The following is a 71,287-nucleotide window of genomic DNA, read 5'->3' as shown; positions in this document are numbered from 1 at the left end:
AATAAATGTTAAATGGTTTTATTATTCTTCATTTGATATATATATATATATATATATGATCCTCACAAAAGTTCTGTGAGGTAGGGCCTTTTATTATCTCCATTTTCAAATGAAGAATAATAAAACCATTTAACATTTATTAAGCACATATCATGTGCTCAGTGTGGCATCTACTAGTCAATAGACACCTACTAAGCAACGTACATAAACTATCTCATTTAATCCAACAAGTAACCTATGAGATAGCTCCACTTTCTCCTTTTTTTATTTTTATTTTTTTAGTTTATTTATGTACCTGAGAAAGAGACAGTGCGGGCAGGGAAGGGGCAGAGAGAGGAGAGGGAATCCCCAGCAAGCCGACGCGGAGCGCAAACTCACGAAACCATGAGATCGTGACCTGGGCCAAAACCAAGAGTCACACGCTTACCTGACTGAGCCACCCAGGTGCACCTGATCCTCATTTTGAGAAGGGAAACCAAGGCAAAGAGTGTTTAGGCAGCTTACCTGGGCTTATGCACCTTGAAAACAACCACCTGTCTCCAGAGCCCACTGAGTCACTATGCCGCACAGCCTCTTCGTGGAGGATATAAATACATACCAATGAGGATCTGACTCCCAACACAACACCACCAGACTTCTCCTGATGAGGCCATTCAGCGGTTTCTCTGGAGTCAAGGAAGATCTTCCTTAGGTCTTTTCCTAAAGTCTCCCCTGGCTGAGGGGCCGGTGCCTCCAAAGTGGCCCCAGCTGATAGCAGCAGCCAGGTGCAGGCTCTGATTTTGCTAATGCTCAGGTACTTTCCACAGATCCCCGAGGACTCCTATTCTCACCAACTGTGCCCCCAGACCCATCACATCCCCACTGAAACCTAAGGGACATGTAACCAACCAGCTGCAAACAGAAAGTCACTCCCCCAAGTCACTAACTCCATCTGGAAGGAATCATGCAAGATAGAGCAACGTTGAGTAGTCTATTTATTATAACTAACAAAAACTTTTCATACTAATAACAGCTATTAGTTGATGGTCTATTAACCGTCATAAAATAGGTATTTCCTGTGTTCAGGTCAGCTCTGATACAGAACTCCAGGTTTTAGCCCCGATTCTACATTCTGAATGGTACTCATGTTATTTAATTGCTGAAATATGGCCCACGTGTAAAATATTTCAAAATGAATATGCCCCCCAGATGTCTTCAAGAAAGGCAACAGGCCTGTGGAAGAGGAAATATACCCTTCTTAAATGCCCACCCAGGCCAGCCTTCCTATAGATCGCAGCCACGGCTGGGGGCAGACAGAAGTGCAAACCCCGAAGCTTGTCAGGTGCCCCCCCCCACCAAGTCATCCAGCAGAGACCCTGTCCAGGAGCTGCCAAGATGAGTTCAAGTTTCTTTTCTACAGACTAAACTCTATACAGTGAAGAGGGAAGGCTCTGTAGGTGACAAACATGGATTCCAACGTGGGCTCTGCCCCGTGGCCAGTGTCATCTGGGGCACATTCCAGGGCTACCGGTGAGGACAACGGCGTGCCTACAACCTAAGTGAGAGGCCATAAAAAGGCACATTTCTCAGCTACGTATCCAGAACAGTGAAAGTGCCTAGCAAACATTGGTATTACTAAAGATGTCAACTCCTTCCAATTTTCTACCCTATAAGTTTCTGACTTTAAACTTTCAATAGCCCCCAGAGATCCAGTTGGATGTCATTTCTTACTCAGAAGATCAGCCTTTCCTGTGTCCCAGCTGCCCCTCATTTGTTGAAATCTGTCACTGTCAATCCTGCCAGTCCATTTTTATAGTAAACATAAACATTTTGCACTGAAAACTCACAGTATGAGCCACCATACGTAATTGCAAAAAGAAAAAAAAACTTAATGCTCTAACATTAAAAAAGAAAATAAGGCTATAACGAAATTAAGTGAATTTCAACATATACGTATTTCTGACACAACTACATTAAAAGATAAACAAAATCATTAAATGCCTGAACGTACTTCTCATGAATCAGTATGGACTTAAGAGCAATAACAAAATACTCAACAAACATTACAGGCATTTTTTCCTTATGCCGACATCTTGAAATCACGGCTATCAAAGTATCTTAGTACAAGTTCATGGAGTCGGCATGGCTGCCATAGCTCCAAATGCAGAAGGACAGAGGCATGTCCATCAGTGGCTGAAACACCATAAGCAGCAATGCCATCAATGGCACGTTTCCAAAATGGCGAACGACCCTGGGTAAAATGTGCAAACCAATCAAAAGGCAATCTTTCTTCAATAACATGGAAGTTGCATTCCTGGGAAAGTGTATTTAAAGTGCACCCAAAAAAGACCTTTGTGATTGAAGCATCTGTATTGAAAATAAAGTTAACTTCCAGACTTGGATCATTATAAATGGGTTTTTCGTCTATGTGAATGTTCGGCCAGAATTCAAGAGTCAGGCAGGAGGAAGATTCATTCTGTGGGACTATCCATGCACTACAGGGAAGTCTGATGTCCCTAGCACATGCCCACTGAGCCAACAGTAACCTCCAATCGCGGGGACACCAAAACCATCCTCACTATTTCCCAAAGCGACCCTAGGGGGCAGCACTTCCCCCACTGAGAACCACCCATCTAAACCAAGGCCAGAGTATTATGCAGACAAATCGGGTTGAACCTTGTATATATGTTTGACCGTAACACACTGCCAGGATCCACAAGGGAGAAAGTCATGTGGAGGCTTCTAACTGCATTTCTTACGTTATTTGGTGAGAAAGCTGAAGTATCTATTCCTCAGTAGTGGTTTGAACTGTGTGTGCCTTATATACACACAAAGATGCATAGAACGCATTCTACCAAATGATCACTTTTCTCAGTATCATCTATTGAGCTTCTCCCTGCTCAAGTAGCCATCTACTCGGTTCCATTAAAATCTTTCTACTTAAATAAATAGAGGGACGCCTGGGTGGTTCAGTCAGTTGAGCGTCTGACTTCGGCTCAGGTCATGATCTCACTGTTTGTGGGTTCGATCCCTGCGTCAGGCTCTGTGCTGATGGCTCAGAGCCTGGAGTCTGCTTCAGATTCTGTGTCTCCCTCTCTCTCTCTGGCCTTCCCCCGCTCACACTCTGTCTCTCTCTGTCTCTCAAAAAATGAATAAATGTTAATATATATATATAAATATATATATATATATTATATTATATAATATAATATATATATATATATATATATAATATCCAGGATTGCAAATCTCAAAACTCAAATAATGAACTCTGATTGGTCCTCAATGCCACATAACATGGCTCAAATAATCACTGGAAAATTTTAGTTACCAAACCCATGGCCATCACTGGCTCTGAGTAGTTCTTGGGCTAAAGTAGTTAAGATCTCAGAAGCCATGGTGGAAATGCTAGTGGTCTCTAGAGAAATGTTTTCTGCAGAATGCTACACATACATTCCCCCCATGGAGTGTCTGAGTTCTCAGACGAGAAGGTACAAGCTCTGCCCTATATTGCCTCATAGACTTGCTAGAAATACCTGAGCATGAACAAATTGTAAGACACGGCTATAAGTACTATCTTGGAAGACTGAATGAAGTCCTCCCAGGCACCAAGGATAAAATAACCAACGGTTCATGCGGTAATCAAGGGGATTTCACAGAGGGGGTGATTTTTTAATAGAGTCTGAAATGAAGACTAGGAGTTTTCTAAGTGCGGGGTATTTCTAGATAGCATGGCGTGAACAAGATGCCACAGTAACACTTCATTCAAGGCTTCAGGACAGCATTTATCGCTAAGTCCCACAGTTTACCCATAGTCATGTCTTTCTTCCCAATGACCCTGGAAAGCAATCTAGGGTGGTACCTGTGTCTTACTACCTGTGTATTTCCAGAAGCAATAAACAAAAACAAACATACACACACACACACACACACACACACACACACACACACACAAAACAGGCTCAAATGAGGAAACCATGAAAAATTTTGATCACTGGGGAGAAGAAATTCCTAGAGAGAAGCAAATGATCCCTCCCTTTCCTCATCTGGCTGTTGATGAGCCTGGAGCCCCTTCCAGCACACTAAGACCAGAAAGGGCATACAGAGGTTGAAAGAGTACCTACGGCTCTCAAAAATACAATTTTAAAAATATATTATTTGAATAGCGAAAGGCTACCTGTTCCTCATGTCTCCTTCCATCATCAGGCTCAACCAAGTCCAGACCTGAAAGAAAAGCATACCAAACACAAGGAAGAAAACAATTAACAAAATGAAAAGACAACCTATAGAATGGGAGATAATTTTTGCAAACTATATCTGATAAGGGGTTAATATCCAAAATATATAAGGAACTCCTACAACTCAATAGCAAAACAAACAAAAAACCCTCAAAAAATAAGCAAAGGACCTGAACAAACATTTTTCTAAAGAAGACATACAAATGGACAACAGGTATATGAAATGTCACTAATCATCAGGAAAATGCAAATCAAAACCAACAGAGATACCTCACACCTCAGGATGTTTTTGAATTATCAAAAAAGACAAGAGATAATGAGTGTTGGCGAAGATGTGGAGAAAAGGGAATGCACACTGGTGCAGCCACTGTGGAAAACAGTATGGAGGTTCCTCGAAAAGTTAAAAATAGAACTATCTTGGAACTGGCGTGTATTATGCTAAGCAAAATAAGTCAGTCAGAGAAAGACAAATATCATATGATTTCACTCATATGCAGAATTTAAGAGACACAACAGATGAACATAGGGGAAGGGAAGCAAAAATAAAACAAAAACAGAGAGGGAGGCAAACCATAAGAGACTCTTAAATACACAGAACAAACTGAGGGTTGCTGGAGGGGAGATGGGTGGGGGGATGGGCTAAATGGGTGATGGGCATGAAGGAGGGCACTTGTTGGGATGAGCACTGGGTGTTATAAGTAAGTAATGAAACACTAAATTGTACTCCTGAAACCAATACTACACTATATGGTAACTACCTTGGATTTAAATAAACAAAAAAAGTAAATAAAATAAAACATACATTAAAAATAAAAATAAAATAAAATAAATATTCTATTTCTTACCTTAAAAAGTAGATAAAAATAAAAACAATAAAATAAAAATGCAAAATCCATTCTTGGTCCATGGGCCACACAGCAACAAACCTGATCTGACCCACATTATTTGCAAACCTCTAGACTGAAAAGATTGAATTAGCATAAACTTTAGATGGAAACACGTAAATAAATGGAATGCCTATCATTATGGTGTCACTAAGTTTCGAGCATATATATAGAATTTTCAGACTTAAAAAAATTTGAAGGGGAGATGATTTTAGGAAACATCTCAAGGAAATAAGTTGTCATCCTCCAGAGCTCCTGAAAACAGTGGCACCAGAGGCCAGATAACCCCTCTCTGAAGAGGAATGATAAATATATTAAGATACAGGACAACTGACTGATGAATGGATAAAGAAGATGTGGTATATATAATATACAAGGGAGTATTACTCAGTGATCAAAAAGAATGAAATCTTGCCATTTGCAACAACGTGGATGGAACTGGAGGGTATTAAGCTAAGTGAAATTAGAGAAAGACAAAAATCATAGGACTTCACTCATGTGGAATTTAAGAAACAAAACAGATAAACATAGGGGAAGGGAAGCAAAAGTAAGATAAAAACAGAGAGGGAAACAAACCAGAAGAGACTCTTAAATACAGAGAACAAACTGAGGGTTGCTGGAGGGGTTGTGGGTGGGGGGATGGGCTAAATGGGTAAGGGGCATTAAGAAGGGCACTTCCTGGAATGAGCACTGGGTGTTATATGTAAGTGATGAATCACTAAATTCTGCTCCTGAAGTCATAATTACACTATATGTTAACTAACTCGAATTAAAAAAAAAAAAAAAAGATATCGCGCAGAGATAGAAAGGCTGAAGTATGCACTCCAGATCTCAAGCCATACAGGCATCTTTCCAAATTTCAAGTACCAATTAACATTTGAGCTGCTTCTCACATAAGCAACTCCAGGCAGACAAAGTCCCAATAAAGATGCATTTACTTTAAAAAAAAAAAAAAAAAGAAAAAGAAAGAAAGAAAGAAAGAAATTCCCCAGATCCAGCAGTCCCACTTCTCAGTATTTACCCAAAGGAAATGAAATCAGTTATCTCGAAGAGGCATCTGCACCCCCGTGTTCACTGCAGCATCATTCACAATAGCCAAGATACGGAAACAGCCCAAGTATCGATCGGCTGATGAACGGATAAAGATGTGCTTTATAGACACAATGGAATATTATTCAGCCATGAAAGAGAAGGAAATCCTGCCATTTGCAACAACATGAATAAACCTGGAGGACATCATGCTAGGTGAAAAAAAAGTCAGAGAAAGACAAATACTGCATAGCCTCAATTTATACGTGTGATGTGTAAGCAGCACACTCCTAGAACCAGAGAGTGGTAGGGTAGTTGCCAGAGGCAGGGGGTAGAGGAAGTAAGAAGACATTCATCAAAGGGTACAAACTTCCAGTTATAAGCTGAGTAGGTTCTGGGGATCTAATACACAGCATTGTGATTATAGTCGATAATATTGTATTGTAGACTTGAAATTTACTAAGATAGTAGATGGCAAGTGCTTTGACCACTAAAAAAAAAAAAAAAGTTCCGTGTGAGGTCATGAATGTGCTGATTAACTTGACTGTTCATCATACCACGATGCATTTGTATTTCAAATCATCACATCGAACACCCTCAATATACGCCATTTTGATTTGTTAGTTATGCTGCAATAAAGCCAAAAAGAAATGTGTCGGGCATGCCACTACCAAAACGTTCTGTGACCACCTGCCCGGCGTGAGTTCCCCTAAGAATAGAGCAAATCCTACGAGGAGTCATGGTGGCAAGGAAGGACAGGAGATCAGGTGCCCGAAGAAATCTCTGCTGGCCCACAGGGAAGGGTGCCTTATCAGAGCAGCTGTACCCGTTCCCGAGCGCACACGTCTCCCCAGCACGTGTCTAGCACAGGCCACAGCTCGCTGGCAAAACCCGCACCGTTAGGAGCGACGGTCATAATCAGCACCCCGTACCTTATGCCCTCCTCCCGTACATCTCTCCACCACCGACCACGAGCTGCCGAAGTTCGCAGACTCTTCTTTTTCAGCCCCGGGGGCCCACAGCCTAGCACAGAGCCTGGACGACAAAACAGGGGTCGTGGCTTGCAGACCTGACAGAAGGCGAGCCCGTGTGTGAGCCATCTCCCCTCCACCGGCCCTGCTCAGCCGGCCCAGCCAGATAAGCAGCCTGGCGCAGCCCTCGGGCCTCCAAGCTCTCGGCTGTCAGCCTGGCTCTTGCCGCCCGCCCGTCCCGCACACGGTCGTCTGAACTGAAGGCGTGGCGAGGGGCTTCTCCAGCAGGGAAACACCAGGCCTCTGCTCGGCACCCACTGTCCCCCCCGGTGGCCTCAGGCGTTGCGGAGGTAAGGGGATGTAGATGAAAGGAGAAGGATTCAGATTCTCTACAAGAACCTGAGGGATGGTCCGCGAAGGCCGTGTAAACAGCCATCACGGTAACCAGAGCGGAAACAGACCAAAAGACTCCCAGGCAGAGTCTCCGGGGCCTCTTACAGGTCGGCCTTTCAGAGCCCCGAGAACGAAGAGCTGACAGCAGGGTCTGCAGGTGGCTTGGACCTGAGAGCTCGTCTAGTGACGAGGTGAAGAGACGGCCTGAGTGGGCAGAACCCGGGCCAGAGCAGGGATGGAAGGAAAGTGGGGCTGATCCAAAAAGGAGCGGAGAAACATTGCAAGTCTCGTGTCTCCCCACGTCTCCAACGATAATTACGAGAGCTGGTTCCCAGGCAAACCCAGCTTGGTTTGGCTTCGAGATGGCAACAAAGTGGATCAAGGCAGAGGCTCTGGAGTCAGCAGGATGCGGCTCTGGAGCCTAGCATCCTCATTCGCCATCGGTGTCACCTTGGACAAGCGTCCTCACATCCGTGTCTTGATTTCCACTTCTGTGAAATGGAAACAGTGACAGTAGCTGCCTCGCAGGTCGTAGGGGTTAAAAGAAAAGAGGGTTATGAAGGGCTTGTGCGTTTGACACACAACCTGCTAGAGACAAAGGGGAGACAGAGGGCCCCAAGCTTGGCCCCGACTCTGTGGGGCATGAGCAGGAAAGGGGGAGGCGACATCTGGGCAAGAGAACCCTGTTGCTCAGGAGTGTATGTCAGTAGAATAAAAGGTTAGGACGGGAGGGTGAGAAACGAGATCAGAGGGAGGCCCGCAGCACTCTGAGTCACTACGTTGAACTGATGCACAAGGAGAGTCGGGGCAGAACCTTGCTCCAAGCACCGGGGTCCCAGAGGAGAGAAGGAGACGCCGCAGGGCTGGGCTGCATGCTCAGATTCAAGACATGGGGCGCTCAAGCAGGAGAGAGGAATCCATCACACGTGATGCTGAAGACACAGAGGCGAGTAGAGCGGGAAGAACCGGCAGATGAAGGTCACGGTATGGGTGTAGAGAGCAGGGTCAGGGTCCCAGGGGACCTGGCATCAACAACTGAAGATCCCCGGTCCTGGGACGAGGTTGCTTATTCTGTGTCGTGTAGGCCAGACTCTCAGAGGCATATGGTGGGCAGAGACACAGAGCCCGGGTAAAGCATCCCAGGCGGTACTTTCACAGGGAAACAGAAACGTTGTTCCTTCCACACTTGGGAAAGGGCCACACTTACATCCTTCCTGAATTACTTTTGTTCCTGGATCGGTCTGTGTCAGAGAAGGAAGCTGCATGTATGTCTCACAGACACGCACACGCACACGTGCACACACAATGCCTCCTCTGCCATCAAGTGACTGTGATGGTCTTCTCTTTTTTTTTTTTTTCCAGCAAAGAAGAAGAAGGAAAAGGAAAAGGAGAAGGAGGAGGAGGAGGAGGAGGAGGAGGAGAAGGAGAAGAAGAAGAAGAAGAAGAAAAGAAAGAAAAACGACTTCTTAAGCACAAGACAAAGAATGAAGAGAAGTAAGAGAACACAGAACTCAGTGCACGGTGAAGGTGCAAGGTGTGTTCCAGTTCTGCACACCAATGCCTGGTGCACCAGGCACCGTAGGAATTGAAGTCAGAGTGTGCAATTAATTGAGCATCTCTTGTATTCAGAGAACTGCTTAAAACGCATGGGGGAGCCTGGGCAGCTCAGTCGGTTGGACATGCGACTCTTGGTTTTGGCTCAGGTCACGATCCCGGGGTTGTGGGATTGAGCCCCGTGTCGGACTCCACGCTGAGCATGAGCCTGCTTGGGATTCCCTCTCTCTCCCTCTGTCCCTCTCCCCTGCTCATGTTCTCTCTCTCTCTCTCTCTCTCAAAAAAAAAGTGTATGCTTGATGAAACGGCACGAGAATAATCCAAGTTCTAAGAGAATAATGACAAAGCAGCGGACACACAGGTGCAAGACGGTACAGCATGGACGACATTTGGATCCTGTCACCTTCTAATACCCGAGCCTTGTCTTCCGCTCTGGAGGGAGGGGGCATTGGGGCCCCACTGAATCAGCAATGGGGGGCAAAGCTGAATCTCTACCAAGTGCACTCAGAGCAAAGGGGCAATCGGAGTACACAACTATCTCTACAATATGCTTTCCCCTCATTATCAACCAGGACTAGAAGATTCTATAAGAAAGGTACCTTTAGAAAAAAAATCTGGTAGGAAAATAATCTGCTATACCTCAACGGTGCCATGAAAGGAAGAAGTTAAAGGCATGGGCTCTGAAGTTAGATAAATGAAGTCCAAGGCTATCTCTACGAAATACTAAATATATGCCTTCTCTTCTCGAAGCCTCTGTCCCTCATCTACAAAATCAGGATGGTAACTGCGCCTCTCTCATGGGGTTGTAGGCAAATTAAATGAGACAGTGTCAATGTAGACTACGTATCCAGTACCTGTTAGTATGAATACCATCTGTATGCTGATGGATGCCTCCAATTCTTTCCTCCCTCCTCTGCCTGCCTTTATAGTGCTTTCTCACGCTGGCTCTGAGCTCGGCCAGTGGGATGTTAGTGCATGTGACCAAGCAGAGGCCTAAAAAACATCTGCACACTTGGGTGTGTTTGCTTTTGCTGCTTGGCTGTGGCCCCGAGAAAGTGCTGATACCCTCATAGAAAAGAACCACGAAGCAGGATGAGTGATCCCAGGCACCCTGGCTGAGGCCATTCTAGATCAACCCATGCTAGCCAGCCCCCACACAGGTAAGCAAATCGAACTCAGGTAGGCAGAGCGCTCGGCCAACCTGCAGCTAGCCTCAGAAGCAAGAACTAGAAGAGCAGAGATCAGCCAAGTCAAACGAACTAAATCGCACAGACCCTGAGCCAAATACATCTACATACTGTTGCGTGCCATTGTGTGTGTTCTGCTTGCTGGGATATTGTTATGTAACATCATCATGGCAATATATAACTGATACACTATATTACGAATGCTGTTATTGTCATTTTTCTTATAACCATTACTTTTCAGAGGAGCAGAAAAAGCCTCGCCCAGACCCTACTTAGCTGTCACAGGTAAAACATCTTTCTCACAACCTGCTATTCTGTCCAGAGGAAGAAAAGAAAACAGTAGACAAACGAGCAGGTGGCTGCTGCTTCAGAAGTTTCTGCCTTGTTTTCCTGACAGGTTGTTGCTAACGATGCTATTATTTTCCTTGTGAGTGGAGATACCCATGACAGTGTAACCTCACAGGCTGCTATGATGAATTGCTAATTAGTTTAATTAGTGAAGAGCCCTTTTTCCATCAAGTTAGATTCTAGTCTTGTATGTTCCCACGGGGACTTCACAGTATGAGGTCCTAAGAAAGCGCTTGTCAGGAGACCTTCAAAAGGAAAGGCACTGGATGAAGTGCGTCTTCGGGGCTTCTAGCCTTCGCTTTCAAATAATAACGGGCGGCACTTTGTGCCAGGCGCTATCCTAGGTACTTAATGTGCAATATCTCATTTACTCCTCACAAAAACCCAAAACGCAAGAACCATTCTTATCTCCAATGTATACGAGAAAACTGAGGCGCAGGGGATAACATTGGTGTTTGCGAGGTCACGGGGCTGGTGAGTGACAGAGCTGGGATTAAAACCCAGGTCTGTCGGGTCCCATTCTCGTGACTGCTCCCCATGCTGTTTCCCTGGCCCTGCAGATGCCCTCCTCGTCGGGCCCAGAGCTTGTCTGCTCTCTGGCCCCACCCCCCACCACCACACTTGGCTCTCTGAAGAAACCACAATACTATCCCTAGGACCTCTCATGTGCCTTTTGGCACTGTGTTCCTTTCCCCAAGCCATTTGCATGTTATGTATCTGATATTAGTAGCATTGGTTTAACTGTGAGGGAGAACAAACCCTAAAGAATAGTAGACTAAGCCAGATGGAATATTTATGAAAATGAAAGCTGGAGGTCTGCAAAATAGTAATAATAAGTAATTATTATTATTATTATATTATTAGTAATAGTGTATTAGTAGCTACGATATCAATAATAACTAATAAGTACAGGTTCTCCAGTCATCAAGAATTCGGGTTCTTTCTCTTATTGTTCCAAAATATCAACATGCACCTCTGCCTCATAGCCCAACATGGCTGCTTGAGCTACAGGTATCACATCTATATTCTGGACAGCAATGTGGAGGAAAGGGGAAGAGGGATGGTCCTTCCTTCTATGAACATTTTTTTCTCCTATTTTATTCTTTTACCTTTACCTCTTTTTCACCTCATTCTCCTCTTTCTCCAACCAGGGGCAAGCTGTTTCATCCCTCTTCACCCTCCGCTTTTTATCACAATCTTCTGCAATCTCCCTCTCATCTTGAGAATGGAAACAGGAACAGAAGGAACATGGCAAAGAGCAATTTTGCATTCCAATATGCAAGATATTTAGCAATCTGCAGAAGATTTAGTCATAATTAGAGCAGACTAAGAAGAAATAATTTCCACGTCAACTATTTGCTAACCCTCCCTTGTATCCTTCTTTCTTCCCAAATCTCACCAAAGCTACACCTGACGTCTCAGTTTACCAGTTTGGGATGGTTACCTGTGAGAAGGCAGCTCTGAATCTGTGAGCTCTTGCTACTCCCAGAGATAAATTAAACGTGTGGGTTGCTTCTCTTGGGCACACACTTCTTATCTGTTCAGATTCAGGTACACCCAGCTCCGGCTAGAACAGCCCCTCCTGCAGTTAACGATCCTAAGTGAAATAACCTTCTAATTGGGAGTCTGTTCTATCTGTTGAATCATCAGAGATCTTCAAATGTTTTATTATTTTTTTTCTTATCTAAAGGCAACCTGAAACAATGCATTCTTCCCCCATTCTTTATTTTAAATATTTTTTCAATGTTTATTTTTGAGAGAGAGAGAGAGAGAGAGAGCGCCAGAGTACAAGCAGGGGAGGGGCAGAGACAGAGGGAGACACAGAATCCGAAGCAGGCTCCAAGCTCTGAGCTGTCAGTTCAGAGCCAGACACGGGGCTCGAACTCCGGGACCATGAGATCATGACCTGAGCTGAAGTCAGATGCTTAACCAACTGAGCAACCCAGGCGCCCCTTTCCCCATTCTATGTAGCCAGACTGGTTCTTCCAATCTGAGCAGGTCTGAGCCACCATCTTGCTAAGGCTGTGGGAAGCTATTAATCACGGAGATTGAGAGGGACGTCTAAACTGGAAGAGAAGCGAGTGAGCAGTCCAGGCCCAGAGATCACCCAGAAATCAGCAATCAACCTAGACCCTGACGTCAGAAGCCAGGCAGAATAGGCAGGGGGCTAATGATGATCAAACAGACTGGGGAAAGAGGGCAGGAACGGAAGGAAGGGACAGAGCTCAGATGGGCGGAATGTCTGTCTTCTGCTGCTTTGCGTGGGCACAATTGTCTAGCCCAAGAAGGCAACAGAAAGGCATTGCAAGTTTTATGTGCAATTTAAAATTTCCTAGCAGCCACATTTTCTAAACAGTGAAAAGAGAAAGGTGAATTACAATTTAGTGCTAGGGGCACCTGGGTGGCTCAGTCAAGTTAAGCATCCAACTTCGGCTCAGGTCATGATCTCACAGCTTGTGGGTTGGAGCCCTGCGTCAGGCTCTGTGCTCTGTGTCTCCCTCTCTGTCTGCCTCTCCCCCACTCACACTTTGCCTCTCTCTCAAAGATAACTAAACATCAAATTTTTTTTTAAACTTAGTGCTATATTTTATATAATCAAATACATCCAAAATGTGGTCATTTCAAGATGTAAGTCAGAATTTTTAAAAAACAGACTCATGAGACTTTTTACATACTAGGTCTTCAAAATCTGGTGTGTAGTTTGCACCTCTGGCAAGTCTCTCCTTTGGACCAGCCACGTTTCAAGAGCTTAAGAGCCGATGTGGCCAATGACCACAGGGTCGGACAGCACACGCCTGGGCCCTCCGCTCACAGTGGGGTCTGGATCCAGCAGCAGCAGCAGCATCTGGGGGCTTGTGAGAACGGCTGCATCTCGGGCAGTGCCATGGAATCAGAACAGGCATTTTAACCGCATCTTCAGGTGGTGGGCACATTCGAGTACGAGAAATGCCGCTGCAGGAAGGGCGGGGATCCTTTAGAAGTAAATGTCATGTGGTGAGTGTTTCCCAAGGTATTAGCATCGCTACAGAAGTGGCAGGGACGATGTACAAAGTTTCCTCACTCCTCTGGCTGGCTGCTCAGAGAAAAATAATTTAAACAGCATCACAGCTGAGTAAGAAACAGCTCCAAGTGGGGTCGTCTGAAGAACCCAGGACTGCTCTCGTTACGTCCTTAGCAGCTGAAGACCTTGGCGTCCAGTGACCTGGGCTCAGCCTCATGAGACGGCTTAAACGACCCAGCCCTTTGTCCAAGGCAGAAACAATGGACAGAGTCACGGGCAACAGGTAGGAAAGAATCCCTGTCTCCCCCAAAGTAACTGCCCCAGAGGCCTGCCAAGGTGACCAAAATCCTTGCCATTCGATTTACTGCCATTCGAGTCACTGAGGTGTGACTTTCAGGAAGTCCTAGACACGTGCAAAGCTCGTGTGAAAAGAGGGTGTCCCGTACAGGTCGCGGTTTACCTACAGCATAGTGAGAATTTGTAGCACGCACGCAGGAGGACAGGAGCGGAAAGCCAATCCTTTGACAGGAGTAGGAAAAGTTTTGAGGTCTGAAACCAAGTGAGCAAAGACTGGCCCCGAGGGAGGACCGAGGGCATGGAAAGGGGCAGCAGTGAGGAATCCGATGCAAATTCCACAAACCTTCATCTTGTTTCAGTTTGCTTCACTGCGAACCACCTACGTGACTGCTGTGAATAATCCCACCCGTGTAGAGGTCACCAGGGCTAGCAGGGAAGCTTCTAGTCTGGGTTGGCAGGGGCGGGGGTGGGGGGTGGGGTCCCGGAGGGGCAGGGGGTATTCAATACGTGCGTGTGGAATCCACTGATAATGCCGGTGCTGGGAGGCAGAGATGGAGACAGACACAGAGGCAGAGGAGGAACTAGGGAACAGAGAGCAGAAAGAGTCAGTCAAGGCCACAGAGAAGACATGACGTGGATGTGTGAGTCTGCTGCACGCGTGGCAGCAGCTGGAATTATGCTCTTGCTATGTCCGGAGAGGGAGGGTGATGCTGTGTTGACCCAGAGCCAGGCGGGCACAGGAAGCCGGGTTGCCCTTCGGGCCCTTGGCCATCATTAAAGGTGAGCAGCCGGGAAGGGTAAGAACGTAAGACTTTCCCCTAGCACACATTTGTTAGCAGTGGCCACGAGGAGAATCAAACAAACACAGCGCAAGTAAATCAGTCACTGTTTGAGCAGGTGCCCTTTTCCGAATGAAATTGCGTGTGTTATTTTTAATATCTCTTGTCCATCTGCTCCGGTTGTTTCCTCTGGCCCACACTGGAAGGCTCCGTCGTGTTACCTGGATGGAGATTTGACCATGCAGTCACCTTCGCGGAGCTGCAGGGACGTGCTTGGCTTCTCTAACACGCAAACCCCAGGAAGTATAAATAGAAATGTTGCTTTTATTTGTAGACTTAATGCTTATGGGGAAGCTGGCTCAGAGGCATAAAAGCTTACCTCTTCCAATTCACTGAACTTTGGGCCCATAATTCTTGCAGTTCAGAAAATTAAATAGAGGTCAGCAATTTATGCCTAAGGTACCGGAGGTGGAGAGCCAAAGCAGGGCTATTAAACCCGGCAAATGTGCTTATGTGCTTTCAATTTTCTCGTGTTGTTTCTGCCGGGGTCTTCCACAACCAAATTGCTGCTGGTTTATGGATTGAAAAACCTCAGAGTGAGAGACAGCTTTTCTTCAGCACCTCTGCCAAATTGTCAGGACCGGTTTAGAGCCCGGGAAGCCCTCAGCCAGGAGGTCTCTGGGGAGCCCAGTTCCTGTGATAAGCTGCCATTAGCATCAACTTGAGTCAGCGCCCAAAGGCACCGGAGGGCCGGCTCATGTCCAATAGGAGTTCCGTAAACTGCCAGAGACTACCCTTTTTATATGGGTAGGTTTTGTATTTGTAGATTTTTCTTATGACTGACTTGTGTCCCACCCATACTTCGGTTGGAAAGAAAGTCCTGGGGACTGGTATAAAGGGAAACACTGATGCCTAAAACCTCTGATCAATATCAGATACCGGTGGGTTGGTAGTGACCTCAGCACATCCTGGCAAGGAGATCCCAGAAGTGCTGGAAAGGAAAGCTTCTCAGTCTCTTTAACGGAGGGAGAACAGTGACCAGCGTGCTTGAGGAAAGGAGTTGAAAATCTAGATTCTGTGGGAAAACCTTGGAAAGGGCAAATATGACCGTCAGGCACATCCTCCGTGCCACATCCCGGCACCCGGGATGGGTTCTCAATGAACACGGATCGGCTCTAAGACACAATTCCAGGCTTACCGCTGTCCTCCCACCATGTTTATGAACACCCTAAACACCCCAACGCCCAGACAGCCTTTTTTTAGATTCAGTCCTTACTCAGCAAGACACGCATCTGGCAGCCGTGGCCTTTGACACAATACACTGAAAACCAATGATGGTGAACCTTCAACATCTCCCAGGGTCAAGTTGGACTAACTTGCATCAACAGTAATGCGGAGCTACTGGAAGCAGGCGGCATCCAAGTTGGACCCGGGCGGCCTGCCTGCTGCTAGGAGCCATGTTGTCGCAAACGCTCCTGTTTACATGAGAAAGAGCTCCATATTTGCTTGGCAAATAATTCAATACAAATTAGAACATTCAGTTCCAGTTTGGCCTGGTAGCCTCATGTAGACAGGGCTAAAACTTTAGTTGCCTTTTATGAACTACCAAAGGGGCCTAAGATACTAGGCCTAATGGAGACTTTCATGTGGTCATAGAATTGATTATCCCGGTTGGAAGCAAGAAGCTTGAAAGTGCACCAAAGTGCATGAAAGTGGAGAGAAGAAGGAAAGGGGGTTGGGCGGGAAGCTTCCTTACCCCTATAAAATTCTGGACCCCAGTTCTTAGGGCCTGTTTCTCACACCAGGGCAACCCCAGCATCCACAAGAATGCCACGAAATACGCACCCCCAATACAGACTCATGCATTTTCCAATTCTTAACAATTCACAGATAAAGAAATTAAGATCCAGAGATTTTAAGTGACTTGTCCAAGACCACAAGCTGCTTGGCGGACATCTTCGTATCTCAGTCTCAGCCTCTTTCTACCACAGGACAATCTGAGGGGAAAGGGAGAATCTTCCACAGCCTGCTATAGATGTAGCTGGTTGTTAAGCTTCACAGCTTTCATACTCCTGACTTGAGACACAGTTCAAGGTCCGAGGGGAGAATAAGGTTTGACTTCTCTTAACTGGAGCTGTGATTCCTCTGTCTGCCCTTTGCCAATCACGGGGGGCATCATGTCTCCAGACTGTGGGCAACGGCAGGGACCTGGGAGCTGCTCATCTACGTTCTAAAAGCAGTTGCTTGCCAGCCTCTGAGAAGGGCTGGACCGTGAGCCTTACCTTCTTCTGCAGCGTGGGTGACATGCCCACTTGCAAACATGAAAGAGAGAAATTTCCAGAATGTGTGTGAAGTAATGTTGTTGAGATTTTTAGCCAGTTCCTGTGCATCAAGGGTTTGGAATCTCTCCAGGCCATTGGTATTACTTCTTCTGGCACTAAAGAAGGGAGGAAGGAGAGAAGAAAAATCCTAAAGAAACACGGCACGGATGGCAAAAATCAGGAAAATAAAAGAGAAAACTCGGCCTCCAGAGAAGTGGCAACACTGATGCAAACATGCTGACATAAAAGGCAAGTGGCTATCTTGCAGGGTTAAAAAAAAAAAAAAAAAAAAAAAAAAAAAAGTCCGGTGATGGATCACCACGCCGGCAAATGTTCCACGGTATTGAAAACAGAGCTAGCCACAAAATCATTTTTTCTCCAGGTTTTTTGTTTGGGTTGGAGGACGCAACATCAAGGGCACTTTTGGAGGAGATGTGTGTGGCGAGGCAAGGCAGAGCGCCGGCTCCCGCAGCAGTCTTCCGGGCTGATAGCTGCTCTTCTGCCCTGCTCTCCCCACCACACCCTCCCCTCTCCCCAGGACACAAGAAGATGCCTTGCAACCTCAGGGAACGGACACCCCCCGCACTTGCAAGCACAGACCTGGGTGAGTTGAGCAGTCAGACCCAGGGCGTCCTCTGACTGGTTAACCGCAGGCTGGAAGGAGAGCCTCCGAGAGGACGTGCACCCACAGGCACTGTGTTCTGACACCTGCCTTCATGCAGGTCAGAGAGAGTGGTATCGGGCTCTTTCTAAGACTTTTGGGGGCACTCTTAGAACGAAAGGGGCTCCTGGCCCCTCGCTCAGTATCCCCACCTGATTTTCCTCAAACACACTGCATCAAATTAGCTTTTGTCCCGATTCTAAGTCACACTCCAGGGAAAAATGAACGATGCGTTCCTGCCTTTAATCCGCTGCAGTGGATTTCAACAAATATTTATAGGGTGCCTACTATGTGCAGATTGCTGTGCTAGGTTACCTTGGAGGCTATAAAAAAAAATGCTTGGCATGTGTCTTGCCCTCAGGGAACCCTGTTGTAAGCACAATGAGTTACTGCAGCCTGAATGCAAGGGGCACTGAACTGCAGGAGATCAGAAAGGCCAGATGGAGAATGACTTCATGAATACTAGAGATAAGGGAGCGTGGGAGAAGAGCATCCCAGGAAGCAGGCACGGCAGCAGACAGGTGCTCAGAGACGGGAAAGCATGGAGCAGCCCTGAGCGGCTGAAGCCCAGGGTACACGGAAGAAGGGCTATCAGCCAGAAGAGGTAGGTTAGGACTAAACCTAGTAGTCTTGAATGTCAGACTGAGAAATCTGGACAGGAAGGAAAGGAGACTGGAAGGAAGGAAAGGGAAGGGGCTGTAGGAAGGAAAGGGGCTGTAGGCTAAATCAAATCAGTCAGGTGAAACAAAGAAATAGTTGTGAATGAGAGCATGTCCAAGAGTTCCCTTGAATGGACAAACTGTTGTCTTCCTTTTCGTTCAGTGCTTCGTGCCACTGTGCCTCCGAAGGTTCTGTACAATGGAAAGAAAACCAACATCTGGGCCAGACAGATGTGTATTCAAGCAGTGATTCTAATATTACTTAGCTCTGGACCTTTGGGCAAGCCTTCGCAGTTGGTATGAATTAGCTCACCTTCTGACGCATTAGAAGCATCACATCGTCCTCTTTTTTCCAAGTTGGATGAAATGTGCCTCTGGATCTTCACCAGCAGGCAAGAAATGTATTCTCTGTAGTACTTGGGGGTGGGGGAAGGTGAGGGGATGAGCTGCCCCTCCATGGGCATGTTCACGAATCTTGTGCATCCAGAGAACATGGGGAAGGGCCTCTGTCCTTTGGTCGTCTCGGGCAACCCGAGTTCTTAATGCGCGAGCCCTCATGGTCCATCTGGAGGTGGTAGGCTCCATTTTCTCCAGGCCAAGCTTATCACGATCATCTTTCATTAGAGATCCCCAGACATGGCCGTGGAGGGTGACCGACTGCTTTACTGGGGACTGCCGGGGTTTCCAGGAAGCAAGTCTTTCAGTGTTAAAACCAGGGAAATAGGGTGAGTGGGCACCCTGCTTGGCACTCAATGTCCAAACCAATGGCATCCCCATGCCACCCCATAGGATAGCTTTGTCTACCCAGAGCTCTACTGGGGAGCAGGACGGGACTCATACTACCCTCCCATCGGTCTCTCAGAGCCGATTCTACTTCTTTAAACCAAAGCCCCAGCCAGGGTGAGGGATTTCTTCTGAATACCTGGCAACTTCTGTTTTGGGCTTTGAAACAAAACAGGCATCAAACAACTCCAGAAGCACAAGAGTCCAGAAGTCTGAACAAACAGGCCTGACCATTCTATCCATAGGTAAGAGGAGGAAAGTGTAGGGATAAAAGCAAAGGAACAAATTACTCACTTATTCTTCTGAGAGATCAGTCAGGCATTCGGCCAAAAAATACACACTGAGTCTGCACTCTGCCTACTCTGAGCCTTGTGCTAGGTGCTTGGCATGCCGTGGGGAGGTGACAGACAACAGCCCTCTCCTCACCGGACTTGCATTCTGTCGTTACTCTGACACAAGAAGGAAGCAGGAAGAAATCCCTCAAAGCAGTTTCCAGCTGCACACTCAATCTCGATGAGCCGCAGTTACCTCATCTGCAAAGTGGCATGGCGCCAGATGCGATAATGCATGGAAGGCCCTCGCCACACCGCTCTGTCGAGCCGGCGTGCCGCTCCCGGCTGTCCAGACTTGCTTCTTGAAGCTACAGACTGCTTTTCTTTGATGCTTCCTTCAATTTCTGCTACGGTCTTGCTGTGTTCTGGAAGTCTTTGGATCACGGGCTCCATGGCCGCATTCTTTTTCACGTTATCTCTTGTAATTCCCGGACTCTCCGGCACGACAGCCAATATGTGTAGGCTACACAGTTAGGCAGAAAGTGAGAACTTGAACCCGCATCTTCCAATTCCAAGCCTGTACTTTTGTCCCATGTCATATCACCCTCTGGTGGTTCCTCTGAAAGACCTGTTCCCTTTGCCCCCTGGCCTGGAGCTCTCGGGTTAGAGGTTAGGGTTACAGTTGCAGAGGCTGTGACCTAAGACACAGTGGCTTGTATTAGTCAGGGGAGGTTCACTGCTGTAACAAATCTCCCCAAAACCTCAGTGTCGTGATTCAGTAAAAGTTTATTTCTCCAGTAGGACTGTCTGACAAGGATCTATACAATCATTCAGGGCTTTTTCTGAATCTTCTAGGGTTTTTGTGATCTGCTGCATTCAGCCTGCACATCAGAAAAGAAAAAGGGCCCAAAGGATTATACCGGGGCTTCTTAATGGGCTAAGCTCAGAAGTGGCCGCATATTCTATTAGCCAGAACTCAGTCACATGGTCGCACCTAACTGCGAGGCATGCTGGGAAACGTAGCGTCCAGGAGGAAAAGGCAGTGGGGTTCACTGAACACCCAGAAATCTTTGCCAGAGTGGACAACAGGATCCGAATGGCAGCAGTGTCCCAGACATGATCAACTCGTGGAACACTCCATCCACAAAATGGAAGTCTCCAGAGATCACTCCCTTTGCAGGACTGTGGTGAGGATGATGGAATGCACACAGAGCCCCAGGGCCAGTCACGGAGGAGACGGAGCGAGGGGTCATGACACAGACATGACCTCGAGCTCCCCTCACCAGCTTTAGGTCGTATGATCTCTGTGAGCAGAGAACCACATCTCAAAAGGATAGACACGAGCAGTCCGTCTCTCCTCGTGAGAGTAATAAGGAAGCTTATCTGAAATGAATGCTGTCTCAAAATCCCAAGGTACATGGGCACCAGTTTGCATTCAGAGAAGGAGACCATGGGCACACCAGAAACACAGCGCTGGGAGAAGACCAGAGGAGCAACAGGTGAGCGCCTGCAAAGCGAGCGTACTTCCCTTCCAAGAGCTACCTGGGCGGACTCCCAGTGGCCCTCTACCACCTGACCTATTTCTGGAAAACTGCCAACAGGTAGGAGTTTTGAAACTTTAATCTTATTTTAGAGACTAAAGCAGGGGTGCCCAATTAAGCAACCGACGGGTTAAGTGTCAGCGGGTTAAGTGTCTGACTCTGGATTTGGGCTCAGGTCATGATCTCACAGTTTGTGGGATCGAGCCCCATGTCAGGCTCTGTGCTGACAGCATGGAGCCTGCTTGGGATTCTCGCTCTCGCTTTAAATATATAAATAAATATATATAAATAAACTTTAAAAATATATATACATAAATATATATATAATATATAAACTTTATATATAAATATATGTATAATATATAAATATATAATATATAAATAAATAATATATAAATATATAAATAAACTTTAAAAATATATAAATAATTTTATATATATAATATATAAATTTACTTGTATATAATATATAAATACATATAAATAAACTTTATATAAATAAATATATAAATAAACTTAAAAAAGAAAGATTAAGGCAGTGGTTCTCAAACCTGGCTATTTATCAGAACCATCTGAGGAAATTTTCAAAAATACAGAAGGCGGGCCCGAATATCTGAACTGCTTTAAGTTTCCTGGACAATTCTGAGGTAATCAGACTGGCACTGTTCCATTAAATTCATTAAGAACCATTATCCTACTGTATGAAAAGAAATCCTGAACACTTTTTTTGACATACCTATTTATCTACTTTATATAATTTGTTAAATAAAGCGAAACACCACCCTCACGTATAATACCTTCCAGAGTGTTGAACTACACAAGCCAATGCACCATAATGTTAAGTATAGACACTTTAAATTTGACAGATAAATGCTTGAATGGAGACACAGGGCTGCTCGGAAAGCAGAAGAGTTCTACTAGACTGAGTGATTTATCATTCACCCATTCAGCCCGTGAGCTGACAAATTATGATTGAGCCATTTGCCAGGTACTGTGCTAGGCTCTAAGAATATACGTATGAATGGGAAATCATTCCTGTATTTCAAGAAGGCAAAGAAGAAAAGTGATAGCCAAGCTTGCTTCCTGAAAGTACCCAGGAAAATTGTTAAGTTTGTAACATTTTATTAGGAGCCTACGCACCTCCATATGGGAGGGCCATACTTCTCTCTTAATCACATTTCACCTCCCTGGAGTTAATTTGTTTATTCCATGGTGAATGGTCTCATTATTCATTGCAAATAATATAATGCTGTATCAAAGGGTACCTCCTCCAGGAAGCCTTTCCAGATCACCAGAGCCAAAAATAATAGTTTCCTATGTGTTTTATTTGTTTTAGGTCACACCCTACCCTTGTATATTTGTTTTAACGTCATCTCCCTTCCCTTGTAGTGTTGACCTGTTTGAATGCTGTTTTCTTCAAAATATTTTCAGGGGGAAAATCCATTAAAGTATGCTAGACATCTAGCACTTTCCCAGGACCTGAGTGCCACCCATGAGAGCAAGCGTGGCAGCCTGATGGCTGCACCCTTGGCCACCATATTGCAAGTGCTGGCCACCAGAAAGGGCACTACCATGCCACCCTGCAGTGGGTGTGACTTATCCAACATATCCTTTATCGCTGGCATCTGTTTTATGTGTACAGATCAACAGTTTTGACATGTAATGACTGAGAAAAGGTCTGCAAATTATAGTACTGGAAAGAAATACACGAAGAGTAACATGATGTATGTTGAAAGGTAAGTTTTGGAGCAGCTGGAGAATTCTTCAGGGAAATGGCCATGGATGAGAAAACAGGGTAAAAGTCAGCAGGCGATTAAAGATTAGTGGGAGTCCTTTGACATAATGAGGGCCCTAAAACATCACCGTTTCCTGAAGGGCTGCCAGACAATTGCATGAATGGGCCCGAAGGAACACTGCAGGTCACAACTTGAGAGAATCTGGAGGGGAGAGAGGGGCCATTGGCAAATGTACAAAAGAGAGGTTGCAATTCTGCAAGGATTGTGCCATAAATAACCCTTCTAGCTCCAAGTCAGAGTTCCCATTTCCAAAAGGGCATCAACCCTGCCAAACTGGACAGGTATGACTATTTCATCCCGCTGAACTGTAAACTCTTTTAACAAAACATTCTGTGGCCCGTTCACATTTGACATCCTAGGGACTCTACTAGAGAGTCATGCCATTAAAATGAATGAATGGATGGATGGATGGATGGATGGATGGATTTCTAAATGAAACAGACCACTCACCATCCCCGACATGTCACTTAGGAAAAAAAAAAACAAAAACAAAAACAAAAAAACAAAAAAAAACCTCCCAAGTTCTGAGCACAGATCATTTTTGTCAGCAATCTTCCAAGTGTCAGGGCCTCTCCAGAGGAGACCAGCAAGACAAAGAATGTTGGGCTGGGGATGAATCAGGCTCGAACTGTGGATAGAGGCTCACGCTTGTCACAGTCTGACTTTCAGGGATTATTCAGAGATAATCAGACAGTCTCTAGGTTCCCAGGGAGGTCCCATATTCAGTTTAATGAATGAGAAGAATTAGGGGAAATGTAGGGTTCCTCCAAAGGAGTAGGCTTGTCCAGGCCAGAGAACAGAGTGCTTGGAAGTTCTGAGGAGACAGTGAGGTGGGAGTGGGGGAAGCAGGAAGGGGCCGGTGCCGGTTACTACGGAGCAGCAGCTACACATTGGATGGGCTTAGACTTCACAAAAAGAGGACCGGGCTCATCAGCCCATTCCACAGCTCTGTAAGCACAAAATCGTTTGTATTTGGTTTGGAGAAGGTGTCCTGAAAAGCCAGGCTAGAGATTCAGCCCACCCTGCCCACAGAGACATAAGCACACACCACACCAGGGGGTACACCCTGAAGTCGTGCACATCCAGGGTGTCAGGAAAACCCTACCTAGTGGATTCGGCATGGTGGCAAGGGATTCTTCACGTCAAGCTGGGATGTTGCTGTATTTGCTCCTAAGAGGCTGCCTCCCCTGTGCCCCTGTTTGCCAAAGCCTGCAAGGCTGCCCTGCCTGACTGTCCCTAGTCCAGGGGAGGGGAGGCTGGTGTGGAATGGGGGAGACCCTGTACCGATAAACCCAGAAAGGAGATTCAGAAACTCATCCCTCCTCACCTAGGCAATGCAGAGGACTTACAAAGAGAGAACCACCCTGCAGGGTGCCTAATAGGGCACTATCCCCACCCTCCAAGAGGAAGGGAAAAAAGGATTGGCAGTAAGTCTGAGTGTGGCCCAGGTTTATTGTTTGATTTTCCTCTCACTTAACACACGCGCGCACATACTGCGGAGGTGGCGAGGGTAGAGAGACCAACGTTGGGCACCTTTACGGGAAACCATGTGATTTTAGTAGGGTATGAAGTGGGAGAATGAAACGCTATCACTATAACAACTGACATCATACCTGCTCTTTCGAGGGCAACCGTCTTTGCTCAGTAAATACCCTGATAAGCAGCTTGGGGCAGAGAGTGAGACACTGAGCATAATAAACAGATAGCTGTTCCAAGGAGAAGGTGAAAGGAGTTTGCATTTCCAGCCCAGAGTGAAGCTCGGCCAGTACTTGGAATGACAGGGTCGTGAAGCCCTCCAGTGGACAGACACCCAAGACATTTGAAGAATGGGGAGAAACTCAGTTTCAGTGTGAAGTCTGTATTGCTACAATTTCTTACCTTCCCAAACTCCTTATTAGAATCTACTCATCACAAAAATTGCTTTTATGAGTAGAAACTGTGGCATGGAAGAGAAGGCTTACATTTCACATTTAGGTTGATATTTTGTGAACTGAATTTTGTGTTTAGGTTGATATTATGTGACACAGAAACAGCATAAAAGGGACAGTGAGATGATCCATAAACGGAGGAAGCAAGGGTGTAGAGCCGGGACAAAGGAGAAGAAAATAATTCCCCTAGAAATTCACAGCGATCCCGGGGAGTCTTGTGTACTTTCACTAGATGTGGAACTCAAGTTTGATCCAACCTCATCTAGATCTCAGGAAGAGAGGACCCAGCTGACAACAAGGTTATGGACTAATAACACATATCTGCATCGGCTGGGGTTCTCTGAGTCGTCTACTCACTATTGTGGAATCTCCAGGTCTTACCTTCACTTGCATCAAGGTCTCCCCAAATCTTTCCAGAAGTTTCTGACGTGTATGTTGTCCACCTATGCCAGAACATGAACTACCTGCCATCCCTAGTGACCATTGCTTTTCCTCCTTCCCACTGGCAGCTGGCCTACCTCTTATTACCACAGGTGTTGTCTCCAGTTGTGTTGTCTCCAGTTGCTGGCCACCCCTGCCCCAACAAAGCGGCACTCCAGTGAGGTCAATTACCGCTCCAAAGTGTGGGGATTCCACATGTTTTGATGATCTGTTTCTGTGTAACAAACCACCCAAAAACTTACTGGCTTAAAAAAACAACTTATTATTTCCCATCATCCTGTGAATGGACTAAGCATTTCTTCTGCCTCACATGGCATCAGGTAGGGCAGTAGGATGACTGGATGATCAAAATGGCCTCATTCGCGATGGCTAAGGGCTTTGTGTCCCCCCAGTGGATCTCACCACATAGCTTCCCAGGATTCCTCACAGTGGAATAAGGCTGTTATTTCTTGGCTAAGTTCCAAGAAAGGTGAAAGAAAAAGCCATAGATCTTTTAAGGCCTGGCCTCACAGCACTATCTCTGTCACATTCTATTGGTAAAGTCCAAAAGGAGGGAAAATATGCTCCACCTCTTGTTGGGAAGGACAGGATGGCAAAGGAAGAAAGTTGTAGTCACTTACTTACCACATCACCCCACACTCTCTCTCTCTCTCTGACACACACACACACACACACTCCAGTTCTGTGCTTCCTTATATTAAATCTCAGAGCACCCTCTAATTCCAACCTCTTGCACAGTCTGTATGAGAACCACTTGGTCGATTTCTACTGGCAGCTCCCTAATCCTTAGAAACAAGTCCAGGAAGAGTCTGGTAACAGGACCAGCCTACTGAATTAATCCTTCCCCTGCCAAGCAGTCTCTTTCTCCCCCAACTCCCTTGCCTTTCAGTCACCCACACTCCCTTCTATGACCAGCCCATTTATCACAGGACTTGTGTGTTCTTTTGAAGATTTCATTTCATTGACTTACTCAAAAAACTGAGTTCACCTTAATCAGAAAGATATGCATGTGCCATCTTTGATAAGGGGTTAACTATGAAATATCTCTACTACTTATCCAGCATTGGCACAGAGAAGACAAGATCTTCAAAGTGTTGTGATAGCCGGAAATCACTGGAAGCTCCCCAACTCCAACTCAGCACAGCAATTCTGCTCTCTGAAAGTGTGGCTTAGCTGCTTGAACCTCAGCTACTTTAGAAAAACTCCCGATGAGTCAAGTTCCTGAACTCAACCGAACTGGTGTACTTCCAGAGTTTTCTTTTAGTTCTGGGAAGCTAAAGAGGGTGAAAAATCCACCCCCTACCCCCCACCAAAAAAACAAATCCCCATCATGGTACAGTCTCTGACCAGCCTGTGTCTAGACCTAAGACCAGCAAGAGACGTAGGGAAAAAGAAAAACAGAAAAAAGATAGGAGATGGAATTAGTTGAAGAGGAAGAAGAGAAGTATTACATTTCTAAATCCACCTTGTCCCCTGTCTAGAGAAAGGATAAAGCTGCTCATGCTGCAAAGGCGTAACTTTTCCTCCAGTCCCCACTATCGGCAATTAAGACTTTGACCTTGGCCACCTGCTAAGAACGGGACCCAAGGACAGTTAATGTTTACGCAAATTAACCCAGAGAGAAGGTTAAGTCTTTCCCAGGTCCAAGCTTCGCCATTCAAACTGCTCTGCTCCCCACTCACCTTACAGAAGAAACACAGTCGAGAATACTTGATAACAACTGAAGGGACAATAAGAAAGTTTCTTTCCGTTGTAGCTTCCAGCCAACTACTGACTTTTAGTTTCACTGACTGGTTATGAATATTAAAAACAAAAGGACACTATCAGCAAGTGCAGGGAGTTTGTGATAAATTACCATGTTTGGTTTATGTTGATTAATTGCAATTCCTTATGGAGGCAGGTGGTGGACATTCACGGTATTTCCATTTTCTGGAGATTATCAGCAGATAATCTTCCGGGTGGAAACACAGGAGCAACTCAGAACAGTGAATGGTGGGTTGCTGATTGCTCTGTGATTAGTTCTTCCTATCATCATCCCATAGAAAGGCAAATTTCTAACTCACACGGACATGGACTTTCATCTGGAGGCAGGAACGGCAAAATAGGTTCTCCTCCAATGAGAAAAATCACGTAGAATAGGAGAAGCACTCCGGGCCCCACACTGTGCACCTCTCTGCCACTATTCCCGCTGCTAGGTCTGAAGGTCACGTCCTTTACCCTTCCTGTCTCCCTCCATCGTCCACCCTCTTCTTCACCCATCCGACCCGGACTCTATCTTATCTAAAAGCCTCTCCCCACCCCTCAGATGAGGCAGGCACTGTTCTCTGCGCTCCTTCATTCCCTGTGCACACCCCCACTATTGCACTTACAGCAGTGTGTTGAAGTTACTTGTTCGTGTGTCTCTTGAGAACAGCAGCCTGTAAATCACTGTGTCTTCTTCGGCTTTGCACCATTAGATCACAATCCCCTGCCACATAGAAAGTATCGAGTCTACACTGAACCGAATTACTACTATGTGACATTCACCATCCTCTTCCTTCTCCTCAATGTTACCAAACAAGTTATATTATTACGTCTCATAGTCACACGGCTGAATTGAATGCATCTCAAAGAAACTTTGAGCCTACCTGACCTCTGCTCTCTAGAATGAGGTGTGTGAACATTTACATCGTTGCAACAGCAGCTCTTTCCTATTCTTTTTTTTTTTTTTTTTTGAGGAAGGGAGGGGCAGAGAGAGGGGGAGATAGAGCATCCCAAGCAGTTTCCTCACTGTCAGTGCAGAGAGAGCCCAATGCAGGGCTCGAACTCAGGATCCATGAGAATCATGACCCAAGGCAAAATCAAGAGTCACATGCTTAACCGACTGAGCCACACGGGCACCCCTTCTACTTCTTTCTTGACTTAATCTCTGAATGGCTTTTCCAGTAGGAAGTCATCTACATTCTCTCCTGAGTTCCTACTGTACTAAAGGCAGGTGTCTGTGAGATGTGTGTCCCATTTTGGGAATGCTGTCCCACTGCCTGATGAGACCAACTGAGGAGTTGCCTTCATCAACCCGTTACATGGACACTCCCCCACACATAGGCTCATAAACATATAATAAAAATTTCTGACTTTTTCTTTGAAAAGCCCACCTAAAGCTTTTCAAAATCCTAAGTACCCTTGATCGGATTTCAAATGCATAGAGTTATTTTTTAATTGCACTCAAAAAAATTATCTTTTGCTTAGCTTCCTGTCAAAGTTGGCCAATGCCAAACTTCAAGGCCCACATGTTTTGGGGCATCTTCTGGTGAGTTTCTTTTTTTTTTTTTTTTTTCACCTTTCCAGCTTTCCAAAATCAAGGGTAATTCCACAAAGGCTCTACAGTCTTTCTGTTGACATCACCAAAAATTAGGATGGACCTTATAGATGTTCTGCATTTGGGTTGAATTATTACAGCCATGTAGATGAGAATCCTCAGATTATGTAAGATGTACAAGTATTTCCTAGAAGGAAATGGTACATTTCAGACAGGTAAGGAGGTAGGTGGGCAGATGGAGAGGCAGGCGGGTGAGTAGACGGGTAAATAAGCAGCATCTCCTTACTAACCAGCATTCTGAGATGACTCCCCTCCCTACTAACCAGCATTCTGGATGACCCGCTGCTCTCCTCTGGCCTGTTTCTAGTTCTCTGAAACTGAGGGCTAGTGGGTCACTACACTCTGCTGAAGGCCTCTGAGTCTCTGAGGTAATCCATGCTTAGCTATGAGGTCATCAGCCCGCCTTCTCATTCCACGCTTCTGTTTTCACTACCATTGTGTCTGTAGTCCCTTCTGACCTCCTCTACTGATATTCCCAGGGGAATTCTAGATCTGCTGACATCTGCTTTCTTAAATTTCATTTCTTTACGGCCCTGGGATTCTAACACTTCTCAGTTGATAGCCCCTTCCCCCACAGGGGTGGGTCACCCTTCAGTCTTCAAATGCTTTCTTCATGTTAACAAGTACCAAAGGCCCCTGACTTCCTTGTTTCCTGCGGCAAATGGTTCTGAAGTGACCTGAAAAGTTCATGTAACTTCCTTACATGCCTCACTCGCTGACCTCCAGAGAAGTGGGGCCTTCTGGCTCACCCTGGCTCCCAGTCACCTGTTTCTAATTGCATCTGTCCCCGTATGTGCCACAGGCTTTGGTTTCACAGCCTGGGATGAGCGGTCTAGGGAGACTGCCTTCCCCGCCTTCCCCAAACACCTCCAGCCTGAGAGGAGCTGTCACGGATATCCCCTCATTTGATAGTTTTCCTTTTAATATTTATAAACAGGAAAGTATTTTTCTCTCCCCCACTTGAAATGTATATATTCAGTCATTAAAAGGCATTGACATTGCGGAGGTAATGGCCTGCCGGCAGATTTACAACAGGAACTATCTCACTGCCTGCAGGCCTGTGCGTTTTAATATAATTAAAAGGCTTCTGTTTGGAATCTTAGCTAATTAATATTCATGCTTTCCTCCTTCCACCTGCCATTCCCAATTTGCTGTCTTTTAGGAGATTGATCATGGCCCAATTAATCCCACCACCAGTCAAAGCAAACAGGCAGGGGAAGAATGGGGAAAATGCTATTGCACTGTTGGCTTCTTAATGAGGAAAAAAGCATTTTAACTAATGGAAATCTTCTTCTGGTTCATGAGGAAAGTCAAGGAAGGGTCTCTATAAATCCGGGAACTTGGTAGGGATGGAACTGCTGAGCAGGGATTGTAGGTGAATTGCTCACAGTGAAGTGAGTTCAATTTATTAATTTTTAAGTGTCTGAACAAGTTTCATTCATGCCAGAAATCACAGAAGAATAGGAATTTGAAGAGGTTGGTAACAGATTTTTTTTTTAAGTAAAATAAAGTGAAAGTGACAATGACAGTAATCAACATTCAGTACCTGAGAAAAGAAAAGAAAAGAACAAAGAAAAGTGGTTTACCTTTAGGGACCTTTGAGAGCCAATCAGATTCCTGGATATAGTCACATGGTCACTTGATTTTCTTTGTCCCGCCATCCTTCAACACCAAAGCTTAGGGGATCCTGGGTGACTCAGTCGGTTGAATGTCCTGCTCTTGATTTTGGCTCGGGTCATGATCTCAGGGTTGTAAGATCAAGCCCAGGGTCAGGCTCTGTGCTGAGTTCTGAGTGTGGAACCTACTAACGCCGCTCTCTCTCTCTCTCTCTCTCTCTCTCTCCCACACACACACACACACACACACACATAAATATATACATACATACATAAACAAACAAACAAACAAACAAACAAACAGCAAAGCTTACCATTGGAAACTGTTTTGCCTTAAAAAACATAGCCTGAATGAGAGACCGGGCCATGGTAAGGAATGAGGATAAGAGTGTTAATGATTAAACTTTTCTCAGATATGTGAAAGCAGGCAGAGGAGAGAATATAGCTCTCTCTACTTGACTTCAAAGGACAGAAAGGGGAATCTTGTCAGCATTTGTGATGAAACGTTTGATAGCCACGCACCTGAGCTTGAGGGAGATCTGAGGAAAGCAACCGCTTTAGGGCTCTGCCTTCCCCCACAGAGCTGCTCTTCCCCATCTGAGTGTCCCAAGAACATATTGTCTAATGATGTGGGCGAGCCCAAGAGAAAGCCACCAAGAGAAGAGCCCCTCACATTCAGGCTGGCAGACACAGGCCAGTGGCTTCACCACTCTGAGTCTCATCCATAAAATGGGAAAACAATGTCACCTTCAGAGGATTGTTTTGAGGACTAAATGAGAAAACACCTTTAAAGTGCCCAGTGTTGGGGCACCTGGGTGGCTCAGTCGCTTAAGCATCCGACTTCGGCTCAGGTCGTGATCTTGCAGTTTGCAATCCCTGCATCGGGTTCTGTGCTGACAGCTCAGAGCCTGGAGCCTGTTTCAGATTCTGTGTCCCCGTCGCTCTCTGCCCCTCCCCCACTTGGGCTCTGTCTCTCTCTGTCTCAAAATAAATAAACATTAAAAAATTAAAAAATAAAATAAAATAAAGTGCTCAGTGTAATGCTCAGTAAATACTAATTCCGGCTGTGTATCTCCTATGGAACAAAGTGCAGAAGTGGCCACTACTCCGTGCTGTAGTGAAGACCACTTTTCCAGAAGGAATAAAGAAAGGTGGGGTGAAGAGGAACTCACTCTCTTGGCCACAAAAATGTATAGGAAGTACAAAAAGCCACAGTGGAGTTTATCACATTTAAGTCTGTCTTGCCCAGTACATTGGGTATTAATAATGGAACAAAGAGGGGTTACGGAAACAAGATAAAAATAAACCTAAAGCACTGGGTTTATGCAATAGGTACATGTCATTTGTTCTCCTGATGAGTCGCCAGTCTGAGAAACCTGTTTAGGTTCATCAGGAAGTCCACGAACAGGCTGCAGCTTAATTGTCCTACCATGGTCGCTCCCATTGTGAGCTGGGGCTTTTTATCTTTTACAAGTTGGAGCGATCCTATCCTTCTGGAGGAGACCACGTATGGACTGTATTGCTGACCCATCCAACCAGAAAGCCCTTGTACAGTTTCCAACTATCAAACTCCCACTCATCCTTTAGGGCAGCTCAAGTGTCCCCTTCTCTGAAAAGCCATCCCCATTAACCTGGTCAGAACTAACCATTCTTTACCTTGCATCCCCAAAGAACATTCCTGCTCTGTTAACATCTATGGGTCTCTCTGCCTCAGTTAATGATGAGAATATTTGCTAACAGCTACTGAACCTTCCAAGCCCAAACACTATGCTCAATGTTTTACTGGCACTATCTCGCTTAATCCTTGGAGATGTATTTTTTTTTATTCTCTCCATTTTATTGGTAAAGAAACCGAAGTTTAGTGAATATCATGAATATCTAGCCCATGGTTGCAGAGCTGGTAAAACAAGATCAGGACCAAGCTGGTCAGACTCCACAGCCCCCATATTCTCATTCATTGTTGTCTCTTCAGCAATGCTTAATACATATTAAGAGTTCAACAAAGGTTTGTACACAGAATAAGGATCCCTTTGATGGGATGCAGAAGTATACCTGACCAGTGGGGACAGTCTGAAATGGGCAAAACCCACCGCAGACACACATGAGAGGAAAAGGCTCTCTGTTGTCATCCTTGTCACCATATTCCCACAGAGCTTCCTTTTTGGTCCCAGCCACACCTAAGATTTTATGCAAAGTCCAAAATTTCCTTGAAACAGTTTCAACCTATGAAGAATGCTGTGAAAAAATAATTTTATGCCTCTTTTTTTAAGTCTTATTTTGTCAAAACATTCTTTTTGGTGATGAGCCTCAACTGCAATGAAACAGAGGCTGACCCTCTCTCCATATTCCTCCCCCGCTCACACTCTGTCTCTGTCTCAAAAATAAATAAAGATTTTTTTTTAAGTTTAAAAAGAAAAGTGGGGCAGGGGGGACACCTGGGTGGCTCAGTCAGTTGTGCGTCCAACTTTGGCTCAGGTCATGAACTCAGGGTTCATAGGTTCGAGCCCCACGTCAGGCTCTGTGCTGGCGGCTCAGAGCCTGAAGCCTGCTTCAGATTTTGTGTCTCCCTCTCTCCCTCTGCCCCTCCCCTGCTCACAATCTCTCTCTCTCTCTCTCACTCTCTAAAATAAACATTAAAATTTTTAAAGAAAATTTAGAAATTATAACCAAACCGTAAGAATCTATACAATAGGTTACAGGATATGAGAAAAAATAAGTAAGATCATTCACAATTGGTAGAAGGATCAGGTCATGCCTAAATTTTGAATTTGTGAAAATTCATCAGCCTCCTGAAAAACATCTGGTGAGAGTGGTGCTCAGTCTGGTGCCCAGAATCAGTGTTCTTATGACTCAGCATGGCACCTCTTATGTTGCTTTTGTTCATTTGCATGGAGGCCGAAATGTCAAGGTTCCGTTATGTTCTTTTTTCTTTTTTAACTTTTATTTATTTTTGAGACAGAGAGAGACAGAGCATGCACAGGGGAGGGGCAGAGAGAGGGAGACACAGAATCTGAAACAGGCTCCAGGCTCTGAGCTGTCAGCACAGAGCCCGACGCGGGGCTCGAACTCACGGACCGCGAAATCATGACCTGAGCCGAAGTCGGCCACTTAACCGACTGAGCCACCCAGGCGCCTCCCGTTATGTTCTAATAAGGTTTTTAAAACTATTTTCATCAACTCTATTGAAGAATTTCCATAAACTAAAATGCCCATTTTAAGTGTATAGTTTAATGAGGCTTGATAAATATATATGTGTGTGTGTGTGTGTGTGTGTGTGTGTGTGTGTATCAGTATAATCGGTACTGTAATCAAAATACAGAATATTTCCATCTCCCTAAAAAGCTCCTTCCTGTCCCTTTGTAGCCTTTGTAGTCAAGTTCCATCCAACCAGTGACCTATTTTCCACTCCCCTAAGATTAGTTTTATCTGTTCTCCAACCGCTTATAAATGGAATGACAGCACATGTACTTTCTTGTGTCTGGCTTCTGTCACTTAGCATAACGTTTTCAAGATTCATCTATGTTGTTGCATATATTAGTGGTAGCCCGTTCCTCTTTGTTGCTGAGTGGCGTTCATTGTATGTACGTATCACAATTTGCCACCCGATGATGTGTATTTGGGTTCTTCCAAGTTTGAGCCTTATGATTTAGGTTGCTATGAACATTCACGTACCAGTCTTCATGTGGACGTGTTTTCATTTCTCTTGAAATGGGATTATTAAGTCATATGATAAATGTATGTTAGACTTTACAAGAAACTGCCAAACTGTTTTCCAAATTGGTTGTAACGTTTTGTGTTCCCATCAACAACGTGTGAAACCTCTGGTTGTTCTACATTCTCCCCGACACTTCATGTGGTCATTTTTTTAAAGTTTCAGTCCGAGGAGAGATGTAGTGGTATGTCTTTGTGGTTTTCATAACTTTTCTTGAAGAGAAATAACACTGAGTTACATTTTCATGTGCTATTGGCCATGTATGTATTCTCTCTTGTGAAGTGGTATGAAATATTTTGTTTGTAATGGAGCCATTTTTATTCATGTTATCAAGTTATATGTGTTCTTTATATATCCCAGATACAAGCCCTTTCCTGATATAGAAACTATGAGCATTTTCACCCAATATGTGGCTTGAATTTTACTTTTCTTTACCTTTCAGAGAAAAGATTTTAATGTTGATAAGGTCTAATTCATAATTTCTTTTTTATGTCTTATGCTTTATATGTCAAAAATAAATTTTATCTCAAGCTGCAAAGATGCTTTTCCTGTCTTTCTCTGGAAGTTTTATAGTTTTATTTCTTCTATTAAGTCCTATGATCCATTTCAAGTATATAAATGTTCATGGTATAAAGTAAGAGTAAATCCGATTTTTTTTTCCAGCATATTAGTTCCAGCATAACTTATTTAAAAGATTATCCTTTCTCCCATCGAATTTCCTTGGTTCCTTTGTCAAAGTCAATTGACTACGTATGTGGGGATCTTTATCTGAACTCCATTTTGTTTCATGAACTGTCCTTACATGAATACCACACTGTCCTAAATTCTGTAACTCTGTAGTAACAGTTGAAATCAGATAATGCCAAGTCTTTTCCTACTTTTTTTTTTTTTTACTTTTTAAAAAAGAATTTTGGCTATTCTAGGTCTTTTACATTTCTATATAAATTGTAGAAGGACTACGTCAATTTTTACTGAAGAGAAGAACCATGATTCGGGTTGCATTGAATCTACAGATGAAAGTAGCATGACATACCTTATTGAAGGATTCTTTAATTTCTCTCCTCAATGCTTTGTAGTTTTTATTGCACAAGTATTGAAAATATTTTGCTAAATTATTCTTATTTTATGATTTCATGGTTTTTGTTGCTATGGTACTGGTATTGCATTTTGATTTCACTTCTACAATTATTTGTAGCTAATATGGAAAAACACAGCTGATTGTTATCCATCTTGTATCTTGTGGCCTTGCTACATTTACTTATTTGTTATAAGAACATTTTTCCCCATATTACTCAGGGCTTTCTAGAATACCACTGTAATGGTTTGCTAGGTCTATTATAACAAGAAGCGCACACTGGGTGGCTTAAACAACAGAAATTTATTTCTCACAGTTCTGGCAATCTATTAAGGTATCAGCAGATTTGTTCTCTTTGGAGGACTCTCTCCTTGGTTTGTAGATAGCACCTTTCCACTGTATCCTCACGTGGTGTTTTCTTTGTGTGTACAAGCTCCTGGTCTCTCTACATCTGAATTTCCTCTTCTTCTAAGGACACCAGTCAGGTTAGATTGGGGGGGTCTACCTTAATGGCCTCATTTTAAACTTTAAACTCTTTAAAGGCCCTATTTGCAAACACATTTACATTCTGAGGCTAGGAGTGAGTGCTTCAACACATGAATTTTGAGGGGCACAATTCAGCCCATAACAACTACAAGTTATCCACAAATAAAAGCATTTTCTTCCTCCTTTCCAACTGTACGCCTTCTATTCTTTTTTCCTGCTTTACTGTACCAGCTACGACCATCAATAACAGGTTGGGTAGAAGTGACAAGAACAAACTTGTTCTTGACTTGTTCAGAGTCTCAGGTGGAAAAGTACTCAACTGTTCCCCAATTAGGTATAAATGTTCACTGTCGTTTTTTGTAAATGTTCCCTAAGTCAAGTTAAGAAAATGTATTTCTATTCCTAGTTTGTTGGGGGTTTTGATGATGAATGGGGGTTGCATTTTTTTCAATTGCTTTTTCTGTATCATAATCTTGGTAACACGCCTTGTTCTGAAATCTACTTTTCTGATATTAAAATAGCAGTTGGGGCTTTCATTCGGTTAGTGTCTGTATGGTATATCTTCTTCCATCCTTTTATATTTAACCTATTTGTGACTTCATATTTAATGGAGACTTTCTGTAGACAACATATAAAAGAACAAAACAATTAGTTCTTCCCTTTTTATTAGTTCTTCCCTTTTTATCCGTTTATCTGCAGACAACATATAAAAAGAACAAAACAATTAATTCTTCCCTTTTTATCCGTTCTGACAATGTCAGTGCTTTGAAGTATTTAGACTTCACATCTAATGTGATTGCTGATATGATTAGGCTTGAATGGACTATCCTGATAGCATTTTCTATTTGTCCCATTGTTTCTTTCTTTGTTCCCCTACTGTTCTGCCTTCTTTGGGATTAAAGAAATATCATTTATTATTAGATTTTATCACTATTATTGGCTTATTAGCTCCATTTCTGTGCTTCTTAGGTTTTGGTTTGTGCCTATGAATGTGCGCTGCATCTAGGGTTTAAAATGAACATTTTTAGGGGTACCTGGGTGGCTCAGTCAGTTAAGTGTCACTGACTCCTGATTTTGGCTCAGGTCATGATCCCACAGTTCTTGAGATCGAGCCTCACATCGGACTCCACGCTGATAGCATGGAGCCCGCTTAGGATTCTTTCTCTCTCCCTCTACTCCTACCCTGCTCGCTTGCTCTCTCTCCAAATAAACTATAAAAAAATTAAAAACATACATTTTTAACTTACCCTGGTCTACCTTCAAATGCTATTATACCACTTCTGTCAGTATGCCTCCATTTCCTCCTTCCCCTCCTTCGTGCTAGTACATATTTTACTGCTGCTGGTTTACGCTACATTATAAACCTCAAAATGTAGTAGCATTTTTGCTTCAGTTGATTATCTTTATCTTTATCCTTCTTCCCTTCCTTCCTTCCTTCGTTTTTATTTAAACTCCAGTTAGTTAACATACAGGGTAATACTAGTTTCAAGAGTAGAATTCAGTGATTCATCACTTCCATATATCACCCAGTACTCATCACAGCAAGTGCACTCCTTAATCCCCATCGACTGTTTCACCCACCCACCCCCACCTCCCTCCCCTCTGGCAACCATCAGTTTGTTCTCTATAGTTAGGAGTCTGTTTCTTGGTTTGTCTCTCTCTTTTCCCCCCTATGATTGTTTATAGCAGCATTATCAACAATAGCCAAATTATGGAAAGAGCCCAAATGTCTCATCAACTGATGAATGGATAAAGAAGGTGGTGTGTGTGTGTGTGCGTATACACACACATATACACAATAAACAATATGTATATATGTTTACATATATGTGTATACATACACACACACACACACACACACACACACACACACATGCATACACACAATGGATTACTCAGCCATAAAAAGGAATGAGATCTTCCCATGTGCAACAACATGGATGGAGCTAGAGAGTATTATGCTAAGCAAAATAAGTCAGTCAGAGAAGAAAAATGTCGTATGGTTTCCCTCATATGTGGAACTTTTTAAAATTCTTAAGGTTTATTTATTTTTGAGAGAGAGCAAGGGAACAGAAAGGCAGAGAGAAGGGGGACAGAGAATCTGAAACGGGTTCTGTGTTGAGAGCAGAGAGCCTGACATGAGGCTCAAACTCACGAATTGTGAGATCATGACCTGAGACTTAGTCAGTTGCTTAACCAACTGAGCCACCCAAACACCTCTCATATGTAGAATTTCAGAAACACATGATCATAGTTGATTATCCTTTGCAGAAATTTTAAAATAAAAATAACTTAAATTTACCCATATATTTATAATTTGTAGGGCTCTGTATTTCTACATATAGCTCTAAATTTCTGACTCAAGAATGTCTTTTTTGACATTCCTTGTAGTTCAGTTCTTCTGGATACAAGTTGTTTTAACTTTTGTTTCTCTGAAGATTTACTATTTCACCTCCATTTTTAAGTGTTTAATCTAGAATTCTTGTTTGACAGGTACTTTGTTTGCTTTTCTTGTTCTGTTTTTGGTTTTGGTTTCAGCATTTTATTTTTAAAAAAAACATTTATTTATTGAGGGGGGGAGGGAGAGAGACGGAGAGAGACAGAGAGAGAAAGAGATCACGCTCCTGCATGAGTGAGGGAGGGGCAAAGAGAGGGAGAAAAGGAATCTAAGCAGGCTCTGCGCTGTCAGCTGTCAGTGCAGAGCCCAACACGGGGCTCCATCTCACATACCATGAGGTCATAGGTCATAACCTGAGGTGAAATCAAGAGTCAGACACTTAACTGACTGACCCACCGAGGCGCCCCTGGTTTCAGCACTTTAAAGATGCTGTTCCATTATCTTCTTGTTCTTACAACTTCAGATGAGAAAACTATAGTAAGTATCTTCATTACCCTCTCATAACATGTTCTTTTTTCTCTCTGTTTTTTCAGATTGTCTCTTTATTACTGGTTTTTACCAATTTGATTATATGATATATCTCAATGTGGTTTTCTTTGTGTTCACCATACGTGAAATTCCTTAAGCTTTTCAGATCTGTGACTTTACAGTTTTCAGATCTGTGAGCTCACAGTTTTCATAAAATTTAGAATATTTCAGCCATTATTTATTTAAATATTTTTCTCTGTTTCCCCCATCCTTCTAGAACACCAGTTACATACATGCTAGACTACTTACTGAGGCTCTGTTTATTTTTGATCCATATGCTTCATTTTGGAGTTACGTTTTCAAAGTCACTGTTTTTTCTTCTTCTGAAATGTCTAATCAGCCACGAATTCCACCAAGTGATTTTTCATTTCAAATGTTCTGTTTTTCAAAATGAAAGTTTTTCTTTACCTCTATATTTCATTCTTCTCATCACTCTACTCATATTTTTCTTTATTCATGTATAATAGCTATTTAAATATCCTTATGTATATTAATTCAGTCATCGCTATCATTTCCAGATATATTTCTTTCAACTTATTTTTTAGCAAGTATGGATCATACTGTCCGGTTTTCACATGATGGTAGAGTCTTAGTGAATGGTGAACTTTGTTATTTTTATGTTGTTGAATGCTGGATTTTGTGGTCTTCTTTTTAAGAGTGATGTACTGGGAGAAGATGGCAGGGTAGGAGGATGCTGGGCTCACTGTGTCCTGCTGATCACTTAGATTCCCACCCACATCTGCCTAAATAACCCAGAAAACTGCCAGAGACTAGCAGAACGGACTCTCCGGAGCCAAGCGTAGACAAGAGGCCCCCGGAAGAGGGTAAGAAGGGTGGAGAGGTGGTGCGCGCTACATGGACTGGCAGGAGGGAGCCAGGGTGGTGGAGGGGCAGCCCGTCCGGCAAGACCGAACCCCCGAGTCTGACTTGCAAAAGCAAAGGGGCCGGATTGCATGAGTTCTGACAGCCAGCAGGTCTTAACATCTGGAACATTATAAGTCAACAGCTCTGCTCGGAGAGCAGGAGGGCGAGAGGACACCGGGAGGAAGAGGTGTTGAGCCCCAGAAGACAGAGCTCAGCTCTGCAGAGAACAAAGGCGCAGGCCAGCGCCATCTCCCTCACACATCCCCCAGCCGAAACCCCAAAGGGAACCAGTTTCTGTCACGGAACTCGCTTGCACCCCGCAAACACCCAATGCTGTGCTTCTGTGGATCCATCCCTCTGACGGGTCTGCCTCCCTCCCGGTGCCCAGGGCCCCACCCAAAGCGGACCACCAAAGGCAAAGCGAGCTGAGTCTGCCCCTCCCGCCCCCATGCACCTTGCGGATCCACCCTGGCTAATATGCCAGATCCCATCGAAGCAGCACCACAAGCCTGGCAGGGTGCAAGTAGCCCAGACAGGGCCACACCACTCCACAGTGAGTCCTGCCCCTGGGAGAGGGGAAGATAAGGTACACACTAGTCTGACTGTGGCCCCAGAGGTGGGCTGGGGACAGACAGCAGGTCTGACTGTGGTCCCACCCACCAACACAAGTTATTCCAGACAGCACAGAGGAAGAGCCCTGTAGTTCCGCGCCACTCCAGGGACTATCCAAAATGACGAAACTTGAGGAATTCTCCTCAAAAGAAACTCCAGGAAGTAGCGACAGCTAACAAATTGATCAAAAACGATTTAAGCAATATAACGGAACAAGAATTTAGAATAATAGTCATAAAATTAATCACTGGGCTTGTAAAAAGTATAGAAGACAGCAGAGAATCTATTGCTACACGGATCAAGGGACTAAGAAATAGTCATGAGGAGCTAAAAAATGCTATAAATGAGGTACAAAATAAAATGGAGGCAACCACAGCTCGGATTGAAGAGGCAGAGGAGAGAATAGGTGAATTAGAAGATAAAATTATGGAAAAAGAGGAAGCTGAGAAAAAGAGAGATAAAAAAGTCCAGGAGTATGAGGGGAGAATTAGAGAACTAATCAAACGCAACAATAGCCGTATAATAGGAATTCCAGAAGAGGAAGAGAGAGAGAAAGGGGCTGAAGGTGTACTTGAACAAATCATAGCTGAGAACTTCCCTGATCTGGGGAAGGAAAAAGGCATTGAAATCCAAGAGGCACAGAGACCTCCCTTCAGACGTAACTGGAATCGATCTTCTGCACAAGATATCATAGTGAAACTGGCAAAATACAAGGATAAAGAGAAAATTCTGAAAGCAGCTAGGGATAAACACACTCTAACATATAAAGGGACTGATAAGACTAGTGATGGATCTATCTACTGAAACTTGGCAGGCCAGAAAGGAATGGCAGGAAATCTTCAATGTGATGAACAGAAAAAATATGCAGCTGAGAACCCTTTATACAGCAAGTCTGTCATTCAGAATAGGAGAGATAAAGGTCTTCCCAAACAAACAAAAACTGAAGGAATTCATCACCACTAAACCAGCCCTACAAGAGATCCTAAGGGGGATTCTGTGAGTGAAATGTTGCAAGGACCACAAAGTACCAGACACATCACTACAAGCATAAAACATACAGACATCACAATGACTCTAAACCCATATCTTTCTATAATAACACTGAATGTAAATGGACTAAATGCGCCAACCAAAAGACATAGGGTATCAGAATGGATAAAAAAAAACAAGAACCATCTATTTGCTGTCTATAAGACACTCATTTTAGACCTGAGGACACCTTCAGATTGAAAGTGAGGGAATGGAGAATTATCTATCATGCTACTGGAAACCAAAAGAAAGCTGGAGTAGCCATACTTATATCAGACAAACTAGACTTTAAGTTAAAGGCTGTAAAAAGAGATGAAGAAGGGCATTATATAATAATTACAGGGTCTATCCATCAGGAAGAGCTAACAATTACAAATATCTATGTGCCGAATATGGGAGCCCCCAAATATATAAAACAATTACTCACAAACATAAGCAACCTTATTGATAAGAATGTGGTAATTGCAGGGGACTTTAATACCCCAATTACAACAATGGATAGGTCATCTAGACACAGTATCAATAAAGAAACAAGGGCCCTGAATGATATATTGGATCAGATGGACTTGGCAGATATATTTAGAACTCTGCATCCCAAAGCAACAGAATATACTTTCTTCTCGAGTGCACATGGAACATTCTCCAAGATAGATCACATACTGGTTCACAAAACAGCCCTTCATAAGTTTACAAGAATTGACATCATACCATGCACACTTTCAGACCACAGTGCTATGAATCGTGAAATCAACCACAGGAAAAAGTCTGGAAAACCTCCAAAAGCATGGAGGTTAAAGAACACCCTATTAAAGAATGAATAGGTCAACCAGGCAATTAGAGAAGAAATTAAAAAATGTATGGAAACAAATGAAAATGAAAATACAACAATCCAAATGCTTTGGGATGCAGCAAAGGCAGTCCTGAGGGGAAAATACATTGCAATCCAGGCCTATCTCAAGAAACAAGAAAAATCCCAAATACAAAATCTAACAGCACACCTAAAGGAAATAGAAGCAGAACAGCAAAGGCAGCCTAAACCCAGCAGAAGAAGAGAAATAATAAAGATCAGAGCAGAAATAAACAAAATAGAATCTAAAAAAAACTGTAGAGCAGATCAGTGAAACCAAGAGTTGTTTTTTTTGAAAAAATGAATAAAATTGATAAACCTCTAGCCAGGCTTCTCAAAAAGAAAAGGGAGATGACCCAAATAGATAAACTCATGAATGAAAATGGAATTATTACAACCAATCCCTCAGAAATACAAGCAATTATCAGGGAATACTATGAAAAATTATATGCCAACAAACTGGACAACCTGGAAGAAATGGACAAATTCCTAAGCACCCACACACTTCCAAAACTCAAACAGGAAGAAATAGAAAACTTGAACAGACCCATAACCAGCGAATAAATTGGATCCGTTACCAAAAATCTCCCAACAAATAAGAGTCCAGGACCAGATGGCTTCTCAGGGGAATTCTACCAGACATTTAACGTAGAGGTAATACCTATCCTCAAGCTGTTCCAAAAAATAGAAAGGGAAAGAAAACTTCCAGACTCATTCTATGAAGCCAGAGTTACTTTGATTCCTAAACCAGACAGAGACCCAGCAAAAAAAGAGAACCACAGGCCAATATCCCTGATGAATATGGATATAAAAGCTCTCAATAAGATACTAGCAAATCGAATTCAACAGCATATAAAAAGAATTATTCACCATGATCAAGTGGGATTCATTCCCGGGCTGCAGGGCTGGTTCAACATTCACAAATCAATCAATGTGATACATCACATTAATAAAAGAAAAGATAAGAATGATATGATCCTGTCAATCGATGCAGAAAAAACATTTGACAAAATTCAGCATCCTTTCTTAATAAAAACCCTTGAGAAAGTCAGGATAGAAGGAACATACTTAAACATCATAAAAGCCATTTATGAAAAGCCCACAGCTAATATCATCTTCAATGGGGAAAAACTGAGAGCTTTCCCCCTGATATCGGGAACACAACAGGAATGTCCACTCTCACCGCTGTTGTTTAACATAGTGTTGGAAGTGCTAGCATCAGCAATAAGACAACAAAAGGAAATCAAAGGCATCAAAATTGGCAAAGATGAAGTCAACCTTTCACTTTTTGCAGATGACATGATATTATACATGGAAAACCCAACAGACTCCACCAAAGGCTGCTAGAACTGATACATGAATTCAGCAAAGTTGCAGGATACAAAATCAATGTACAGAAATCAGTTGCATTCTTATACACTAATAATGAAGCAACAGAAAGACAGATAAAGAAACTGATCCTGAAAACTATAGAAAACTTATGAAGGAAACTGAAGAAGATATAAAGAACTGGAAAAACATTCTGTGCTCATGGATTGGAAGAATAAATAGTTAAAATGTCAATACTACCCCAAGCTATCTACACATTCAATGCAATTCCAATCAAAATTGCACCAGCATTCTTCTCGAAGCTAGAACAAGCAATCCTAAAATTCACATGGAACCACAAAAGGCCCCAAATAGCCAAAGTAATTTTGAAGAAGACCAAAGCGGGAGGCATCACAATCCCAGACATTAGCCTCTACTACAAAGCTGTAATCATCAAGACAGCATGGTATTGGCACAAAAACAGACACATAGACCAATGGAATAGAATAGAAACCCCAGAACTAGACCCACAAAAATATGGCCAACTAATCTTTGACAAAGCAGGAAAGAATATCCAATGGAAAAAACACAGTCTCTTTAACAAATGGTGCTGGGAGAACTGGCCAGCAACATGCAGAAGGATGAAACTAGACCACTTTCTTACACCATTCACAAAAATAAACTCAAAATGGATAAAGGACCTGAATGTGAGAACAGGAAACCATCAAAACCCTAGAGGAGAAAGCAGGCAACAAACTCTCTGACCTCAGCCGCAGCAATTCTTACTTGATACATCCCCAAAGGCAAGGGAATTAAAAGCAAAAATGAACTATTGGGACCTCGTGAAGATAAAAAGCTTCTTCACAGCAAAGGAAACAATCAACAAAACTAAAAGGCAACCAACGGAATGGGAAAAGATATTTGCAAATGACATATCAGACAAAGGGCTAGTATCCAAAATCTATAAAGAGCTCACCAAACTCCACACCTGAAAAACAAATAACCCAGTGAAGACATGGGCAGAAAACATGAATAGACACTTCTCTAAAGAAGACATCCAGATGGCCAACAGGCACATGAAAAGATGTTCAACGTCGCTCCTCATCAGGGAAACACAAATCAAAACCACACTCAGATACCACCTCACACCAGTCAGAGTGGCTAAAATGAACAAATCAGGAGACTATAGATGCTGGCGAGGATGTGGAGAAACGGGAACCCTCTTGCACTGTTGGTGGGAATGCAAACTGGTGCAGCCGCTCTGGAAAACAGTGTGGAGGTTCCTCAAAAAATTAAAAATAGATCTACCCTGTGACCCAGCAATAGCACTGCTAGGAATTTACCCAAGGGATACAGGAGTGCTGATGCATAGGGGCACTTGTACCCCAATGTTTATAGCAGCAATTTCAACAGCAGTCAAATTATGGAAAGAGCCTAAATGTCCATCAACTGATGATGGTAAAGAAATTGTGGTTTATATACACAATGGAGTACTATGTGGCAATGAGAAAGAATGAAATGTGGCCTTCTGTAGCAACGTGGATGGAACTGGAGAGTGTTACGCTAAGTGAAATAAGTCATACAGAGAAAGACAGATACCGTATGTTTTCACTCTTATGTGGATCCTGAGAAACTTACCAGGAGAGCATGGGGGAGGGGAAGGAAAAAGAGGGAGGGAGCCAAAACATAAGAGACTCTTAAAAACTGAGAACAAACTGGGGGTTGATGGGGGATGGGAGGGGGGAAGGTGGGTGATGGGCATTGAGGAGGGCACCTGTTGGGATGAGCACTGGGTGTTGTATGGAAACCAATTTGACAATAAAGAGTGCTGTACTTTGTTCTGACAGAGCTACATTACTAAAAGATCAACTGGATCTTTTTGAAGATTGTTTTTAAGCTTTGTAAAGCGGATCTTGAGTAGTCTTTACTCCACGGCTCGTTTAGCCCCACTATTAAGGCATGACCCCTCTGTGGCCTCCACCAAACAGCCCATGTTTTCAACAAGGACTCTCTGCTCTGGCTGCTCAGAACATGAATATCTTCCAGTCCAGTTTTGGAGGCATTTCTCCCTGTATGTGCACAGTTATGTATTCAAAAAATAGACCCAAGGGAATCCTCATGAAATTCTGAAACTTTGCCTGTACACTCCCTCCCTTCCCATACTCTGTCCTCATAGCACCAGCCACCTCAGCCTTCCTGATCTCAAGTGTCTATCTCTGCAATTCAGCAATTCTGCAGCGCTCTGTTTGGGATCCCCCTCTTAGAATCAGGGTGAGGAAGGGGCCTCCAGGCACAACTCTGGGCAATCGTAGGTCCGCCTCACTTGTTTCTCTACTTTAGAAATCACAGTCCTGTGCTACCTGTTTTCCAATATCCAAAACGGTTTTTAGTTATTTATGGTGGGAAGGGAAGTCTTAACCCTGTGACTCCATCACGGTCAAAAGCTGACATTTGTTCCCAATATGCTTTTGTTTGTTTTTAAAAGCACAAAAATATTGATTACTTAGATCTGGGGACAGAATAGCTGAAGGATGGCTGAAACAGAATGAAAATACAATAAAGTGAATAAATAGAATGAAAATGTTATACGTGCCAATGAGTATTGTATTCTTTATTAGTGGGCTTTTGGGTCATTTGATTTAATGAATTGGGGAGGAAGGAATTATGAAAGACAGGATCGCTGGAAAGCCATTTCACAATCAGAAGGATTACTTTATTAAAAATTTTCACATTCTTTGACGATTCCTTATGTTGCTCCCTGTATCAGGCAGAATAGGCTAGGTCATTCTATAGTTCCAAGTGACCTCTCAGTAGCAGTTACTTAAGATAACAAAGTTTCATTTCTCACGCGTGCTACCCATCCATTCTGGATAGGCTATAGATGACAGTCTGGTCCATGTCATAGTTATTCTATAACCTGGCAGAAGGAGTGATAGCCATCTGGGACATAAGCAGCTTTTATGGAAGAGGGAAGAGATATATGCTAAACTGTAAGATGGCCCCTACAACTTCCACCTTGAAATGGCACAATCGCGTGGCCATGCACTACTTTGACAGGCCTAGGATATAAAATCCTTCCACAGCGAGGGCACCATAGGGAACAATTAAGACATTTTATGAATATTAATATAACCCACCATATTCCTCTACATAGCATCTTTGTCTTGGATTAGCTCCTAGAAAATAGCTAGACAGCATCAGGAAATGTAGCTAAGCATTTAAATGTGGCATCCATCCTGGAAATGCACAAAGTCTAGGCTTAAAGGACTACTATGAGCTATTAAAAGAGTAAAGGGAATCTATATCTGCTGATACGTGAAGATCTCCAAACTATTTTAAGTGAACAAAAATAAGTTACAAACTAGTGTTTATGATATACTTTCATTTGTGTAAAGAGGAGAATATATTTATATATCTGCATGTATATGCATGGCAACATTCTAAAAGAATGCATAGGAAACAGATGCTTCCAAAGTAATACTCAGGAAAATGTGTCTCTGGAACAGAACATAGGAGTCCAGACTGGGAGAGATATTCCTGTCACATCCCCTTTGGTACCACTTAAATTTTTTCAGTATATTTATTATTTCCTTAATGATTCCTTAAAACTTCCCTCCTTCATGTACACTGAAGATTTTATCAGTCAACCACCTTCCCCAGAATGTTTTAGAACATCATAAAGGGTAAATGGAGAGTGACCAGAACAGAGATCAGAGATCAAAACTTAATGCTCAGTCCTTCACAACTGCCAGAGATCAGACTAATGAAAAAAAGGAAAAAAGGAAATGAAACTTCCAAGTTTCAGGACCTAAGGAGGTAGGCCCTGACATCGATGCTGTGGGTTTTCAGCCCACATCATGAGAGACATTTAGTTCATGATCCTAGAAATCAAACAGTTTAATGCTTATTTGTGCAACTCCCTTCTTGCCATCTTTTTGATTTTCAAAAAAAAAAAAAAAAAATGCCACTGATGAGTTACTCCAGCTCCTACTCTGAAAAAGCTTTCTGCCGCTCTGGCCTCCCAAGCATGGAGATAACATTTCAGAATGCCTGTGCCTAAATCTTACAATGAACAGACACTACTTTTACAAGACTTTCCCAGTTGACAGTACTGGCATAGTGTCCCCTTTACTCAAGAACAAGGTCAACTCCACGCTGGAATAATGAACATATTGACTAAGAAGCTTTTTTTCTTATTGTGAGAGTCCGGAAGTTAAGTTTCAAAATTTTTTTCCCCAATACTAACTAAGCATTTCTTGAAATCCTCTCTCTATTCACGTGGGAGAGAGAATGTCCACCCAAGATGCCTATGTCCTAAGTCCTTGGATGTGTGAAAATGTCACATTACATGACAAATTATGGAAACAAATTATGTTAAATTATTTTAAGGCTGCAAGTGGAAGTAAGGTTGCTGATCAGCTGCCCTTAAAATAGGGAGACTACACTGGATTATCCAGGTGGGCCCAAGGTAATGAAGGAGTTCTCAAAAGCAGAAGTGAAGGCAGAAGGGGAGGTAGCTTCAGAGTGATGTGATGTGATGTGAGAAAGACGTGACTGGCCACTTCCGGCTTTGAATACGGAAGAGGACTACAAACCAAGGAATGTGGGCAGCCTCTAGAAGCTAGAAAAGATAAGGACATGAATTCTCCCTAGAGCTTCCAGAAGGAACGCACCTGCTAACACCTTGATTTTAGACTAGTATAGCTCTGTGAGACCTATATCAGACTTCTGAACAACAGAACGGGAAGGTAACAAATGTGTGTTGTTTGAAGCCACTAAATTTGCAGTCATTTGTTACAGCAGCAATAGTAAGCGAACACAATATGTTTATTCCTCGACACTTAATGATATAGAGCACTGGGATCTCATATTCAGGACATAAGCCAGTTTCACTGACAAGCCTGGAAGAGAAACCTGGCCGACTCCACAGACACATGATCAAGTTGAATCACTTTTCTTCAAAGCAACTAAACGTTGAAAGTCCTCTTGGTAATCAAGCCACACAATTAACTTTGGAGGATCCAAAAATGGATCATGCTTCAGTTGGACGTGAAATGAGTTGCGTGTAGGAAAAACAACTTAGTCCTGCCGTGCATGAGCCTTCTACAGGACTTCTCTACCTTCTATCTGGTGAGACCACACTGCTGTCCCAACACTTTCGCCACTCCACGTGAAACATAACTAGAGATATATATATTTTTTTTTACCTGAAATGTTGACCAGATGCAGTATCTATTTCATCGAAGGTGGAATGGGGCAGAGGTGGAGACTATTAAGAATAATAGAGGGGTGCCTAGCCGGCTCAGTTGGTTAAGTGTCCAACTTTGGCTCAGGTCATGATCTCATGGTTCGTGAGTTCATGGTTCTGCTGTCAGCACAGAGTCCGCTTCAGATCCTCTGTTCCTTTCTCTCTGTCCCTCCCCCACTTGTGCCTTCTCGCTCTCTCTCTCAAAAAATAAGCATTTTTTAAAAAAGAATACACACATTATTTAGCATCACTCAACAACAAAAACAATTTTCCAAGAAAAAAATTGATCAATAATTGATCACAGCATTTGTATTAACCATTTCAGGGAACAAGTAAGTGCATAAGAATGGCTGATAATACAATGAAATCCAACTCTATCCTTACAGCTATATGATAGTTGCCTGTATCACATCAAATACCACTTTCACTAATATCATTTAAATGTAAAGAAATATGGACAAGAACCTTGTCTGGGGCATCATTGCTTCGTCCTAATGCTCTCAAACCATTCGTCTGAAAGAATGGTGCAGACAGCTAGCATGTCTTGAATTAGATGTTGGAAGGAAAGTGGATAATAAAACTCACTTTTTTTGTAGTTGCTTCATAGGTCATCCCTACATTTAACAGTAAGTGTTAGTCCTGCTTATTTTTTAAAATAGCTACATCCAGACTTAAAAGAGAACTTACGCCAGAATTTATTCGTTATGCTAGTCTACGTTCATCACTTTTTCACTCATTTATTCCACAAAAGATGGTCTTTTATTAGCAACTGTGAAGCTGAACCGCAGTGCATTAATTTTATAAATGAGATGGTGGCGTCATTATCACAAAAGGTTCAGAGGGATGCTGAAGAGTATGGCATTACCATGGTGACCTGCTGTGATGGTGAGCTCCCCAGGGGCAATGGGCCACAGAAAAACCATTAGGAAGCTCTCCTTCAGAGACATGTTGTTGTTTTTTACTTAACCACTTAAAGAATGATCAGAGCCACAAAGTCAAGGAAGCAATCACTCTTCTGTATTACAAAGAATGAAATGGGAGTCTCTAGGCTCTTTTACAACCATTTGTACATAACCTTGAGAAAGGCTTCCCCATCTCTGGTTAGAAAATTACATTAGCAAGAGAGAAAAGGTTTCATAAATGCCAAGGGATACAATGGTTCATTATTAGTTTGTTTGCTCCCATTTTAAGTTCCTGTAGTTTTGTGTTTTATCCATTTGGAAAGAGAGGAGGAAATGACTGGGGTGGGGGTGGGGGGGGAAGAGTGGCCTGAGGGACAGAGATGGGGATGGAAGGGATGGGACATCTTTACACAGAAGAATTTTGCAGCGATAATAGATTTTCTTACAAAGCTCTGTCCCTCCTTGTTTGTTTGCAATTGCCATTCAAACTAATAGAAACAGGTAAGGGGATCACTAAAAATATAGGAAGGTATTTATTAGAAGCCACATTAAAACTACCCTTCAAGAGATAATAAAACTGTGAGAAAAGACTTTTCCATCAACTCTGGGATTTGCTTTGCTGCTACTACTTCTGTGCTTTTAGCTTTTGGAATCAGTCTTATGAGTGGGTATGTATTTATTTCCTTTATATTTTATAATGTGTGTATGCACATTGTCTGAGGCATCATTTTATGATTAACATTTGGAAATGAGTAAGGCTGACAATAGCCAGTTAATGCTAACCCAACAGCCTTCCAGGTACTATAAAAGAAAAGCAATTTGTTTAGACTATTAGCAAAGTAAAGCACGTATTCGTCAATATTTTAAGTGAGCTGCTTCAGGATGATTTCTCAAGGACATTAGCCAATTAATATTGCTGATGTCAACAGTAACCATGGCTTAAATTTATGCTATTGCGTACATAGGTTAGGGGAAATTGGTATTGAGTCATTATCAAAAGTTAACCCCGGCAAGAACTGGTTATATTTGATTTACTGCATGGCTACAGAATGTACCTCTAATCTAAGCCAGAAATTTTCCAAATTCATGTTGCTGGTCAAAAGAAATCTGAGATAAATAGACATAAATTGCAATTACTAATGGAAGATGGTATAAAGCTCATAAATCAGGTACGAAGTCAACTGGTTATGTCTATAAGAACACATATTTAGAGGTATGAATTTTCTTTAAAAATCAACTTACGGTGAAAAAAGTTTTGGAAATAAAGTATATAAGGGAATTGAATTTTTTTCTTTTTGTCTCCTTTCAGATCTAAAGACACTTTTTTCTTTTGTTTAGGAATGTAAAACTAAACTATGTTTAATTTGGTTTGTTCCTGATACCACTTTTTTTCTTATTTTTGAAACAGTAATACTTGGAAATGAAAAAACACATAGGGAATTTTTCTAATGGGGAGGGTTGGGGGAAAAAATCTGGAAAACTATCTTATTTTCATTAAGGTAACAAAACCTCACAACTTTCTGCATACATAGACATACTTCTAAATGTGAAATTTTTCCAAGGTGTCACTTTTCCTTTGACTTGAGTACATTTATCCATGTGCATCTAAACACATACTCATTTATCTTAGGATTCTTTTTTCTAATTAAATTGCAAAGGAGAAAACATTTCAAACCTAGAGCATGGTGTTCTCATTTATTATGGAAAGAACATGGTGCTCTCTCCAAATACATCCATACATACACACAGAGAAACACATCACGGACTCAGACCAAGGGAAAGGTTGCAAGCATTTATTCAGTTACCATGAGCTAGGACAGGGAGAGAAAAGTTCTCACAGACTCAAAAGGTTATCATCCACAACATAAATTAAAGCATGGGTTGGCTGACTGTCCAGAAAGGAAGGACTGTGACAAGGCTAACGTTGGGCAACTTTCCTCTTTATAGTGGGTCTTCTCAGCCTCAGAACTCCTTCTTGTGAATTGGAGAGAGGCGCAGTATGAAAGAGAGCTGATGGAGACAGCTGTCCACCATGGTCTCCCCTCCCGAGCTGGGAGCCAGATCTGGGCTAGAAGTCAAATTTGAGGGCTCACAAATACTCCACAGAACTAGAGATCAGAACATTCAAAGCAATCCCGTCCTTTTTCTACACTAGATGTGTTTAAATGCACCTCTCCTAGTCCCAGGGGAAACTCAAAACCACTAGTCTAAAATGCGTGTGTCTTGCAGAGTTTTGTAGTCTTCAGAATAAATATGAGGCAGAATCCTGAATATGCAAAGATTAAGTTATTGTCTATTCTGGGATCGTGGCATAACTCGCCATATACTCTGAAATTCTCATCCATTACATTGAACCATTATTTATTATTAGCTTACTATTCTTTAAACACAAGGATTAATAAGACAAAATTGAAGTCAATTTAGTACATAATTATTTCCCCAAATATGCAGTCCCAAAGTGATTGCCATGGACTAGAAGTCACAGGAATTTCATGGTCCACCCTAGCAAGAAGCCAGTTTCTCTTTCAGCCAAGCTAGAAAATCTTCTTTGGCATATTGGGTGACTCACAGGTGATATGACTGCACGAATGAACAAATGACTGCTTGGCTGCCAGCTACAGAAAGCTACTTTAAGTTAGCATAAGACTCTTTAGAAGCAGAACAACACGGAGGAGACACAAGTGGCCTGAGAGTACAGCCACCATCACCATAAGCCTACCCAACAAGCCCAAGAGTGAGAGGACCCTGGAGGAGCTACAGAAGTGGAAGGAAGAGGAGTTGAATAGGAGTCCACTCTCCGTGCTCATGCAGTGGGCTGGGAACAACACCTAAGGGCTCATCACCTGTCACAAAAACAAGGAGCTCCTGGGCTATGTGAAGGCAATTGACAGGCACTGCAACACAGTGTTGAGGAATGTGAAGGAGATGTAGACCAGGATCCCCAAGAGCAGCAAAGGTAAGAAGTTCAAGGCAGTCAACAAGGACCACTACATCTCCAAGACGTTCCTGGGAAGAGACTCAGTCATCACGGTCCCGCAGAACCCACTCACTGATGGCAAGTATAGAGGCCTCCACCCCACTGTCAGAAGTTACTCCCCATCCTGAAGAGTCCTGCCCTTAGTGACAGGTATAATAGTCTTGTGTTTTTTCTTTATAAATACATACATACATACATACAAACATACATACATACATAAAATTTGAAGGAAGAAAAGATGGAAAGAGAGGGAAAAGGGAGGAAAGAAGGGATGGAGAGAGAAAGAGAAGGAAAAAGAATACACCAGCTTACAAAACCAAAATGTGGAAAGGACAGCCTTAGAGGTGCCTGGTACCCTGGCACCAGGGACTTCAGTGATGCTTCCTGGTATTTTTTCTTATGATTCTCCTCTCTGCTTCTCTCTGTGTGGTGGTTTCTTTCTGATCAACATTTCCAATAGGCATGAAGGCGGGCCGCTTGTAGCTTCAGACTTATATCCTTACAATCTCAGAAACCAAAATTTCAAGCTCTGGTTAGAAAAATCCCAGCAAAAATCTTATTGTCCTGGCTGGTAACAGGTGCTCTCCCTGAGATGAATCTCTGTGGCCAAAGTCTTGTAAGCAGTTAGCAATTCCCAGAAGAGACCATGGTAAGGAGCAGGTCCAAGAGAAGAGAATACGGCCTCGAGGAGGAAAGAAGGATATTGGGCAAACAAAACAGAAAATGTCTACCCTTCCCATTCAACCTATAACATTTACGGATTCTGGAGACACCTCTCACTTGAGAATCGGAAAGGATAATGGAAGTCCGTGGTTCCAGCTTTCCACCACTGTGTTCAGTTTTGGGTACCATGTTTTAAAGGAGGCCTGGACAAATTAAAGGAGTGTCCAGAGGAGTGATGGCATTTGAAGCAGCACCTTACAAGGTATGGTGAAAGGAACTGAAACTTACTACCTTACAAAAAGGACTAAAGAAATGGAGGGGGCAAAAGGCATCTCTTTCAGGCAGGGGAACGAGCATATTTACTCTATGCTGCCCAATTCTAGGGGTTGCAAAGAAAGCTACAGGGTTCAGAAAGGTAACATAAAGGAATGAAACTGGCCAGATGTTAGAAAAACAACAGTGCATGTGTGATAATTAATGGGAAGTGACAGCCACAGGATGTGGAAACCCACAGGGAGTGGAGGGCTCCATGCGACTGGAGAACTTATGCCCCATTTAAGGAAGCAGCCTCCACTCAGGTCCGTATCATTGTTGCCCTGTAGGAATACAGATGCAATATTGCAAGATCTTTCTTTTTCAATAAGAGCCAGAAAACCTGATCTTTATATAAAATCTCTCAGTTTCTTCAACGTTGGCTCGTTATTTTTTAAAAATACCACGTGGGCCAAACAAAATACCATTTTGAAAGGGATCCCTCATGGGGCCTCAGTTTGAAATGTCTGCTCTGGATGGTAAAACTGTAACCAGTGGATCAAAGTTCTTGAGAGCCAAGTTTTTAGTCTTCATAACTTACATATAACAAGTTATATGTAATAATAACAATAATTTAATAACAAGAACTCTTCAATCATGATAGAGTAGATGCTTTGTGAGGTAGTAAGCACACACTGAATAGAAGCTGATGGTCATTATTAAGGAATATTGTAGAAATGAATCCTGCATTCAGGTGGTCTGACTAGCTCATAAAGAAGTCTACAGACTGACTCTGAAATCTTTGAAATAAGATCAGAAAATATTCTCTGAAAGAGATTCTAAGGAAGTAGAAGACAACATTTGAGGACTATAGAACCTACTTTGGATTTAGACACGTTGCTGAAAGAGACAGTGGAGAAAGCCAACATAACACAATATTTCTAAGTGTAGACAAGACCACACGGAAGACACATATTTAATACATGTTCTGGCAATGGGTTAGGATTTTAATGGACATAAATCCAAATCTCTTTCTGTCTAGCTCCAAGAAGAGAAAAAAAAAAAGGTTTCCTGGCCCTGTGACATGTTTTAGGATGTTTGGAATGAGGGAAGTGTGGTTTTGGGGGTTAAGTGTTCTGGATTCTTGTCGTTGGTCTGTTACGCCGTGAGTCATATGACCATGGACAAGTAACATCCCCCACCATCCAAACAACTTGAATGATCTGCCATCATTTAAAATTCAATTCTGCTAAAATAGTATTCCCACTTTCTTTTTTTCTCAAGCTCCCTTTCTTAATTTCCTCACGTCAAAGGAAGCAGAAAAATTTGATCTCCTCCTAGACTCCAGCAGCCTATCATTTGCCCACTATCACACGGGAGGTCTCCGAGGGGCACCTGGGTGGCTCAGTCGGTAAGCATCCGACTTGAGCTCAAGTGACGATCTCATGGTCCGTGGGTTTGAGCCCCACATCAGGCTCTCTGCTGTCAGCACAGAACCTGCTTCAGATCCTCTGTCCCTCTCTCTCTTCCCCCCACCTCTCCCTGTCTCAAAAATAAACATTAAAAAAAAAAAAAAAAAGGGAGGGCTCCAAGATGACATCATGAACAATAAACTAAGAAGGAAATTCAAGTTCCTGGTATAGTGGACAGGGTAAGGAATTTCCACTTGAAACCAAAAACAATGAGGTACCCAGAATAAGAAAGCAGGTCTATCATTGAGCCACAGGACTAGTAAAGGTCTATTCTGGGCATTACAAAAACCAAACGAAAGCTCAGAAATTACCTCTACAGAGGCCAGATAAGTTCTAATGCAGGACCAACCTCTTCTCATTTTTTTGCCTATAGGATTTTGGGCAGGGAGAAGCATTCATCTTCTGGTGGCAACTGTGTCCCTCAAACTTCAAGGTAAAGTATTTATATGTCAAATCATAGGTATCTATCAAACTTCATTAGAACTTTAGATATATTCTTAAGAGGGAAAAGATGATCCTTATTAAAAAGCAGTTATTAGACTTCTAACATTCCAATGCATAGACTGGATACATTTTTTTAAGTTTTATTTTAGAGAGCGAGCATGAGCAGGGGAGACGGCAAAGGGAGAGAGAGAATCTTAGGCGGGCTCCACACTCAGCACAGAGCCCAATATGGGGCTCGATCCCACAACTCTGGGATCATGACCTGAGCCAAAATCAAGAGTCAGACGCTCAACCAACTGAGCCACCCAGGTGCCCCACACTTTTTTTTTTTTACAGCAACTGCAGAAGCCTCTCAGGAGCAGGACTATTGCAGGCGACAGCAAGGCAATGTGGAGGTGAGCAGTGACGGGACGCTAGGCAATGTGGGGCAGGGCAGCTGTGTTCAGACCGGCAGAGTCTGGCAACACAGTTGACTTTAAAGCAGTGGAAAGGAGGTGTGCCTGGGTGGCTCAGTCGGTGAAGCATAAGCCTGGGACTTCAGCTCAGATCACAAACTCACTGTTCATGAGTTCAAGCCCCGTGTCAGGCTCTGTGCTGACAGCTTGGAGCCTAGAGCTTGCTTCAGGTTGTCTCCCTCTCTCTCTCTCTCTCTCTGCCCCTCCCCTGCTTGCACTCTCTCCCTCTCAAAATTAAACACTAAAAATATTTTTTTAATAAAAAATAAAATAAAAAGCAGTGGAAAGGTGACATTAGGCACAGTTCAGGAAAAACAAGTGAGAGAGAAATTCAGAGCAGAAAGAAGGCAGAAGTGTGAACAAATGTTCAATTTTTTTTTTAAGATAAACCCTTTTTGGAGATCAAGAACCCGAAGAGAGGAGCATGGCCGACATGCTGCCATTTGGAAAGTGGGACGAGGGACCCGGCTGCCCTCAGTGAGGTGTGTACGACCACTTGTGATCTGGCACCTGGCTTTCTTCCAAACTCTCTTCACTCTTCCCTCATTCTCCCTCTAAAAGAGCCCATGCTGCCCCTTTGCCTAAAATGATTGTATCTTGGGTCACCACACAGCACACCGCCTCTTCAAAAGTCACTACTTCAGCATGGTGAGCACAGCACAATCTATGGAGCTGTCCAATCACGATGTTGTACCTGAAACTAACGTAACGTTGCATGTCGACTACACAACTACACAACTTCAATAAAAAGAAAAGTCACTGCTTCGGCAAAAAAATTAAAAATTTAAAAACTAAAGTGATTGCAGAAAAATTAGTTGAAGTGCATAATGGTAAATGTCACCTTAAAATTTGTTTACATGTGGCACCCATAAAATTTGTCTTCAAAATTTACTGAAAAATTTATTTCCCTTACTGCTGAAAAATGACAAAGATGCCATGAGATTAAAATGCTTAGTCTGAGAGGTTACACTATTGCTACTAGTATGTAGGAAAGCCGAAGCAAAAAACAAAACAAAACAAAACCTTTTTCAGACAATTAAGGTCACACAAACAGTTGTTGACAAGCTCTTACTACTAAAATGTTTCTGCCTTTCTCAGTAGGATTGCCCAGCTATCATATACATTATTTGACTAATAACTAATTAATAATAAACAATTCCTGCATTTTAACTGAGAGGCAGTCTAGGAGAACAGATAATAGCCTGACCTCCGGAGCCAGACTGCCTGGATTGAATTCCCAGCCCTACCACCTACTAGCTGTTAAGTCTCTAAACTTCTGGAGAGTGTCCTCCTTTCTAAAACAGTAAGTAGGGTATGGTAAAAATTAAATAATCTAATATATATAAGACAATGCCCAACACATAGTTAGCTCTGTGCAACGGTGAGCTGTTATCATCATCATCATCATCATCATCATCATCATCATCATCTCTTGCCTTATAGAATCTATTTGTCCCCTAGATACTCACTAGGTGGCTTCCTCTGTCCCAGATACTGCACCAGGCACTGGGATGCTTGTAGCATTTTCTAAACCAGCAGCAGGACTTTCATTAGTGTAGACAGTGCATTCTCTAGTACAAAAACTAAACAGTAAAGTGGAAGGAGGTGAAAGCCTCCTTCTCCTATAGAATTAAATGCATAAATCAGAAACTGCACTGAGTATATTTCAACGGGAGGTCACCCATAATCTGCCTGCGAAATGTGTGGTTAGACAGTTACCCACTCAGGTGGCTTCAGCCGTATCTACATTAAATTTGCATCTGGATTAAATTTCTGTATTAGATGATGCTTCTAATTTGTGTTTGGGGTTAAGGCCCAGCTCCCAATATGCGGACAGAGAGCTACGAATGAGGAGGTCGTGTTATCAGAAGGTGCGGGTGGGGGGAGGAGGGGGACGGGGTTTTGATGTGAGAATGGTGTGCCAGTTCTCATATGTCTATAGCCCAGGCCAAAATCTGCCCTCAGTTATGCATCCACAGTGTTCATTGACGTCAGTAAGAACTGTGCTCATGTAACAGAAGGCAGAAATTTGGCTCTTTGATTTTAATAGAATTAAATGCCAAAAGTTTTGCTGATGCAGGTTGCAAATTTAAACCCCAAAGGGTCAGGAAAATGCAACAGAACACTGTTCTGTTGGCAATCTCGTCTTCTGCACAGGCCATGTAATTAAGCAAGACCCAAATTTCTCAAGCCTAACTTGGAAGCCCCTGATACTATTGTGCCTATGAGTTGTGTGTGGCCTACCACTGCAGTAAGACCTTTAAGTATGAGTCCAAGAGTTTGTCTGTGGCTTCAGATAAAAGGCTAACACACAGCCCAAATTCATTGTCAGTTGCAGGATTCTGTCCCCGGCTTGGGTTTTAACAATGCTGAAATCAGTCGGTGGTGCCGAACAGACTCCACTCCCCACCTTAGATGACTGGAGCATTATGTAATGAAATTGGGGGATTTAGCATTCTTAGAGTATTCAGTTTACATTTCAGTCTAATTTATGTTCAGTCATATCCATAGCTTTGTCTTAATATTTGTGTGGTTTTTTAAATCTTAATTTAATTTTATGTGGTGATGTTAACAATTGGATCTCCCAGACCTGAGCATCTGGTAGTGAGTTTTGGAGTGGTAAAACATAATTCAACAGAAATATAAGGCCAGGCCAATGACATAAAAAAAAATCCCTTAACTACGAGTAGAGATGTTTTTGGTTCCTTTAACCAGCTATTCAGGGTACGGTTTCCTGCTTTGGGTCCAGAGAAGCAGGCTTTCTCTTGGACGGTTATTTACAATTTAGATGGATGTATGCCTAAGTGTGTCTCCCATGCCGTGAGTTTCCTTGCAGATGACGTGACCTGGAAAAGCCTTCTTGGCCACTCATCACTTCTCACTTCCCCTTATTCGGGGGAGAAGGAGATTATATGAATGGGAAATCTGGAAACAACGACAGAATATACCCTAAGCTGTCTCTTCAGGATCTTCCTGCCTGCAGAGAGTATGTATGCTACTCTGCTCCCAGGCCACAGATTTTGCCCTTGAGAAGGGAGGTGTAGCATTAACTGTGACTGAGGATGAAGTCTATTATATGCAGGAGACCGGTATTCACAAACCCATCATACCTAAACCACATTGTCCAACCTTCAGAAGCAACAGAGCGGCCATCTTGACATTTTCATGAAAGGGCATTGGTGGACAAGCACCAATTTAAAAAAAAAAGAAATAGGGAAGCAAATATCAAGGGGAAAAGAAGAGTTTGAAAGTGGTTCCCTTGAAAATCAGATTGGGAAGAGAAGTGACATGGGGTAGGGCAAGAGGTCACTGGCCTCACTCTCCTTCAACATTCAAGTTTGTTTTGACATTTGGTAAAAAGTTCATGATTCCACACTTACTATATCATAGAACAGTAACACATCAGAGTGAGACAGACTTCAACAGATCGTCTCCAGTGTTTTCCAAATTGAGAGTTACAACTGGTTAGCATGTCATGAAATCAATTTGTTGGACTGTAACCAACATCTTGAAATCAATGCAATGAAATGAAATAAACAGAATAGATCAGAGGCCATTAGAATCTAGATCACAATATAAAACACATTTTTATTGTGGATTGTAACAAAAATGTTTGAAATCTACTCAGTTTTTCCAACTTCCTACTTAACCCTCAATGAGTTTCCTTAACTTTAATACCCAGCAGTTCTAAGTGAGAGTATGGATATGAAAATGCTTCAAAACCATAAAACCAAAACCACATTACGACCTTGTTTTGATTACTTCATCGTCATCGTCATCGTCATCGTCATCATCAACATCATCATCGAAATGTCCAAGCTAGCTGACCTTCAATTTTGTACAGCACTTCAACATGAAAGCAGCCATATTACCAGCCCCAGCCTACCCCCACACTCTTCTAAGAAGCTACCAATATCATGTGGGGTGTGGGCTAGAGCCCCAGATCAGTCAGGGGTAGCGCTGATCTGGTAGCACCTTTAGGCTACACAGAAGGGTAATGGTTATGACCAGACTTTGGGAGTCATGGAGACTGGGACCCAAATTTAGCTCTGCCACCGATCAACTATACAACTTGAGATAAGTTATTTCACTTCCCTGAGTCTCAGGATATCACATCATTATGGTCATCAAGATGATGACTTTTGTTTTATATTCTGGAAACAAGGAGAAGAAATGCTCCTGACTCTCACTGGAGACACTGCAGTGCTGATGAAGAGACATATACTCTGTCTGAGCTGAGAGAGAGCAGGGAAAGGAGGAGAAAGAGCGAGTCCAAGCCAGCTCTCCAGCCACCTAAGCATGACCCGTGCAAAGCACCCAGTGAGACCCACAGTGCGGGACTCAACCACCCCTGCCCCGTAAGCACCGCTGACTCTACTACTTTTACAGACATCTCTCATCTTCAAGTTTCACGTCCTGCTATTTCCCATCTCGTGCATTTGACCCACTGGCATTGTGACTCAGGGTCCACGCTCCATGTTCAAGAGCATCCTGTGGGCATCCACCCACACACCTGCCAAGAACAGAAGAGCCTGGGGTCTGCTACATTTGACAAGAGCCAGACATACGGATGGAAGGCCTCAGCTCATGTTCCGGTTCTGCCACTTTCTCACGTGGCCTTTGCTAAATCATTTCATCTCTCTCATCTTACTTTCCTGCTTCAGTAAGATCAGATGAACCAGAGTCAAAGTGCCGTGAATAAAAGTTTGGGAATATGTGCATTTCCCGAAACAGAATGACGTTAATGGAAGCAAAATACATAACCACTGTGACATTTTTTTATTTTAGAAATGACTTTAAGTAAATAGAAATAATAACAATACTGATCTTCTGATATGTTGATCTTTACTATTTATTTAAAAAGCAACAACCTTGATTTTTCCCAAGTCCACTTTTTATCAATTCAAATAACTTCCTTTGACATTCATCACCTGTCACATCTGGCTCTACCTACATTTTCTACTTCATTTTCCATCATCCCCCCTACTCTGTTCATCCCATGCTAAAGCTACACCAAGCCTTGGTATCTCCCAAACATGATCATAACTCCATGTTTCTGTTCATGCAGATGTCTTCCTCCCTCCCTCCCCTAACTCCACATTTGCATTCAAGCCCAGCCCAGTGGTCACCTTATCTGTGAAAGTAGCTCCCCACTCCTCCTCCAAGCAAAACTAGCCTTTTCTACTTCAGGACTCCCATAGCACTGAATCTACACAGATAGTGTAGGGCATAGTTATCCTCATAGTTCTATTCCCTCTGGCCCCCTTAGACCATCAGCCCCTTGAGGGCAGGGACTATCCCTCCATTATTTTTTTTTTAATGTTTATCTATTCATTTTGAGAGAGAGAGCATGAGTGGGAAGGGGCACAGAGAGATGGAGAAAGAAAATCCCAAGCAGGCTCCCCTCTCAGCACAGGGCCCAACATGGGGCTCGATCTCATGCCCATGAGATCAGGAATGAGCCAATATCAAGAGTCAGATGCTTAACCAACTGAGCCACCCAGATGTCCCTATACCTCCACATTTTATTTTAGTCTCTAGCCTTTCTATAGAGATACCTAGCATGTAGTAAATGTCTAATCAAGGAATAAAGTTACCTTAACTCCTCAAAATTCACACCCTTTGATAAGGTTATGGAAGAGATTCTCATTTTTTCTCCTTCAGGCTGCAAAGGCAGTAGGGGCCCAGCCCTTGTGAGTCCACAGGCAGAGCCAGTACTTGTGATCAGGCTGGGGAGACTAGTATCTGGTCACCAGACATTTTGCAGTAAGTAGGATAGTCTCTAGTTTGGCCTAAGATACATGGTAACAACAATAAAACAATCCTTATTTGGGGGATGTTGGGAATCTTCCAGTCCAGACAGACCCTGGGACTCCTATCACAGCTGTGAAGTGACCATAAGGTGGGACAGTCAAGTGGTCTGAGTCCTTTGAACCTTCCTATCCTCCATCAAAATGCAGGGCCCTAAGGAATACCGAGCCATGACAGAGCCAGCTAATTCCTGATGCCTGTAGTGGCTACTCTGAGCCTCTGTCACTTCAGACAAACATAAGCCCCAAGCAATCTGCATGGACTAATGGACTTTGCACCCCTGGGGGCAGAAGATGAACACACATGAAATATTTGGAAGAAAATGCATAGCAATGTATAACCAAGGACCAACGTAGGCCAAACAGACAACAGATCTCCTGGTTTATGATTCTACATCTGCATCGCAAAATATGATCTGGGATGGTTTTACACTAACAGAAAGGACAACCATTTTTGATACGGAGTTTCGGCATAACACAAAGACCCTTCCCACTTCCCCCAGCCTACTTTCCTATCCCAAAACACTTCTTTATCAGGCTAACCGATAACTGAAGATCCAACACTAAAAGTGTACAATTCCTTTGAACTGGTGTTTTTTGTTTTTATTAAATGCCCCTGGAAAGGATAATACATTCACCATAGGGCAAAGTTTGTCAATTCCTTTCAGATATAGAAGATGGACCAGACGGGTCCTAGGGCCTCAACAGAAGAGAGGCCCGTCATTAGTGGAAAAAAGGAACCAAAGAAAAAAGAAAGGACACCTAAAAGAAACTTCGCCTCTTCCCCGAACTTCCAGAGAACTTACCCTTAAGTAATACAGCCCGAGCAGCACATGTTCTGATGACAAAGATCCTCTTTTCCTAGAGTCTGCTCTAGCTAGAATAGAATGAGGTCAGGAAAAAGGCACCCCTATCTGAAATTGTTTCACAAATTCAAGTAAGCCAATTTGTCAGCTATTTATTGACTATAAATAGAAATACTATATGCTAGGCACTTTGATATGATCTAGAGATAAATATAGCTGAATAAAAATCAATCCTGGCTGTTAAGGAATTTATAGTTCAGTGGGGACACAATTCTATAAGCTAGTAAGTACTGTATAGTGCTATAAATGCCATGATCAATATAAAGTTCAAATTTCAAAAAAATTAATAAAATAAAGTTCAAATTTCAGGGGGTCGCCACTGGACCTGAGGTTTCACCAATTTTTCAAGCCTTTCATTTCTCTGCGCTAAAAAGAAAAAAGAAATCCATTGAAAGGAGATTCAGTAAACCTAGACTACAAAGCAAATAAGCCTACCATGATCTGGCCTTCTGCAGGGAGAGTAGACACAAAGGATTACGGAGTCAGAGAGCTCACCCCAACTCTGCAGGGGATGCCACAGGACCCCAAAAGATGTACAACCTCCATGGGTTTTAGGCATTTACCTACCAACTAGGATATGTCACCAGCCTCTCCTGAGACCCAAGAGGACCAATATGGTAATGTCTCCAAGCATGTTGTTTCTGGATCAGGGCTACTTTTTACGAAGAATGCAGAAAAGGTATTTGACTCAAAGCTCTGGAAACTATAGCACTTGGGAAGCATCTAATTAGAACCCATATATAAAGAGCGTGCTAACACTCCAATCACAACCACTGCTGGTCTTGAAATCAATTAGCTTGGACACAATATCAATTGTTTAATGATATAGAACATAGCAGAATAAAAAAAAATCAGAGTAGATTACACACAGTAATGGTAACTATTGTTTTGTAAAAGTTATGTTTCAGTTACATTCATGAGAGTGGAGGTTTGTTTGTGTGTGTGCATACTGAGTCACCATGTAAATGTGGCTGGTGATCCATACTTTGAGAAACACGGCACTAGACAGCATGTGGCCAACCTCACTATACAGATGAGGGTACCAAGATCCAGAGAAGTGAAAATACTTGTCCAGAGTTTGAGAATTTGTCAGTGGCAGTATGAAAACTAGAACCTGGCATCCTGACTCCCAACTCAGTGCTTCCCACACCCTTCACAATGCACACGGGGTCCTGATGGAGAGGGGAGGGGCAGGAGAAGGTGAGGGAAGGACAAAAGGAAGGATGAGGACAGAAGAGCTGAATCTTTGGGTCATCCTGTATCAAGTAGACGGGAGCTGCACTGGGCTTCCTTCACACCACGTCTGAACGACCATGTTCCATCCACAAAAGAATATAGATAATTGGTAGTATTTACCAAGTGCTTTCTACGGGTCTTGCACCATGCTAGGTACTTTACATATCAAATACATATATTAAGTAGATAGTTTTATCATCCCAGTTATTCAGGTGAGGAAACAACATCAGAGATTCGGGGTCTTGGTCCCAGGCCATGCGCCTACTTGGGGGCAAACACTCATAGCCAAATCCAATTTCAAAGTCACTCCTTTAAGTCCTCTACCCCAAAGCCCTGTTTCCAGATGGATTTCAACCCTATTTCCCATATTTTAGCCACGTTTTTCCTCTGTATTTATTTCCAAGTTAATTGTATATATTATATAAACCGAATATATATCCCTGTGTGTATATCGACGTAGATATATTCATATATCCAACCCTCATTATACTTCACATTCTGATTCGTATATTATAGGATAAAGTTAGAGCATCCCTGAGAAGCAATAGCCTATGACTCAACCAACTCTACCATTTATTCTTATTTTCAAAAACAAACAAAAAAAAAAGATGCCTATAGAAGTTTAGTTACCCTGGAGAATGAGAAAGACCTGGGCCTATTTTCTAGCCACACAGGACATCTGGAGAAAGAACACATCGCACAAAGAGGAAATAGTAGAATAGTAACATGAAGGTTTAATATCTTCAAAGATACTTTCGCTGCTTATCCTCAAAACAGGATGGAAAGCAGGCCTCTCCATTTTTCCCATTCACCTGACTAAAATCCCAGATAGGATTCCCACATCAACCTCATTGCTTGAGTTGGATTTTCACGTGGCCTCTTAACACTAGCGTTTCAGTTTGGAACCCAGAGCCTACATACCATCATTCTTAACCTGAGTACCCTTCTCTTTACTCCCTCCTGTCCCTTTTATTGTCTCTTTTGTGTTAGTTACGCATATATCTGACCCCTCCTTGATTCTGAGCCTCTTTCAAAAAGGAACTATCTTCTATTGATCTTTGGCCCCACTGGGTCTGAGCAAGGACCATGAACATACTCACACTCAATCAATGTTTATTTGAGGAAAAACAACGAATTCCTGGGGGACCATCCCAGCCTAAGCAGCCTCATTGGCGGTGTGTGGAATAGTCTGTGTTTTTGCTGTGACTACTGACCCCAGCCCCGGCCACCCATTTGGCTTGCCTACCCCTTTATGTTTCAGTGTGCCTTGTCCAAAACCAGGGTTACAGGGACTGGAAGAAGTAATAAATATTTAAAATAAGAATAAAAGCTCCCAGGGCTTTCCACTAGGATTTCTCATACTTGGATTGCTAGTCATGGTTTAAAACGTTTGCTTTGGAAACTCACTAACTTGCTCTCCAATTAGATTCTGACTACGTGGCCATAGTAGCCAAGGTCCATGTGGATCAGCAGAGGACAGCAGCTGGGCATCACCTCTTCCAAGAGTGAAGACTCCTTGGCCAACGAGGCAACCTTGGGGGCAGATACAGAGGTTTGGAAACTGCCGGTTTTCTGAATGCTGCTGGAGCTGGAGCTGGAGCTGGAGCTGGAGCTGGAGCGTGTTTTCTTTTTTTTTAAATTTTTTTTTAAACGTTTTTTATTTATTTTTGGGACAGAGAGAGACAGAGCATGAACGGGGGAGGGGCAGAGAGAGAGGGAGACACAGAATCGGAAACAGGCTCCAGGCTCCGAGCCATCAGCCCAGAGCCTGACGCGGGGCTCGAACTCACGGACCGCGAGATCGTGACCTGGGTGAAGTCGGACGCTTAACCGACTGCGCCACCCAGGCGCCCCTGGAGCGTGTTTTCAAAAGGATACATGTTAGACTATGGCTATAAAATGGACTTTGATCAAGATGGCCTTGACCGGAAAACCCACACACTGTTAACTTTGAGGACCACGTTTTAAAATTGCTTGTTTTGCGGATTCTCAATGATTATCTACATCCATATTTTCCGAGGCATGTCTTTAAATGGTTGATACCAAATTATCTAGGGTGAGGGGTAGATTTTTTGGATCTCTCCTCCTTAGGATCTGTGAAAGGTCTTTTGGCCATTTCCTCCTGGTGTTTGATCTCATCCCCTTTCACCTTCTCTAGACTTGGTTCCACTTCAAGTATTACTTCTTTCTCCAATCTATCCTCACACCCCATCTTAGCCCCTTTTCCTTTACCATAAACACGATCAAGTCATCTAGAGCCTCAGTCTTCAAAAGCCCTCAATGGCTCTCAAAGTACACTCTCCCTCAGTGGCTCTCAAAGTACACTCTCCTTATCCTGATACGCAAGGCCAACTACAACCTAGTCCTGATGGTCTTTCCACTCTCCTCTCCCACTGCTACTCCCCCTACTCACAGAGACACCCAAAATGGACTGTTCACTCATTTCAAAACATACTCTGTGCTTTCCCACTCCTAGGCCTTTGCTTATGATGGCTCCTCCACTTGAAAGCTTTCCATTTGCTGTCCATCCAGGAGAATTAAGACACTACTCAACTACTACCTCCTCCATGAAGTCTTTCCCGATTCCCTAAATTCAATATGTAGTATGTATCACATTCTACCTTGTACTGTAGATGTGTCTGTACCTGTCTAAGTATTCCTACTAGATTGTACCTTGTTTATCCCCTAGAGTCCTGTTTTACTCCCTCTCTAGCCCACTTTTTACTAGTGCACAAAACAATGTATCAATACAAAATAATTACTGGGGTGCCTGCATGGCTTAGTGAGTTAGGCCTCCAACTCTTGATTTCAGCTCAGGTCATGACCTCACAGCTCATGAGTTCAAGCCCCACTGGTAGTGTGGAGCCTGCATGGGATTCTCTCTCACCCTCTCTCTCTGTCCCTCCTCTGTCTCTCAAAATGAATAAACTTTAAAAAATCCAAAATAACTCTTTGCACTATATTTTTTTATGTTCAAATCACTGGTGTGGTTTCTAAGTCTTGACTGATACAATCAGGGAGAGAAAACAGAACCAGCAAAGGAGCAGTCAGTGAAGGACTCCTGCGGAGATAGGTAGGACCTGGAATCCAAGCGAAGAAAACACTGTAAGAAAGCAGGAGTGATCTGGTATGTCAAACAGTGCTGATTATCATGTAAGAGGAGGAAAGAGAATTGACTAGGGGACTCAACAACATGGAGGACATTTGGTAACCTTGAAAATGGTATATGTAAGTTTTACCTGCCTGGTACCTTCCCCCCAGTTCATAGTACCAGTGCTCTGATTTTCCTTGAGAAGCCATCCATTCTCCTCTCTCATGACACATGCTTTGAGTAGGCTTGACCTCTTGGTTGCAATGACTGGATAAATAAATATATAACCCAAGTTGATCCAATGAGATTTGTACCCAAGACACATCACGACCTGAGCTTCCAGGAAATAGGAATCCTTTTCCCACTGGACACAAAGCTGAAAAGACGGGCTCTAAGTCCAGAGATGCTGGTAGTCACCATGCTGCCCAAATCATAGAGCCAGCCTGAAAACAGAGCCAACAGAGAAAGCAGAGCAGAAAAACCAAATTCTGATGCCATCCGCATGAGCCCTTGGATCTTGTTAGCCTGAAACCACCCCTAGGCTTTCTAGTTACATGAAATGATAAACTCCTTTTTCTCTGTTCATGACAATTAGATTTTAATTTTCTTCACTTACAATCAAAAGAGTGACAAGCAAAATAATAACATTTAATCAGTGATCGTAGGGTAGAAAACAACTGATGGGTGAAGTGACTTGCCCAAAGTCTCTGTGGCCAAGCTGAATCTATCCACCACGTCTTCTTACTCTAAACAACAGCTCTTTCCATTGTATCAAACTCCATTCTAATGAATGCAGCATCACTCATGGCTGCCATTATTCAGCTTCAAGAAGAAAAAGATTTCTCTTTCTAGTAGATTCCGGTGTGACTGAAAGATTTTTCTAAATTGTGTTGAATGGTTGCTCTCTTTTTCCCCTGTGGCATGAGAATTTGTTATAGTGAAGAAAGGAGAATTTCCGAGTATTATAGCGGCAAGGCATTTTGACCAAGGGAACTAGGAAAAAACTCTTTATTTTGAAATTAATTGGAAATATGTAGAAATCTATCCTCTTTTTGAAGAAGCCTATCCTTTTATGAGCATCCATTCTTGTCCAGGGTCAGAGCAATATAAATCACAGCCTCAATTTTTCCTTTACCCCCAAGTGCTAGAACTGATTTGCTCCCTTCATTAACTCAGCTGCAGACAATAAGCTAATTTGACAACTGGTCCCCCCTCAGCAATGGGTAGCTGAGGAAGTCAGCTTCCTCGGTGAGTCACAAATGTGTGTTAAACCACTCTTTGTCTTCTGGAAACCTTGCTCTGACCACAGTAGGAGATGACCCTGGTTAGATATAAATTTAGATAGATGCTTGTCCCGTTAGGTGGATGGATAACTCTGTCTCAAAGCTGCCACATGGCACCGTCCCAGAGCTGTGTCTGAGCCCCAGGCTCAGGAGGATGGCATGAGGGTCCTGTTGCCGACAAGATGCTTTGTCTGTGTCTGTGTGTTTTCAAATCTCAGAGCTTAAATCAACCAATGAAATATTCATGGGGATCTAAAGTAGTGGGCAAGCTAACGGCTTTCTTATGGGAATATCAATATTCTTGGAGCCAGTCTTAATCCAATATTCAGAAAGCTTCTCTTCCCCCTTCGTCACTTTGGGTTCAGACTTATTTTCAGAAAGCCTCCGCCCTTTTGCCATCCTGCCGCATTAACAGGATGAATGGTGGTGGGTGGGCCAAGGGCAGAGGGAGATAACAAAAAGGCACCTCAAGGTGTCTAGGTGCAGGTAGGGGACTTGGAGGAGCGCTCTCCCACACGCAGTCACAGGTAGGTCCAGGAAAGACATTTCAGCGTGGCTTCCCTGGGAAGCTGGAGAATGTGTGCACAGTCGGGTGACTGGCTTTAGTGTTTTCGTCTGGTCTATGCTTCCAGGTGTGTACGCAGGATTTTCCTTCCTGGCGAGAGCCAGAGGGACGGCTGGGGAGAGGGAGAGGGGGAGGTCCTAACCAATGTCATGGAAGGAAATTACTGCTGGAGAAAGAAAATATTTTCCTTCATCCATTCTCTGTCGCATTTGGGTGCCCCTCCGGAGTGTAGGAAGAGGTACAGGATGACCATCTACAAAGACAGACCTTGCCCAGCAGACGGCCCATGTGCTACACAATGACTCGCGCCTGTCCCCTTCCCCACCTGGCCCTTCAGGCCTGCCCACCTCCACTCCCCAGCAACCACATGCCTGCCCTTAAGGTGGGGTGGAATTCTACATTCTCCTTTTCCCTTCTTAGCCTCTCAGTTCAGACTGCCAAAAAAGGGGCCAGTTAGGATGGTGGTTTCCTGATGTGGGTACCTGTCCCTCAAGACTGGAATACAGCCTGCCAACTCATTCCAGGTCAGCCCGCCCAAAACCCGTGGAGCAGCCTTCTCCCCGGGCTGGTCTGTGTTACTGAGACTTATCCAGCACCGCCCTTTCGGGTGCCCCACTTGCTGGGGAGGCAGAGAGACTTCTTGGAGACTGGTGCCCAGAGCAGCACTGCCAAGCCCAGCTGAGGACTGAGGAGGCCCAGTTCCAGGCGTGGTAGAGAGAGGTAGGTGGGAGCAGCAGGACTGTAGGGGGAAAGGGCTGCTCCCCCTACACACACACACCCCTTCTCCCACCAGCTGGCTTCTCTCCAGCAAGACGAAATGAGCAGCAGTGTTCCACATGAGGCCTCAGAGGCTGTCAGCTGGAAACCCTACCCTGTGGCCAGGGGAAGGCTGAGAGAGGCCCCTAGCCACGGGCGCTTCCCTGTGTATTTCTCTTCTGAAGGCCAATTCTTCAAATCCAGGCTTGAGAAAATAAATTTGTTTAGACTTTCTGTGCTTTAAGGGTGACGTGCTGTAAATTTGGGGAATACGGCACTAGCAGTCAATTTCACAAATCAGGTCACTGTGTTTTATCTTGCATGAAGAGGTTTCCTGAGCCCAACGCTTGAAAAAGGAAAGCTCCTAGATGCAATGCAGAAAGCAAGGTATTCGGATTCTCTCTAGAGAAGCCTGAACCTTCTCAGGTACTAAATAACACAGGTTGACCAGCAATGAAAAGAAAAGTACAAGGAATGGGAAGGCCATAAGAGGACACTCCCTTGTTCATGACATTTCTAAGTCAGCCCGCTCTACAGTTACCCAGCAAACACCTACAGGAATCCCTGAGGGTCCTTGGAGCCTCAAACCTTGAACCACACTGCCTTCTCTCTCACACTTCTCCCCATCTGGCAAGAGCCAAGTCAAGGGGTGTTATTTCTTGGGGACAGCTGCTTGTTTCTCTGGTATGTACAGGGGGAGCTGTATGATTGTCTCGTCACTGTAAAGGTCAAAGAATCACTACTTCCCTATTTGTTGTTGTTAACGATTCTGCTGAGCACTTAAGAGCTGCTATCCCTCATCATCATTCACCATAACCAAGAAACAGCAAAAACCCAAAACCAGCCAAAAGAGACGGCTCTAAATGCTGTTGCTGTCTGCTCTCACAGATTCTGGTTCTGTGCTTCCATTTGCTTCCTAGGTAGCCTTGGAAAAATTACTTCACCTCTCCATGCCTTAGTTTCCTCATCTTCAAAATGGAGAAAATAATAGCACCTACCCCATGAGTTGTGTGCTCATTGAATGAGGTAATATATGTAAAGATTTCTAGAACACACAGTAAGTGCTGAAGATGTGTTGCTAATATTATTACTATAATAATTACTGATGTCCCCTAAATGTTTGTCGAGTAGAATTCTTGTCAAGTTCCAGCGGAGAAAATGTCCTCATTGGTTGATTAATGTGGAGACACTGAAGCAGCTAGTCTGCCCTCAAGGTCCTATATTACTTAGACCCCATCTCCATCCACCTTGGTTCAGCTGCACCAAGCAGACAGCAAAGTTTTAACTCCTGCGCTATAAACAGATGGAGATATATAGACTGTGATAGATATTGATAGACTGTGATATAAATAGATGGAGAAGCTTCATCAGGGATTCAACAAGACTGCCCCCTATCTTTGAACCCAGGATTGACAGACTGAGCATGGAGAAGCAAGTCTTGCTGGCCACTCTGTCCTGCCTGACCAATTGCTCAAGAATATTATGGCATAATGCTGATAGCTTAGATAGGTCACTGTCCACACATCCTCAAACTGAGGTCCACACGTTCTAACTGCAGCAAAAACAAATCCACTACTGAATCTACATCTGGCATTTGATAGGAGGCAAATAATGTCACTGGACTATGATTACTGCTGCATCGTGCACCCTGCTGAACACTTTATGTTCTTTCATTTAATCCTCATAATATCCCTACTGGTAGGCAGATTCTACTTTTCTCCCCATTTTACTGATGAAGCAATTGAAACTCAGAGAGGTTAAGTAACTTGCCTAAGAGCACAAAGCTCAGTGGTAGAGCCAGGGACCAAATCAAAGTTTACCTGATTCCTGAGCCTGAGATCTTAACTATTAGCCTTTACTCCTACTTACATTCAAACTATTTTTATTTTTCAATTTTTTTAAAAGGTATTAGTATTTATAGGAGATTTCTATGTCTTCATTCTATTTATAATTGCTATAATTAATACATAAGGTTTTTTTTGTCATTTCAAATTTTTATTTAAATTCTAGTTAGCCAATATAGTATAATCAGTATAGTGTAATCCTGGTTTCATCAGGAGGACAATTTAATGATTCATCTTACATATGACAGTCAAACGATTTCTAAAAGGAATCTGTCATATCAGAATATAGTCCATTGGAATGATTTTTGAAATCAATACGGATTCTTAACAAAGATTTCTCAATCTCTTCTTGTTGAAAATGAAGTGCCTTTGATGGCTCATGCCCTGCAGTCTGCCATGTGCCTCTTCCTTTACGGTCTTTCCAGTAGCAGAACCCCCTCAGAATATTCAGCCATTGCTCCCAGCCAAGGCTAGCATGCCAGCAGTTCCCAGATATGCTGAGCTAGGCATTGCCTATATGCTATAACA

At 43.2% G+C, this 71,287-nt stretch overlaps 1 pseudogene; it reads left to right on the top strand.

The window, feature by feature from the left end:
• The first annotated feature begins 20,773 nt into the window (after nt 1-20,773).
• LOC125925779 (small nuclear ribonucleoprotein Sm D2-like) lies at nt 20,774-52,150 on the top strand (annotated as a pseudogene).
• Nucleotides 52,151-71,287: the final 19,137 nt, after the last annotated feature.

Source organism: Panthera uncia, chromosome F1, assembly GCF_023721935.1.
Source record: "Panthera uncia isolate 11264 chromosome F1, Puncia_PCG_1.0, whole genome shotgun sequence".
Classification (NCBI taxonomy): domain Eukaryota; kingdom Metazoa; phylum Chordata; class Mammalia; order Carnivora; family Felidae; genus Panthera; species Panthera uncia.
The sequence above is the reverse complement of the archived record's forward strand: the minus strand, read 5'-3'. Positions and strand labels throughout refer to the sequence as shown.